General features: G+C 36.9%; 6 protein-coding genes and 1 long non-coding RNA gene across 9 annotated transcripts; 2 read left to right on the top strand and 5 right to left on the bottom strand.

The window, feature by feature from the left end:
* Positions 1-12,963: 12,963 nt before the first annotated feature.
* On the top strand, positions 12,964-14,823 carry LOC126603076 (uncharacterized). Its single transcript, XM_050269830.1, has 2 exons — positions 12,964-13,090; positions 13,676-14,823. The coding sequence occupies exons 1-2, from the start codon at positions 12,964-12,966 to the stop codon at positions 14,821-14,823; spliced, it is 1,275 nt and encodes a 424-aa protein (XP_050125787.1).
* Positions 14,824-19,591: 4,768 nt separating this feature from the next.
* Positions 19,592-23,334, bottom strand: LOC126603496 (12-oxophytodienoate reductase 2-like). The gene is made up of 5 exons (XM_050270363.1): positions 22,961-23,334; positions 21,637-21,777; positions 21,407-21,537; positions 20,782-20,946; positions 19,592-20,473 (listed from the first exon to the last, which is right to left on the bottom strand). The coding sequence occupies exons 1-5, from the start codon at positions 23,035-23,037 to the stop codon at positions 19,881-19,883; spliced, it is 1,107 nt and encodes a 368-aa protein (XP_050126320.1). The 5' UTR covers positions 23,038-23,334; the 3' UTR covers positions 19,592-19,880.
* A 3,351-nt stretch (positions 23,335-26,685) lies between these two features.
* Positions 26,686-29,767, bottom strand: LOC126603493 (putative 12-oxophytodienoate reductase 11). Its single transcript, XM_050270359.1, has 5 exons — positions 29,435-29,767; positions 28,369-28,509; positions 28,108-28,238; positions 27,773-27,949; positions 26,686-27,576 (listed from the first exon to the last, which is right to left on the bottom strand). The coding sequence occupies exons 1-5, from the start codon at positions 29,521-29,523 to the stop codon at positions 26,984-26,986; spliced, it is 1,131 nt and encodes a 376-aa protein (XP_050126316.1). The 5' UTR covers positions 29,524-29,767; the 3' UTR covers positions 26,686-26,983.
* Positions 29,768-37,332: 7,565 nt separating this feature from the next.
* Positions 37,333-40,702, bottom strand: LOC126603494 (putative 12-oxophytodienoate reductase 11). Of its 2 annotated transcripts, none has more exons than XM_050270360.1 (5): positions 40,396-40,702; positions 38,979-39,119; positions 38,721-38,851; positions 38,386-38,562; positions 37,333-38,183 (listed from the first exon to the last, which is right to left on the bottom strand). In XM_050270360.1, the coding sequence occupies exons 1-5, from the start codon at positions 40,482-40,484 to the stop codon at positions 37,591-37,593; spliced, it is 1,131 nt and encodes a 376-aa protein (XP_050126317.1). In that variant the 5' UTR covers positions 40,485-40,702; the 3' UTR covers positions 37,333-37,590. The 2 variants fall into 2 exon arrangements, with proteins under 2 accessions (XP_050126317.1, XP_050126318.1); XM_050270361.1 differs by having other exon boundaries at positions 40,461-40,701.
* A 3,738-nt stretch (positions 40,703-44,440) lies between these two features.
* LOC126603508 (uncharacterized) lies at positions 44,441-46,299 on the bottom strand. Its single transcript, XR_007616268.1, has 3 exons — positions 46,010-46,299; positions 45,394-45,456; positions 44,441-44,684 (listed from the first exon to the last, which is right to left on the bottom strand). It is a non-coding gene; the product is annotated as an uncharacterized LOC126603508 (long non-coding RNA).
* A 2,567-nt stretch (positions 46,300-48,866) lies between these two features.
* Positions 48,867-52,595, top strand: LOC126603492 (elongation factor 1-gamma-like). Its single transcript, XM_050270358.1, has 7 exons — positions 48,867-49,081; positions 49,532-49,681; positions 49,776-49,836; positions 49,951-50,003; positions 50,305-50,406; positions 50,519-51,032; positions 52,040-52,595. Exons 1-7 carry the CDS (start codon positions 49,073-49,075, stop codon positions 52,417-52,419), a joined length of 1,269 nt encoding a protein of 422 aa, XP_050126315.1. The 5' UTR covers positions 48,867-49,072; the 3' UTR covers positions 52,420-52,595.
* On the bottom strand, positions 52,473-54,377 carry LOC126603502 (endo-1,3;1,4-beta-D-glucanase-like). 2 transcript variants are annotated; one of them, XM_050270374.1, is made up of 7 exons: positions 54,031-54,377; positions 53,897-53,918; positions 53,538-53,661; positions 53,297-53,450; positions 53,137-53,226; positions 52,889-52,989; positions 52,473-52,785 (listed from the first exon to the last, which is right to left on the bottom strand). In XM_050270374.1, exons 1-7 carry the CDS (start codon positions 54,182-54,184, stop codon positions 52,645-52,647), a joined length of 786 nt encoding a protein of 261 aa, XP_050126331.1. In that variant the 5' UTR covers positions 54,185-54,377; the 3' UTR covers positions 52,473-52,644. The 2 variants fall into 2 exon arrangements, with proteins under 2 accessions (XP_050126331.1, XP_050126332.1); XM_050270375.1 differs by having other exon boundaries at positions 53,360-53,450; positions 54,031-54,375.
* Between the last annotated feature and the right edge of the window lie 16,592 nt (positions 54,378-70,969).

A 70,969-nucleotide genomic window follows, 5' to 3' on the forward strand; every position in this document is an offset into this window, starting at 1 on the left:
GACAAGTTTACTAGTTTTCTGCAAGCCATTGGTTTTGAAGCTTCTCTATCCGATTCAAGTTTGTTTGTAAAGACAGATGGGGTTCATATAGCTATTTTACTCCTTTATGTCGATGACATCATAATCACAGGTTCTAGTACTTCTTTGATTTAGTCTATGATTACTACTCTCAATGAGGTTTTTGATCTTAAGGATATGAGCATATTAGCTTATTTTCTTGGTCTTCAAGTCATATATACGCCTAATGGAGATTTGTTCATTAGTCAAGCCAAGTATGTCCAATATCTTATCCATAAAGCTAGGATGGATGATTGTAAATCATGTTCAACTCCTTGTAAACCATATAATCAAATCTTGACTGCTGAAGGTACCTTGCTTCCTGATCCTACTTTATATCGGAGTTTAGTTGGAGCTTTACAGTACTTGACCTTTACTCGTCCAGATATTACCTTTGCTGTCAATATTGTTTGTCAATATATGAGTGCACCTACTAATGTCCATTTTGGAATGGTGAAAAGAATTCTACAATTTCTCCAGGGCACAATTCATTGTGGTTTGACATACACTTCTGGAAGTCCTATGTAGTTAAAAGCCTACAATGACTCTGATTGGGTTGTAGATTTGAATACTCGGTGTTCCATTACTGGTTATGTTGTTTATTTAGGAGATAATTTGATTTCGTGGCAGTCCAAGAAACAGTCTTTTGTTTCTCGCAGTTCCACTAAGGCTGAATATCGTGCTTTGGCTCATACTACTGTAGACATTGCTTGGATCAGGTTACTCCTTAAGGATTTACATGAATATTTGTTTTCTCCTCCAGTGATCTATTGTGATAACCAATCTACAATTGCCTTGAGTTTAAATCCTATTAAGCATTCTCGGATTAAGCATTTGGAGATTGACTTCCATTTTGTTCGTGAATGAGTTCAAAAGGGTGATTTGCTTGTTGAATATTTATGCACTAAAGATCAGGTTGCAGATGTATTGACCAAGGGTCTTTATGGTCCCGATTTTTTGCGCCACTGTTTCAATCTTCAACTGAGTTACCTCAGTTTAAATTGAGGGGGGTATTGGATAAGTATGATTTGCCATGTCAGCTGTGCCACATGTGCAACAATAGCTTCTGTCACGCCCAAAAAACGGGCACGTAATAGTGCCACGCTCTATTAGTAACGCAATACTATAGTGTTAAATTCCAACACTGTAGCACTACATTCCCAATAGGACGTAAGGCTATTTAAGGGGAAGTAAAATAATTTATTTTTGAACAGTACGGAAGCGGAAATCATTTTGGCAAAATGAAGAATACAAGGCAACGGAATTTGGATAAATTTTTTTACATCAAAGACGAAGTTTACAACTTACAACAAAACCAAAGAGTTTAAAATAAGTAAATATACTAACCAACTCTTGGGCACGATTTGGAGAGTACAAAGTGCTAAATTTAGTTACAAAAGATTCCTTCAAGACGGAGGGAATCAAGCATATGTACAAACAAAAACCAGTGGAAAGTCAATGAGCGATTAAGAAGTTGACAAGTAACAAACAACGCTTGTCCCGACCTTAGTCCAGATTGTCTATTTGTAGGTGCACCGGTCCTGTAATAAAGTAGGGGTGAGCATCACAAACGTTCATCGCTCCCCCTTAGGGAATCCACCCTAGCTAGGTTTGAAAATAGTATACAACACTATATATACTATAGAAAAATGTTTGATGCACAACAAAAGCTTTAGTTTCAAAAATAGATTGTATGCTCACACAATTTCCTTTTAAAAAGAAAACAGGGATCCCTATAAATCGCTATATGCCTGATGACCGGTCCAATGACCAACTACCCCCTTACCTGGACCAACTCCGAACGAATACTTATGGTAAGGTGTAGCGAGAGTGTCCTTTAATGCTCTACCCTTAGATATCCAAGTACCTCTCCTAGAAAGGTAGCGGTATAAATCCCTTCGTAGTAGCCCCTCCGGAGGTTTAGGGGATCGAAACCCAAGGCGGTCGCAATGCCCCTTTCACTCTCAAGTCATCAATTAATTTGTAGCATAAAACAAGATGCATATCATGATATAAAACAAACCATTTTTCCTCATGGTTCTATCACAACAAAATATATGCAACTTTCACAGGCATTCGTATATTTACATATACGTACATTCACAAAATTCCATAACTAGGGTAAGTGAGGATCCCCCTACCTGGTCTCCAAGCCAAGCAAGCAATATTCCTCACCAATACCTCGATCCCAAAGCTAAAACGAAGATCCACGTCACTACCGCAATAGCTGGACTCCACATACTTGAATAAATTCCTTGATCACGTCCAAATACTCTGTATTTCTACCACACATATCTTTTCTAATCTCTCTCACTATATATAAATATATAATGTATAAGAACTAAACCTATGTATATAGCATAAGTTCAGAACATGTTTGCATGCACTTGCATGTCAAACTCTCATAATATCTCTCGGCAAAGGCTTAACATGCATGCTATCTCCATCTCTCTGTCCTACAAGAGCTCACATGTTGCATGCTTTGTCATTTCCAAAAACAATGGAGCAGGAAAGCTCCTATTTATACGAGTGTGAGGCAGCCAACAATAACCTCTAATTGGTTAGTTTGGCGGCTAGACAATGGTGGCATGAAAGGTGTCAACCAAATAAGGAGAAAAATGATACGGGGCAGCCACCCAAGGCTAATTGAAGCCACGTGCAAGTTATAGCTTCCCTTAGTCAACAACTAGGATGCTTATTAGGCACTTCTAGCATAGTCTAGGGAAAAGGTTGAAAACATAACCAATTTATAGGTTAGCACCTTACGTGCTCTAATTCCCCACTTTGTTTCTTTCTTTGTGGAGAGAGTCTAGCACGTGGCACTTAAAACATGTGGCAAGGCAAGTGCATCTCAAGTTTTCTCAAGGTGGCTGTCAATTGCATGGCTAATATAGAGCACACATCCATTGATAGGTTAACATAGTCAACACCTAAAGTGCTTAGTGCTTAGGGTGAACGCCACATCCCAAATATAGCTTTACACCTTCTCTTAACATCACCCACGTCATTAACTCTAGTCAGCAATACTCACCAACTTGAGTGCTTACGAGCTCATAATAATCTTTGAACTCAAGTAAAATTATCGCCCATTTAAAATGAACTATAACTCGTAAAATTCGAAAACACTCCAAAATTTATAACAACACTTTCTAATTACCTTAAAATTTCTGGGTCTCACAGCTTCTGTCTTAAGCCAATGTATTTGAGTTGTTAGTATACATACTATTTTCCCTCCTTGTAGTGTCGGTTAAGTACTATGTATTCTAAAAAAATATAGTTAATGAGAAATATTGAAGTTTTCCCTTTTTCTTCTCTGTTAAGTGTTCTTCTTCAATTATTTTAGATCGTATTCTGAGATGGTGATTGTTAAGAAAAACAACACTAGCACTAGCTGGGGAGGCAGAGGCAGTGGTAGGCCGGGCAGCTCATTTTGAAATGTTTGATGACTTTTGTGATTACATAATCATTTTTTTTTCTTTTCTAACGAACCCATCTCTAAAGAAAATGTTAGACATAAAATTTAAATTTGAAAGTTTATGTGGCATTTTAGTCTTTTCAAAAATTTTGTTATCCACCTATATATCAAATTCAAACTATTATTTATTACGTTAATTTACATATAATATTTGTAGTAAGTTTTTTAAAACAAAAAATAATAATAAAAATGAGAAAAAGAATTTAGTAATTGTTGTAGTCATATTTAGAATATGAATGTGATTGTGTAAATCTTATAGAATATGGGAATGTATCTTATATTCCTATTAGGGGTAGATTACCTATTAAATGTTGTAATCCTAAAGGGAAAGGTTTTACCCTTCCTACTACTATAAATAAAGGCACAATGGGGTGAATCAAACACACCTCACAATTAAATCAATCTCTCTTCTCTCTAAAGTGGCCGCCCCCCTCTCTCTCTCTAAACCCTAGATCGTTCAATCAAATAGGCCTACAACACGTTATCAGCACGCTGGCCTACAACACGTTATCATCACGCTCTTGCCAGAAACTAAGGAATTGACGCATCGTAGGAGGAGGCTATCATCCACCACATTCAAAGGCTTATTCGTTTTCTGCTAATCAGGTACGCTTAAAATAAAAGAAGATATATGAAACGTCCACGAAGCATAAAAACATTCCTCATGATGCATGAAGCCCTCAATGTTTATATTTTCCTTTCAATATATATTGTATATGTTCATATATTTGTCAATATATATTTGTTTCATGCATCGCACAATTAAATTGTTATGTGGAATTTATGAGTCAAAGTATTAAAATTAAATTAGAAGCATGTTTAGGGTTTTCCTAAACCCTAAAGGGAATTGAAAGAAAAATAAAAGGGAATGGATTTGGTGCGGCACCGCACCATCCCTGTGCGACCAGGACACTAGGCTTCGGCCTGGAACGTTTCTTTTGGGGCTGCAGCTTATGGCCCTCTCAGCCTGCACCCATATTGCCAGCCCATGCTGCTGGGCACTGCACGCACACATGCCAGCCAACAAGGCTGGGCTCTCTGCGACCCAAACCCTCGGCCAACTTCTGCTGGGCCATCCCCTGTGCACCCATTGGCCCAGATATGGACCCTAGCTACAGCTAGGGCTTTTCTTAGCCACCCCGTAGGTTTTTGGGCCTACCCTTGGACCTGTTCCGTCCATCCCGTGGCTTGCAGCCACCATGGGTTGCTACCCTACACCCAACTTGTGCCCTCTAACTCACGGCACCCATGCCCAATTATTTTTTGGGCATATTTTTCACTCTAAATGCTAATATTTTAGCATTCTAACATAAATTAACCCATATGTTAATATTATTTTGCTTCTATAATCGATCCCGTATGGCCCGATTTATTGAATTAATTAAAAGTGACATGCAATCCATTCTGATAATGAATCCAAAATTATTGACATGAAGATCACTTTTGGACATTAACGATTCAATAATTTATTTTTATACTTTGAACCATCACATACTTTCGTAGTAACGAAGCTCTCACACTTGAGTTCTTGAAGACAACTCAAATCCACTACACTTAGTTAGTATATTGCATTATGTGTTTCTTGCAGGAACCTCTCATTATGAACTAATTGTTCATAAAACTAAATTGAACCTGTAGTTTCAAATTTAGTGCCTTTGAAACCCGAAGTTTTCATTCAAAACATACCACATGAAACCTGTAATTTTCATGCATAAATTAAACCAATACATATCTATAGAACCTGTATGTTCTACGATATATGTCTATGGCTTACCATATGACTACTCACGTTTTCCCTCTGTTTTAGGGACATGTCGAACTTGAACAAGCTCGATTTCTCTGCTCTAGAAGTCTCTGGAAGAAACTATATAAAATGCGTACAAGATGTGAAGCTCCATCTCACTACAAAGGGAATTATAGCCACCATCGAGACACCTATCGCCGACAAACCTATTGACGAAGCTTAGAAGGCTACTACAATGATCTTCGTTCGAAGACACATCCATGATGCACTGCAGACTGAGTATCTCGCTGAGGATGACCTACGCACCCTCTGGCTTGCTTTGGCTGACCATTTCGATCACCAGAAAGACATATAATTGTCTGAAGCAAGACATGACTGGCAGCATCTTCGCTTCCAGGACTTTTAGTCCGTGAATGAATACAACTCTGAAGTTTGTAGAATCCGTTCTTTGTTGAAATTCTGCAAAGTGGAACTAACAGAATCAGATCTCCTGGAGAAGACCTATTCGACCTCCATGCCACCAATATTGTCCTGCAGCAATAATATAAGGCACAAAAATTCACCAAGTTTTCAAATTTGATCTCTGTTTTACTTTTTGCTGAAAAGCAGAACTAGCTTTTGATGAAAAACCATCAAGCTCGACCCATTGGCTCGAACGCCACGCCTGAAGTGCATGCGACCTATTCTAGCAGCCATAAGCGATGAAAGAATCATCGTGGTCATGGTAATGGCCGGAAAACCTAACCACGGGCCCAAGGTCAACAGAGTGCCGCACGTAAGGGAAGAATTACGACCCAGCAGCGTTCACTACTCGCCCCTAAGGTCCCAAACTTCAAGAACAAGGGCAAAGCTCCCGTTCAGGCTGCTTCTACTGCACTGGACATGTGTTATCGCTATGGATCAAGGGATCATTGGTCACGCGTTTGCCGAGCTTCCCTGAGGTTATTGCCAAGTATCATTCTCGTCGTGAGTCTAACTTTGCACATGTGGATCATCCGGAAGATGCAACTACATCAATGGAGATATCGGATTTCTAGAAGGCGTCAGCACCTATGGACGAATAAATTAGACATGTTTTTAGGGTGTTTACCCCTAGTGGCCGAACCCACTAGGAGTGGCCGGCCCTACCCCCCTAATTTGCTAGGTTTATGGTTTAATTTTGAACAATTTTTCTAAGTATTTGGAACAATTTTGTTTGGTTTTGGTTTGTTTTGAATTATGGATTGTTATTTGAATGGATATTATTTTCTCGAATTGCTTAATTGAATGAATGGACTTATATCTATGCATGTGACCAATTCAATCAATTTATTTCTAGGTATGTCTAGTGGGGAAGTTAGTTGTCTGGCAGATAGTGCAACCACGCACACCATCTTGCGTGAACGACACTATTTTACTAACTTAATACCCAAGAAAGCTCCTTTGACAACTCTTTCAGGCCCATCCAACCTAATTGAAGGATACAGAAAGGCACGTATCATGTTGTCTAATGGTACAACCTTAACCATTAAGGAGACACTCTATTCTCCACGTTCCAGAAGAACGTTGCTGAGTTTTAGAGATATTCGAGATAATAAATATCATCTTGAAACCACTGAAAATAATGGTTCTGAATTTTTTTGTATCACTTCATACGAATATGGCCAGAAGCATATTCACGAGAAGTTGGAACGTCCGTCGAGTGGGTTATACATAACAACCATTCGCAGTATAGAAGCCCACAGTGTGGCCGGCCCTGTGCTTGAGTTCCAGGACACTTTATTGCTTTGGCATGACCGTTTGGGACATCCTAGACATGACATGATGCGTTGTATCCTCAAATCTTCACACAGGCATAAGTTACATCCCTATGTTGGAGTTCCGCCATGCAAAGTGTGTTCTTTAGGGTAGTTAAATACTCAACCCTCCCATACAAAGATTATTCACGACCCCCCTCAATTTCTTTAGAGGATTCGAAGGGACATTTGTGGACCTATCCAACCAACCTGCGGACCATTTAAATATTTCATGGTGTTGGTTAATGCATCGACAAGATGGTCACATGTTTGCTTGTTGTCTACACACAACGCCGCGTTTGCTAAACTCCTAGCTCAAATAATTAAGCTAAGGGCTCACCACCCTAATTATCCGATTAAGTCGATTCGATTGGATAATGCTGGAGAGTTTACGTCACAAACTTTTGACGATTATTGCATGTCAGTAGGGATTGATGTGGAACATCATGTGCCCCATGTTCACACCCAAAAGGGCCTGGCAAAAGCTTTCATAAAGCGCCTTCAAGTGATAGCTCGGACTTTGGTTAGGAGAACCAAACTACCAGTATCTGCCTGGGTCTATGCAATATTGCACGCAACTATGTTGGTCCGTTTGAGGCCCATCGCTACCCAACCACATTCACCATTATAGTTGGTCACTGGATACGAGCCTGGCGTCTCGCATTCACGGGTGTTTGGGTGCTCCATTTATGTGCTAATAGTGCCGCTGCTACGTACCAAAATGGGTCCTCAAAGAAAAATGAGAATCTATGTCGGTTATGATTCACCATCAATTGTTCGCTATTTAGAACCCTTGACAGGAGATCTTTTTACCGCACGTTTTGTGGATTTTCACTTTAATGAGACAGTCTTCCTATCATTAGGGGGAGATAAACATGATAACGTTCCCGTAGAACGCCACGAATTGTCGTGGTATGCTTCCACTATGTCTCATTTAGATCCCCGCACTACCCAGTCTGAAACTGAGGTGCGACGAATTATAAATCTTCAGAGCATTGCTCAAAGCATGCCGGATGCTTTTACTGATCTAGCTAAGGTGACAAGATCACATATATCTGCTGCAAACACACCTACAAGGATAGATGTACCCCGCGTACGTCAACAACCCGTTTAGGAAGGCTAGACCGTCCCTGAAGGTGGGGAGGCCACACCTTCCATACAGCAAGGTACATTGGCGGCTAGCCAATCATCTGCTTCGACCCTGAAGCGTGGCAGACCCCTTGGTTCAAAGGATTCACAACCTCGGAATAGGAAAATGGCACCAACTAGTGACCCTAGTTTGAATCCGACCATCGCTCACTCATCCGTTCCAACGTATGAGGTTATTCTAGATTACGGTGATGTTTCAGACGAAACATACAGGCCTTCCGAGAATCGTGAGATTTCGGTCCACTACACAGTATTGGATGAGGTTTGGAATAGGAATGAGATGATCATCGACAATGCATTTTTGTACTTAGTAGCTACTGACATCATGTTTAGCGATGACATTGAACCATGTTCCGTCGATGAATGCTGACGTAGAACCTATTGGTCAAACTAGAAACAAGCAATCTAGGTCGAACTCGATTCGCTCGCGAAACGTAAAGTGTTTAGACCTATCTTTCTTACACCACCACGCATGAAACCCGTTGGCTACAAGTGGGTTTTCGTGAGGAAGCGTAATGAGAAGAATGAAATAGTGCGATACAAAGCACGCCTCGTAGCATAAGGTTTCTCTCAGCGCCCAGGGATTGATTACGAGGAGACGTATTTTCCCGTAATGGATGTCATAACGTTCCGCTACCTAATTAGTTTGGTAGTTTTCGAAAAACTGAATATGCAGCTTATGGACGTGGTAACCGCGTATCTTTATGGGATCTAGATACGGAAATATACATGAAAGTTCCAGAATGACTTCCATTGACTGGTTCAAATAGTTCTAGACCACGGAACACTCTCTCAATTAGGCTGAGGAGGTCACTCTACGGATTGAAACAATCCAGGCGGAAGTGGTATAATCGTCTGAGTGAATATTTGACAAATCAGGGTTATGTGAACAACGAATTATGCCCATGCGTGTTCATAAAGAAGTCACATTTCGGATTTGCAATCGTTGCAATTTATGTCGATGACATGAACCTCATTGGGACTCCTGCAGAGCTTGAGGAAATCACTACAAACTTGAAATTGGAATTTGAGATGAAGGATCTTGGGAAAACTCGATATTGTCTCGACCTGGAGATCGAGCATTGTTCGGATGGAATCCTAGTACATCAATTGAACTACACCCAAAAGGTGTTGCGTCGTTTTAATGAGGATAAAGTGAAGCCTTCAAGTACACCCATGGTCGTTTGGACTCTAGATGCTAAACAAGATCCCTTCCGTCCAAAGAATGATGAGGAAGAGATTTTGGAACCTGAGTTCCTTACCTAAGTGCAATTAGGGCTTTATTGTACTTGGCTCAGTGTACTAGACCCGACATCTCCTTCGTTGTGAATCTATTGGCTAGATACAGCAATGCGTCCACACACAGACACTGGAATGGTGTTAAAGACATTTTCCGCTACCTTAAGGGTACAACGGATTTGGGCTTGTTCAATACCCATAAATCTCCGAGTGTTGCCACCCTTTATGGTCCTCGGATTGATTCTCGCCTTGTTGATTACGCAGATGTTGGATATCTGTCTGACCTGCATAGAGCACGTTCTCAAACTGGTTATGTCTTTATCATTGGAGACACCGCTATATCTTAGAGGTCTACCAAGCAAACGCTAGTTGCAACTTCGTCTAACCATGCTGAGATTCTCGCCCTACATGAAGCATCGCGTGAATGTTTTTGGCTGAGAGAAGTTATGGAACATATTCGAAGCACTAGTGGTCTTACATCAATCGTTGACCTTCCTACGACGATCTTTGAAGACAATGCAGCATGTATCGAGCAGTTGAAGAAGGGATACATCAAGGGAGACAACACCAAGCACATAGCGCCAAAGTTCTTTTACTCACACCAACATCAGCAGTATCAGAACATTAAAGTCAAGCAAATCCGTTCCCAAGACAACTTGGTCGATCTCTTCACCAAGTCATTGCCAAAGTCTACATTTCAGAAGCTCGTCCAAGGAATCGGTATGCGTAAATTATCTGAGTTGAATTGCTTGTAGTTTTCTTATTTAGAAGTTATGTCTAACTCATGGGGAGTATCTAGAAGCATACTCACATGATCTTAATGTACTCTTTTCCCTACAATTAGGAGCATTTTTTCCCACTGAGTTTTTGCTACCTAACTAGGTTTTAACGAGGCACCCATCCTGAGATGATCATACTCCGTTGAGTTCACTACTTTCGTCCAATTTGACGATTGTTTTAAACATTATGCATACTTTCTCACTTTTCTCCTTAGTTTATGGGTTTCCCCCCATGCCTTAGGTTTTACCATAACGAGGTTTTGTGAGTTTTACTACAAATGCATACTTCAATTAAATTTGAGACTCGCGATCACCCGTTGTGCCGATGACTTCATCAACTACTCTACCTTATCTGCTGAAGATCTGATGCGATGGTTTGTTGAGTATTTACACACTCAAAGGGGAGTGTTGCAGTCATATTTAGAATAGGAATGTGATTGTGTAAATCCTATAGAATATGGGAATGTATCTTATATTCTTATTAGGAGTAGATTACCTATTAAATGTTGTAATCCTAAAGGGAAAGGTTTTACCTTTCCTACTACTATAAATAAAGGCACAATGGAGTGAATCAAACACATCTCACAATTAAATCAATCTCTCTTCTCTCTAAAGTGGCCGGCCCCCTCTCTCTCTAAACCCTAGATCATTCAATCAAATAAGCCTACAACAGTAATCACTTAAAATAAATTTGAAGTTGCTGCGAATTTGACAGCTACCATCTTTGTTGTCAATCCATATCATACCACATAAAATTGATGACAAACATGTTCTCTTCTTCCTCTGATACTTTCGATATCAAATGAAATGATAACTTATTTTTGGCATCTACGTAGATGGAAAGTGCTCAGGAAATTCTGTCAAAATTGAGACCTTTTATGTACTTTCTCTCACTTTATATTTTTTGCATAATAATTTATAATATTAGTATGAAAATTAAATTAAACCACAAGGTGTCAAAATACCCATAAAAAATTTTGATTTAAAAAAATCTCTTTTAACATTTATCTTACATTAAATAATTTGTCAAAACTGAGTTGATTGACAAATTCAAGAATAGCATTATTATGAAGTCGTCATGCGGACACCACCAACGACCGCCTACAATATGGAGTATGGACTTTCTTTTATTAGTATTTTACTTTTGAACAAATATTTGCATCCATGCTTTTTAGTTCAATTTTTTATTTTTTGTCTCAAAACCCTTTCATTTGACTCTTCATGTGCAATGGGATCGTCATTCGTCACTTATTACCAAGGGCCAGCTTCACTTTTGCTAGAGTAAATGATTTTGAGGGATTGGATTAGGGATGGGCAATCGTTATGACGGACAGGTAACATGATTATTTATTCATAATTGTTTATGTTTGTACTTGTGTAACCGTTTATCCATTGGATAATTGGCTAAACGGTTATACTCATACTCAAACACATAATCATTTATAAACGATTAACTATATTCATAACTGTGTACCCATTTGACCGTAACTATTTATGTGTTTACCTGCTCACAATGGCGGATCCACAATGGGGTCAATGGGGTCGCACGACCCCTTGGAAGCCATGGAAACAACCTGTGAGACCCCCTGGAGCTGCTGGTGCGACCCCTTGGAGCTGCTGGTGCGACCCCTTGGAGCTGCTGGTGCGACCTCTTGGAGCTGCTGGTGCGACCCCTTGGGACTGCACACCAAGTGTTCGACGAAAGTCCTCGGCAGTCCGCTGGGCTGGTTGAAGAAGACGAAGGCGCTCGCGCGCCTGTTTGATTTTTGAAACAGCCTGGGCAAAACGACGTCGTTTTGGCCCAGGAAATTTTTTTAAATGACCTGGCCAAAACGACGTCGTTTTGGGCCAAGTTTGAACAAAACAAAAATGCCCAGCGTGTCCTGGGCAGGTCTGAACAAAAAAAAAATACCAACTGTGTCCTTTTCAGCCATATTTTGCACAGAACCGAAGCCCCCGAATCCAAAACCCCCAAATTTCTTTTGTTTTCTCCTCCTCCAACCCTAAGTTCCAAACTCAATCCTCCCCAAACCCTCAACTCCATCTCCTCCCTTGCTGCCGCCATTAAGGTGCCTTTGTGCTGCCGTCGTCGTCACTGTGGTGGTGGTGCCACCAGCTTTGCTCTTTGTATTTGCTCATTGTTATTGTGAAATTTCACAATTCAAGTAAGTTCTAAACCCTATGTATGATATATTTAATTTAATTGAAACCTAATTCATATTTATTTTGATTATATTGGTGGTTTGTTTATATTGTGAGTATTTATTTTGAATATTTTGTATATGTAGAATATATTTAATTTAATTGAAAATCAATTCATATTTATTTTGATTATATTGATGGTTTGTTTATATTGTGAGTTTTTATTTTCATTATTTTGTATATGTAGAATGCAAGATGAGATATTTAATTTAATTGAAATCCAATTCATACTTATTTTGATTATGTTGATGGTTTGTTTATATTGTGAGTTTTTATTTTCATTATTTTGTATATGTAGAATTTTGTATATGTAGAATGCAAGATGAGATATTTAATTTAAATGAAATTCAATTCATATTTATTTTGATTATATTGATGGTTTGTTTATATTGTGAGTTTTTATTTTCATTATTTTGTATATGTAGAATGCAAGATGAGATATTTAATTTAATTGAAATCCAATTCATATTTATTTTGATTATGTTGATGGTTTGTTTTTATTGTGAGTATTTATTTTGAATATTTTGTATATGTAGAATTATTATGGAACGGTTTTTTAAGAGAAAGTCATCATCGGGTTCGAGTAGTTCGAATAATGTTGATAGTTCAAATACTGTTGGTAGTTCAAGAACTCCAAGTTCAAGACAAAGTCAGTTAGATGGTGTTTTGGGTAATCTTGAAGCGGATCCTGGATTGAGAACTCGAATAATAGATTATGATGCTAATATGAGAGATGAGGTCCGAAGATCATATCTACAAAAAGGACCTTGTCAACCTAGAGGTCATAATTTCCCAATAACTAATATGTCGGGAATTAATCGACGCTTCATTCCTCAATGGTTTGATGAGTTTGATTGGTTGGAGTATAGTATATCTAAAGATGCGGCATTTTGTCTCTATTGCTATCTCTTTAAAACCAATTTTGCATAAGTGGGTAGTGAAGCTTTCACTGGAGATGGATTTAAGACTTGGAAGAAAGGGAGAGAAAGATTTAAGATGCATGTTGGACCGGTTGGGAGTGTTCATAATAAGGCTAGAGAAGCTGCTACAAATTTGATGAATCAAGCTACACATATTGAAACGGCAGTGAGCAAACACTCCGACCAAGCTCGTAAGGCTTATCGCACATGCTTGAATGCATCAATCAAGTGCACTAAGTTTTTATTGCGACAAGGTCTTCCTTTTCATGGCCATGATGAAAGTGCCACTTCAAGCAATAGGGGAAATTACTTTGAGCTATTGCAATTCCTTGCAGATAATAATGATAAAGTTAGAGAAGTTGTGATGGAAAATGCTCCGGGGAATCTCAGATTAGTAGCTCCTAGCATTCAAAAAGAAATTGTGAATTCATGTGCCCTTGAAACACTTGATGCTATCATGGATGGTCTAAAAGATAGATTCTTTTCAATATTGGTGGATGAAGCACGTGATGTGTCGGTGAAAGAGCAAATGGCTATGGTGTTGCGTTATGTGGATGACAACGGGCATGTAATTGAAAGATTTGTGGGTATCCAACATGTTGCCAACACTACTTCAAGTTCACTAAATGATGCTATTGACACATTATTTTCTCGCAACGATTTGAGCATTTCCAAGCTACGAGGACAAGGTTATGATAGTGCTAGCAATATGAGAGGTGAGTTGAATGGCCTTAAAACAAAGATATTGAGAGAACAACCTTGTGCATATTATGTTCATTGCTTTGCTCATCAACGTCAACTAGCTCTTGTTGTCGTAGCAAAGAAGAATATAGACATTGCCTCTTTTTTTGCAACGGCTAATAATGTGGTTAATCATGTTGGAGCATCTTGTAAGCGGCGTGATTTACTTAGAGAGCAATTTCAAGAAGAGCTTGTGATAGCTTTTGAAAATGATTGTCTAATAACGGGGCGAGGCTTAAATCAAGAAACAAGTCTCAAACGTGCCGGTGACACACGATGGAACTCACACTATGGTACCTTGATTAACATCATTTCCATGTTTTCATCTGTGGTTCATGTGCTTCAAATGGTTATTGATGATAATCCCAATGACAGTGCGGGTGAAGCAAATAAGTTAATGAGAGATATACGTACTTTTGAGTTTGTGTTTCACCTTTTCTTGATGAAAGTCATATTAGGACTCATAAATGATTTGTCGCAAGCATTGCAAAGGAAAGATCAAGAAATTGTGAATGCAATGGCTTTAGTGAAATCATGCAAGGAAAAGCTACATTGGATGAGGAATAATGGGTTCGATGCATTGGTTGATGAAGTATCTTCTTTTTGTGAAAAATATTATATTGATGTTCCTAACATGGAAGATGCATTTATACTTCCAGGGAGGTCAAGGCGTAATGCTCCAATAAAGACAAATCGTCATCATTATCGTGTGGAGCTCTTTATTTATGTCATTGATGAGTAAATTACGAAGTTAGAGGATCGCTTTAATGAGGTAAATACCGAGTTGCTTATTTGTTTGGCATGTTTGAGTCCGAAAGATTCATTTGTAGCTTTTGATAAACCAAAGTTACTTCGTCTTGCTCAATTTTATCCTCAAGACTTTTCGGATGAGGATCGTTTGGCATTTGAAGATCAACTTGAGATTTATATTCATTATGTGCGTTCCAGTAGTGATTTCTCTCAATCTGAAGGGATTGGTGATCTTGCAAAAAAAATGGTGGAGACAAGAATGCATCAAGTATTCAATTATGTATATTTGCTCATTACATTGTCTTTGGTTTTACCAGTTGCAACTACTTCAGTGGAGAGAGCATTTTCTGTCATGAATATTGTTAAGGGTCCACTTAGGAACAAAATGGGAGATCAATGGTTGAGTGATAGCTTGCTTGTTTATATTGAGAGAGATATTTTTGCTTGTATTGAAAATGAAGCTATAATGCTTCGTTTTCAAAATATGAAACCTCGTCGTGGACAATTATAGCTTGTAATATTGTTTCCGTTATGAATTATGAATGAAAGTACTATGATTTCATTTTCAACATGTTTTTCCATCCTAAATTTTTTTTGGACTTTTACACGACGACCCCTTGTGGTAAGATTTCTGGCTCCGCCACTGCCTGCTCACCCATTTACCCATTTTTTGCTACCCATTTATCGTTTTTTACTCATTTACATGCTTTTTTAACAACTTAAAAATTAAAAAAGAAAAATTTGTCGTAATTTTTTTTTCTGACAATTATCCATCGTTATAGGCGCATTTAGCAATCATTTATGTATTTTAATCTTTTAAATTCTTATACCATTTCAATAATTAAAATAATAGTTTACGGACGATATTTTTAACTATTATCAATGAAGATAAAATAATAGTTTACGAACAATTTAATTGCATAACACTTGCTTGCCTGACCATTTTTCGTTTTCTCCTTCAGCACCAATTTCTGAACAAATAATGATATATGCACCAACTTCTGGTTAAAATATAATTCTATAACAATCAGCATCACAGGAACATGCATTTCCAGTTCAGACACAAAAATGCAAAGTATTCAACTTGAAAGTGATTACAAAAGATGTAAACTCAACAAAAAAAAAAACTCGAACTTGACTAAATAAGTACATATAAAACATGTAAAAAACAGGACAATACTATTTCTCATTATGAAAGATTGCGTAATTAGTAGCCTTGTCTGCACCTTTCAAAACAACAAAAGGTGAGGGGTGGGTGGGGAAAGATTGAGATGGGCATAGAGATGAGTAGCAAGGAGAGAGAGATAAGCGGCGAAGATGTGAGTGAGGGCAGCGAGGAGAGAGAGAGACGAGCGGCGGACGCAAGAGTGTGGGTCGTGGTAGAGAGATCGAACGACTTTAGGGTTTTTAGTTTTTATTTTATTTTAATTTTATATGTATTAAAATAAACGGTTAAAGGGTACCCGTTTATAATCGGGGTTAATACCTATAACCACCAATTTAAATTTCACAGGTAAACGGTTATACCATAACTGTTTATTTAACTAAACGGTTACCTATAACCGTAACTGTGAATTTTAAACGGACCGTTAACCGTGGCTACCCATAATTGCAGGTATTTTGCCCATCCCTATGTTGGATGGTGGAGTAAATGATGGCAACAATGGTGGTGCAGCGGTGGTGCTCATGATAGTGTGGGTGACAATGATAGTGGAATCATTTTTTTTTTTTCCTCAGAGCATTTTCATGTAAAATGCCCTTAATAAGTTGACTAAGGAATGATCTCCCAATATCAGCAAATTAGCAAATGGGACAACAATCCCTACAATCGTGGCTCAATCATAAGCCACAATATCTCATACAAATGGGAAACAATTATGCTTATGCAGGCCTTTTAAGAAGAGAGATACCCATTTAAAAAAAAAATTAGGAACACTCTATTAACCGTTGAATTGGCTTTAATAAAATTATGTGGTTAAGATTAAATCACAGGCCACACAATCTCAACCACATAATTTCATTAAAGTCAAATCCAACGGTCAAGAGAATGTCTCCATTTTAAAAAAAAAAACGGGGATCCCTCTTGTTAAAGGATTCCTATGCTTATGTACCTTGGTGCAGTTTCGATCCTCGCAGATTCGCTTCCTCCTAAACCCAAAACCACACTTAGACTTTCTTAACCTTTGGAATCTACTACATATGTTACCTTCCTTCTTTTTTGTCGTAAAAACATGTTGCCACTCGCGTGGAGAGATATTTTTCATCAATCCACTTCCTAGAGCTCATTGCAATCAATTTGCACAAAGACAAAATGCATTTTTTTTAGCAGCATTGGAGTCAGGTCATGAAGAGACAGGTTTGATTTTGACAAGGGTTGTTGAAGAATTGAAGTGAAAATGATTGCTGGCATCTACATTTGTAGAATTTGGTGGATGGTGGCTGCTTGGGTTTTTTCTGGGTTTTTGGTTCTTTATTACTTAGACATACTGAAAATTCAAATTATTTATTGTTTAACATTGTAGTATGTGTGTTGTGTCGGGTTTGTTGTGATGACATATAGGATAATTACTAAAGACAGTAGTCTTAGTCTATTAGGTCCTTATGCACATTCCTTGTTTTAAAAATCTCCTCCTAGCATAGCAATGTTTAGGCGTTAGACAGCTGATCACCATCCTGATTAATTAAGAAATGCCGTCTAGACTGCTTAGGCGCCCGACCAGACCTGCCTAGGTCGCAACTTTTATTTAGAAAGAAAATAGATAACCTTCATTTTGTATTTTATTTGTTTCAATATATTGTAAGAGACTTATTGGATACTGAGATGGACATACATTATATGCTTATTCCTCATGTTTTCATTATGTTCTAATATCTATGTATTTCAGTGAAATTATCTATTTTCTAAGTATAAGCAGACACTTATTTATACGATGTATAGTAAATTTTAGTCATATCCGCCTAGGCCCCCGCCTAGGTGCTAGACCACAGCCACTGCCCAGCTACCGCTAGACCCCAGCCCGCCATCCAACTAGCACCTAGCGTCTATTAGAACCTTGTGCACATAATTTCATGACCCCCATTATTTAGTTTCGTAGCTTCACTCTGGGAGGTTAAAGTGAAGGCATGCCTCAAATTAATAACCAAAAAGAGATTTATGCAATTTCAACATTGATTGTAATAGAGGAGCAGTTAGCATCATACTCATGTTGGAGTAGAAGAGACTTGTAACAGAGAAAGCTCAACCAAATATCTTACAGAATGAAATTGAAGAAGAAGAACCAGAGCCTGATGGGTACAACTTGGAAGAACTTAGAAGCCTATATGGGAACTCATCTAGTGATGAAGAACCGGATTCAATGAGAAGGAATAGGAGGTAGAAGAAACAAACCCAAGTTTAAACATCATAGAAAAGAAACTGATGTCAGTACCATAGACTTTGATTTGGGGATGTCTTTTCTTGTTAGACTAAACATATAAACCAAGATCATGTAACATGAATCACAGCCATCCAAACACAAACTGTAGTTCATGACTATTGTACAGAGTAGAAATCCTACCTGCAGATGTACCAGAAGAAGAAGCCATAGTCAATCTCGACAGCAAAACTAGTCAACCTTCTCCTCTTTCGAGATTCAAAATGCTCAAACTAATAATAGGTCTTAGTCCGAGACAAAGTGTAATATTTGTGAGAGCATATGCCACTTTATATAGAACATAATCCTAGCCAAAACCAATAAGGATTTTCCTATTAAAATCCATACAGAAAACTGAAATTGTTTACAATAGGTGAAACAGTTCCTTGTTCTATTTGAATCCTAGAACAACATGGATTAATAATCCATACTCATTAACACTTTCGATCAAACTTGAGACGAATCACCAATTCTCCAGACTCATGCTCATATTCTTACATTTCCAAGTTCCAAGGAATTCAAAGAAGCTGTGAATAGACACTTTTATAATATGCAGGTCTTACAAGTTAACCACAAATGGTTGGTACAAGGTTAAGGCTCCAATTCATGCCCTTGGCAAGTGATGCTTCTAATGACCAATCTGAAAGACATTCTCCTTTATATGTAAAAACATTTGTTCCAAATCACTCTTGTGGAAAAGATGAAAACAATACAAGTGTGACCAGTACTTGGTTGGCTGAGAGATATGCGGATGATATGAAGATCAATCCTTTTTCTTTTCTGTTTTTTTGAATAAGGGACGGCATATATATATATATGAAAATCAATCCTAAAATGGATGTTAAGACAATGAAAGCTACAATGAGGGATTATCCATTCTAGTCCCTCTCCAAATGATAGGATTGTGAGGGATAAGTTTGTTTCATTCCAATCCCCTTTGAATTTTAAGAGTTACCTATTCCAATCTAAACCTAGAGACGAAACGAGGCCATATATTACAAAGACAAAGATTCTAAAACAGCCTTCGCTCAGAGAATAAAAAAAGCCATGCAGTGAGAACATTTAAGGGAAACGAGTTGATCCTCAAAAATGCCTCAATAGAATGACGTATCTTTGTTAAAGCATCTGCCACAAAATTAGCTTCATCTAAAACATGATAGAAGCTGATATGATCAAGCATCCCATGTTTGCTGAAAAGATGAAAGAAGGATCTTTCCAAGTTTAGGAAGGTGGGAGTTGCCAAAGAGAAACCGATTTGAGCCGCATCTGCTCCAAATATCTCAGGCAAACGGTCAGCTGACAAAATGCAGTCAATGGCTTCAACATCTTGAGAATAAAATGCACAACTAGGATCAATTGGTTGTACTTTATATAGGGATAAGAATTGAGTTTCCTCTTTCACAAATGTTACTTATTCATTCCGGCCATTATACGGTCAACATTGACACAGAGTATAACTTTTCCGGCCCCTAAGTCCGGAACCCTCCCAAACATTGGACATTACAATACTAGATAATGCAATAAGATACAACAGTACAATACAATATAGTTGAAAACAATCCATCTAAGATAGTACAGACTCAATCGGATGAATCAAAGGAACCCTAGTGTTCAAGCTTCCATCTTTGCGGTAAACTTAAGTGGTGGCTTCAAGAAATGGATAATCAGTGTAACCAATCACGGGATCAGGTATGTAGAATGTCTCTCTGTTGTACTTGTTTAGAGGAGCATTAAGTTCAAATCTCTTTGGCAAATCCGGATTCGCCAAGAAAATACGGCCATAAGCAATAAGATCTGCACGGCCCTCGGCCACAGCACTGTTTCCATCTTCCCTGTCATAACCACCAGCAGCAATGAAGGTACCATGGAAAGCCTTTCTCATGGGAAGAAGACTCTGGTGGGTTTCAGCTTTTTCTCCAACTGTCTTCATCCTCGGCTCAACCATGTGGCAGTACACGATTCCATATTTATTCAAGGCATTGGCCATATAGAGGCCTAATTCTTTTGGATTTGAATCCCCTGAGTCCATATAGTCAGCAAATGGAGATAATCTAATTCCAACTTTATCTGCTCCTATTTCGTTAGCGACAGCTTCAACAACTTCCAGAGGAAAGCGGCAACGATTCTCTAGAGATCCACCATATTGGTCTGTTCGATCATTCACATGATCTTTCATAAACTGATCAAGAAGGTAGCCATGCGCCCCATGAATTTCAACTCCATCGAAGCCTATATAGCAAATTAACAATTTCAACATACTGACGGTATTAGAACCTTAAGCATTGTCGCTGAATTACCAAACAAATAATGGTTACTTAATATGTAGTTCAATAACAAGATGTGAGGGGGCTTGCAGCTCCGTGGCAGTGAGCTTTTTACTCCACACCCCCCCCCCCCTCCCCCAGGCCAGAGTTTGAAGAATCCCCCTCCCATCTCTAACTACATTTCTCTGATCAAACACAATTTATTTTGCATAAGCCTTGAAGCAAATTGAGTTGTTGTAAATTTTGTTTCATTTTAACGTAAAGACAAATTACCAGCTTCAATAGAATTCCTTGCAGCAAGTCTAAAATCATTGACAATTTGTGGAATTTCATCTGTCCTTAATCGTCTTGGAGGTGTGAATTCAGAAGCATCAATGCCATTTAATCGTATCGGCTTGTCAGTAGAAGATATTGGAGCTTGCCCATTTGGTTGATAACCTGTAAGCAAGGAGAGAAAGAATTACTCCCTGAAGCCTAACGACAGTAACTAACATCCACAGCAGCACTCTTTTAAGTGGGAATCCCTTGTTACAAATTACTATAAAATCGCTTGGTCTGATGAACCACACGTGCTATATACTAGTTCTGAATTCTGAGCTATGTTAACATCAAACTTTTTCCCATCCAATAATAATAATAACAACGCTTCCGAAACAGCAAGGTCATAAAAGTGGTGTCTTCTTATGGGTTATGTTAAAAACACCAACTCGGAACTTAACAAGTCCAAGTTTTATCGTCACTTGAGCAACAATGTTGTCAATTATAATCACTTGCTCGTTCTGATGCATACACCATTATGTTATACATCAAACTTCTTAATCGGTCTAATTATTCACTCATGTTAACAAAGCATTCTATGGTAAAAGTGTGGTCATAAAGGTGTAAGTCAGAAACGCACCGCTATTAGAAACCCTTCCAACATGCCAAATCTGACAGAAGAAGACGCCACCTTTAGCATGAACAGCATCAACGATGGGTTTCCATGCTTCAACTTGCTCCTTTGTCCATATACCAGGTGTGTTCGGGTACCTTCGTATATTAAAGAAACAAAAATTTCATCAAACTTCGAAATGGAAGAAACACCCTCAAATGTTTGTTAGTCTATGAATCTACTGTTGTTGAAATTACCCTTGAGCTGTGTCGGAAACTCCAGTGGCTTCCGCTATAAGAAGACCCCCGTTCGAAGTTCTCTGAGAGTAATATAAGATAGCATGTGGTTGAGGAACATTGTTGTATGATCTCTGTCTGGTTAATGGTGCTAAAACAATTCTGGAAAGGAAAAAGAACTTGTAAATTATAAATACAGAGTGATCAAGACGGAATGTGGCTGAGGAACATTGTCGAATGATCTGTATCTAGTCATCAACGGTGAAATACAATTCTAAAGAGGAAAAACATATAATAAACCATAAATACAACCTTCAGACTTTGTAGGAAGCATTAGTTTACTAAGGCTCTTTGATAACAAATTTGCTTTTAGTTTTCTTGTTTTAGTTAAAAAGGAGAAACGAGGGAGGAAGAAGGAAATTGGGACGAAAAAGTGTGAAATAAAAACTCGAATTGTAGACTATCTGAATTTGCTTTATGTTCTTCATTTTTGGTATCATTCCATGCACGTTTTGTCCCTCATCCATCCCTTCCCCCTTCCTCTTCCTCCTCCCCCCCTCTTCTATGATGCATTTTCTCTATCTTTCACTTAAAATTAAAAACTAAAAATCAAATACGAAATCGTTACCAAACACAACCTAAACAATGCAATGTCTTACAAAGTGACCATGGCCGAAAGGACACATACTTTTAACAATCAGTTGCATCTATTTTCAACAATTAATCAATGACTCAAATGCACTATTGTTTTCATTTAATTTGTAACATCGGTACTATTTTATAGACAAAGATACAGTTCCAAGGACACTTCCTGTCTCCTTCCCAACACCTGTACTATTTTATACCAACAGGATGCTTTCTGGATTCTTTTGGTAATGATTTTGGAGATCCGTGAATCGTATTCGTTGTATTTAATTTTAAATAAAAATATTTAAAATAATTTCTAACCACACGATATACGATTAATAGACAGGATCCCGAGATCCTCACAAGGAGGATCCGGATTCTATTTTATAGACAAAGATACAGTTACAAACACTCCTTGTCTCCTTCCCCAAATCATTCTTCTTTTTTGTATAGCTATATTTGACACACACACATGAAGAAACTACACAGTACGCTAAACTTGAATATAGACAAGCAGTAATTTCATCTTCTATTTTTCTTGTTAGCCAATAGCCATCTGCAGACCTAGCTACTCTCTGAATCCAAGTTCGGATCCCCTCTCATAGTTTTTACAACATTATATTAAAATAACGCCCGAATCAAATAAATTAAACAATTACACGACAGAGAAATTTAAGAAAGTAAACAAATAGGAACAATGTATGAAAGTTTTAAGTACCTATGAGAAAGATTGAAGTTTCCCAATTTGTAGGGAGTGAGGAGAGGAATTGTGGGAGGTTGAGCAGCAGCAGACATCTCAGAATTCGAGTCGGTCGTCTGCCACCTGATCTTGCACTTGGCCTTTTATACTGGATTCTGGGATGAAGGAAGGAAGGAAGGAATGAATGAATACAGGACCCAATTGGGTCTTTATACGTTCAGTAGGAGCTTAAAAGTCCGCCCTGCAGCTTTCCTCCACATAAGTCAGAGAGGGCCGGGTCCCACATCTCCCCTCCCTTGTGTGGTGTGGCGGCGGCGGACGTCGGTGGTGGATCTCTCCAGAGCATTAATTGAACCGATTAGGTGGAGAGGTAGGAAGGTTTGATGAGGTCTGTAATTACGTTTACGTGGGTTGAAAAAGGACGTCCACGGAATTCGGGTGTAACGCTAGCCGCATGTTCATTTCGATTTTGCTTTTTCATCCCGCATTATTGGGCCATGGTTTGAATAGTATATTGTTTAGGTCCTTAAGGACCCTCTCCAACCAAAAGGGTTAAAACATAACTCGGTCTAAAATTATAATTTTGTAAAAAAATTAATTTTAAATGAACAGTGTTAGATAACTAGGCTATGATTCTATCAATTTCTGATGGATAGCTAGGCTATAATTCTATCGAGCTCACTAAGCATCATTTAGCTAAAGGGGCATTAAGCTGGCTAAATATAGCCCCCTCTTAACCTTTTTTTGGGGCCCAGCTCCTCTACTGCACTATTTGAGTCAAATTCAACACCTATATTTGAAAACATCCAACAGAAATTTAATTAAATTAACCAATAAATTTAATACATAAACTTAAAACTAAATAATTATTGAGAGGGTTATGTTTAGCTACTTTGGTGACGGTATATAAGTATGGCCCGATACTTTTCAGTTCTTTTGGTTGGAGATGGCCTAAGGTCATAATTTTGAGGATGTGTGAGACTAAATGCATATTAGTTACAAATTTTTTTAATACATCAATATTTTTACACTAAGGGGAGGGAGAGTTCGGTTAAGCCACACAATGGGCAACCTGATTTGGTATCGAGTTTTCCATTCATGAGATTCGAACCTAAGACATCTTACTTCCAAGTGAATAGAAATATCACCAGACCGTAGTACTGAGTGACAGTTACAAAATAATATTAGTTTAGATCACTTGAAATATTTGACAACTTAATAAAGAAAATCCATGAACCATTAGAAAACTCATTTTCTTTTTTTGTTTTATTAAGTTGTCAAATATTTAAGCTTTTGGATACAAACTAATATAATCTTGTGGTTAATATGCATTTGGTCCTCACAAATCTTCAAAATGAGAACCTTAATTAATCAATGAATTTATGGCAAATTAATTAGTCTAGAAATAAAATACTCCAATCAATTAGCATTGCACGATTAAAATGGAAAATGACAAGGTTTATAGAATTTTGCAAAAAATATGTAATGTAGGTGTTCCCTAACGAGTGCTTTTAACACAATGGGCATACTCTCTATCGTGTAAAACTTTCTCGAGAAATAAAGTTGAGATTTATTCAAATCTGTACAAGGAAGTTTTTCTTTCGCATCACTATTTTTCTATAATCGTAATTTTTTGGGCATATAGATTCATTGTAAGGATGAATTACGTATTTTTATAGGGGTGTATTCAATTGGGATTTTAATTTTTTTTAATGAATCTTGAGGTATTCAATCATGATTTTAAGTGATTCTCTAAAATTCAAAGTGTATTCAGTTAGAGTTTTAAGATAGTTTATTAAAATCCTTAGAAATTCGGATGTAGTCAATTAGGATTTTAAAGAAATTTATGACATTCCAGGTGTATTCAATTAGAAATTGATTTTAAAAAACTTGAGAAAGTTAAGGAATTTTAGAGATTTTGTAGTGTATTTTAAGCATCCACAAATCTCATCTCTCCCCATGAGATTTCGAGGAAGTTAAATCAAAACTTTATATGGAATCTCTACAAATCAATTAAACTCCATAAAAATCAATGGATTTATAAATCTATTAAAGTTTCTCAAATTCTCAATTGAATATGGTTTGACAGGTTTTAATTTTGATCCATGTCATTTTCAATTGGGGACATCCATGTCATTTTCAATTGGGGACTTTGTCATACATAACATAATTTTTTACTGAGACCCCTTTTTGGCCAAAATAGGTTGCATGGAATATTCTAACAAGAAAAAAAAATCACATTTGTAAGTAGTGTACTCTTCTGGTGGTTCAAACCATTTCTCCTTTCCTTATTATAATTTAGAGTACAAATAAAGTTGTATTCAACAAACAATAAAGTCCTTGTGTACATTAGGTAGAATCATTAAAGTTTCTCAAATTCTCGATTGAATGTAGTTTGACAGGTTTATTTTCAATTGGGCAAATTTAAACTTTGTCATACATAACATAACTTTATACCGAGACCCCCTTTCGGCCAAAATAGGTTGCGTGGAATATTCTAACAAAAAAAAAAAGAGTAAATTGTACAAATGGTCCCTCAACTTTAATCAAATTGGAGCAATGGTCCCTCAACTAAAAATCCATTACCATTGGTCCCTCAACTTATCAAAATGTGTAGCTATAGTCCTTTTCATCAATTTTGTCAAAATTTTGTCAAAATAATCAAAATAAGCTATGTTGGAATGACCATTTATATAATTAGGGTCCCTTAACTCATCAAAGTGTATAATTATGGTTCTTTTCGTCAACTATGTCAAAAAATTTGTCAAAACGAGTTATATTGGAAGGACCATTGTTACAATTGGGTTAAAGTTAAAGGACCATTTCTCCACTTGAATTAAAGTTCAGGGACCAATGGTAATGGATTTTTAGTTGAGGGATCATAGCTGCACGTTTTGATAAGTTGAGGGACCAAAGGTAATGGATTTTTAGTTGAGGGACCATTGCTCTAATTTGATTAAAGTTGAGGGACCATTTGTACAATTTACTCAAAAAAAAAAACATCACGTTTGTAAGTAGTGTATTCTTCTGATGGTTAAAACCATTTCTCCTTTCCTTATTATGATTTAGAGTAGCAAACAATAAAGTCCTTGTGCACATCAAGTAGAATCATGAAAGAAAAAAAGGAAGAGAAAAATTTGCCAACAGTGGATACTTCTACAATGATATTTTTACCAGGAGTTAATTGGAGCCCAATATAACATTCTAGCATTAACGAGGGACGGTCAGGAATAGAGATTTATATCATCCTTGAATCCCAAAAGTAGAATTATCATAACTTACCAATTTTATTATATGGATAATACTTGCATTCCTTTCTTGAAAGGATGAACTTATTTGCTCCATGCAAATAATGTACATTTATCGTACAAAGTTCATAATCAAAACTGTTCAATTTATTAATCCTCATACCCTTACAAAAGAATTGGAGATAATTTAGTTATTCAAATGTACAAAACCAATCAAAGACGTAGGTATCAAGTACCATATTCAGGATAAACTGTTCATTTACTTTATATGTTTGAATGGATTAAACAATTTATTGTTCGAATAATTTTTTGCACAAATGATCTTCAAATGAAATTAAGAAATTGAACATGGCTGATCATTGAGTTTATATACTTAAGACACGTCATTCACAAATGGAGAAGACGAATCAAAGATATATCCAAAAGCCAGTTGAACAGATGTACAGTCAAACGTCTAGAGGTTAATTATACTGTTAATTTCCAATAATCATAATATAAGATCATCACAAACTATCTTTATTAAATTCATTGGCACGGCATGCAATCAGTTAGCATGTTCAAGTAACCACAAGCTACAACACTACACTTGAACTTGATACAGATCGAACAATGCAGAAACTTACTATACAAACGAGAATTTTACAATCTCGTCAGCCAATTTCTGCCCCTCGATTTGTTATTTTCTCTAGTTATCCAAACCGTGCAAGAAAAGCAACAAGAAAACATGTACGCAGACTAATGCGAGAATTTCAGAAAGAATAGAGCGTACGAGCTTCCATATGCTGCACGAATCCTATGCAGTGGTGTCAAGGAACGGATAATCAGTGTAGCCAATAACCGGTTCAGACACATAGAATGTGCTTCTGTTGTACTTGTTCAGAGGAGCATTAAGCTCAAACCTCTTCGGCAAGTCTGGGTTAGCCAAGAACCAACGACCATAAGCAATAAGATCTGCACGGCCCTCAGCCACAGCATTGTTCCCATCTTCCCTGTCATAACCACCAGCAGCAATGAAGGTACCATTAAAAGCCTTTCTCATGGGTACAAGACTGTGGGGGCTATCACATTTTTCTCCTGCTGTCTTCATCCTAGGCTCAACCATATGGCAGTACAGGATCCCATATTTGTTCAACGAATTGGCCAGATAAAGGCCCAATGCTTTCGGATCTGAATCCCCTGATTCCATATAGCTGGCAAATGGAGATAATCTAATTCCAACTTTATCCGCTCCTATCTCATTAACAACAGCTTCAACGACTTCCAGAGCAAATCGACAACGATTCTCCAATGATCCCCCATATTGGTCTGTTCGATCATTCACTTGATCTTTTAGAAACTGATCAATAAGGTATCCATGGGCCCCATGAATTTCTACTCCATCAAAGCCTGTATATCAGACAAACCATTTCAGTGCACCAAATATTATTTGTAATCTAGCATGAACTATTGTCACACATCTAGTTAAACTGCAATTAACGCCTTTAACTACATTTGTAAGGTTAGAGATGGTTTGTTTGCTTCTGTTGAAAGTAATTTTGAGTTCCCGCTAATTTTATTTCGTACTTAAGTAAAGACAAATTACCAGCTTCTATAGCGTTCCTTGCAGCAAGTCTGAAATCATTGACTATTTGTGGGACTTCATCTGTCCTTAATCGCCTTGGAGGAGAAAAATCAGCAACATCAATGCCATTAGATCGTATTTGGGGGGTTAGTGGCTTGTCAGTAGAAGAGATTGGAGCTTGCCCATTTGGCTGAAACCCTGTAAGAAAATATTGATTGAATCACAATCCGAAAGATTTCTATTACAGGAATATCAAGGCAGCTTTGTGATGCTTCAATGGCCTAACTTTTCACTTATGATCCAAACGCTTTCAATGACACAAAGTGAAGTCATAAAAGCGTATGTTAGAAACGCACCGGTATTTGAAACCCTCCCCACATGCCAAATCTGACAGAAGAAGATGCCACCTTTAGCATGAACAGCATCAACAATGGGTTTCCATGCTTCAACTTGCTCCTTTGTCCATATACCGGGAGTATCTGGGTACCTTCGCATATTAAAAAAACAAAAATGTTATCAAACTTTGAAATGAAGAAAGTACACATCTAAATGTATGTTTTCCATCCAAAATTTGACATAAAAGAAACTTGAAAAAAAGCTAATGTTTGTGAAGTTACCCTTGAGCTGTGTCAGAAACTCCAGTGGCTTCAGCTATGAGAAGACCCCCGTTAGATGTTCTCTGTGAGTAATATAAGATGGCATGCGGCTGAGGAACATTTCCGTATGATCTTTGTCTAGTCAATGGTGCTAATACAACTCTGCAGAAGGCAAGGAAGAAGTATATCATCAGAATACACCTACTACATGGCCTATGACATGTATGATATCATCAGATCTTGCTAAACAGAACAAGATTTAAGTAATACGACCAAAAATCCAGAAAGGAGATATACTTTTCATAGCCAATTGCATCGAATACCAAAGATGAATTAAGTAATTTCCGGTCAAGATCAAGTACTAACTCAGGGGTGATGAGGGGTTCAGAGTTCACAACCCATGATGTACCATTTATGTCTTGGGAAACAATATCAAATCGTATGTCAGTCGGTTCTAGGGATCATCTATGCATATATTTGGTTTCAAGGTCTGGGGCTTATAGCAAATTTCAGTAACATCTATCCTAGTTTATTTTCTTTAAGAGTTGACTACTTTAGTTGCTAAGATATAGTTACAACTTCAAAGATACAATGGGTGTATTCTGCACAAGCGCGTCTAGGAATTCGACATTCAAGCAAGTAATTCATGGCAAACATCAAGACAAACTGACCCAAAAGTTGCAGCACATTATCTGTTGCAACTCAAACTCGCAAACAAAACCAGGGTTATCCAACCAATCAAACTAAACCAATTCCAAGCTTTACAATTCTACAAGTAATGTGAACATCCAAATGTTAAATAACAAACCATCCTATCGAAGTTAATGCTTTTAATTCTGAAAATTCAGGATTCTTGCGTAGGCAAGCACAAAAACTGCCCAGTAACCTGCAACTTTGCCCAAAAAATAAGCAGTAATTTCATTTTTCTTGTAAGAAAACCGGGATTTTCTGCAACCTTGTTTCCAAATGAACAGAACCCAACAGCCCAAATCTCAACTACTCAAGCAGAATAAGTCTACAAAATCAATGCAGAATGTAGAAGAATATAATAGTAGATAAGGTTGAGCGAGCGAGTGAGTTAAGTTACCTATGAGAAAGATTGAACTTTCCAAGTTTGTAAGGAGAAAGGAGAGGGACTTTGGGACCGCCTCCTTGAGCTTGATTAGTGGTAGTCATTTCAATTCAACTGGTTTCAGAGCTCGATCCTTATTTTTCACTTGATTTGATTTGATATGCTCTCATATTGGGGTATTTATACCGTTCGGGGAGAGGAGGAAGAGGAACTCGCGGGATGACTGACTGACTGACTGACCCCAACTGGGTCCACGTCGCCTTCTCCTCCACCTTCCCCTTCCCCTTAAAATGAGGCAGATGCAGAGTTCCAGTGGTTGGCCGGGCGGCCCCCTTTGCAAATTTTTTTTTTTTTTTTTTATGATTGATACCTTTGCCGACGTTTGCAATTACGTAATCGTCTTCTGTTTTTTCCTTTTTAATATAGAAGGTATCGTATCTTATTACACATAGAAGACAAACACGTTCTCTTCTTCCTCCGATGGTTTCGATGTTAGGCCATCTCTAACCGAGGGCTGGCTAGAGGGTTCGTTTGAACCCTCTGGCCCTCTAAGATTCCCCACGATATTAATATTTTAATGAACAGTACAGGGTCATATTTACCTCCATCTCCAACCGATGGCCAGAGGGCCAAAGGGCTCGTTTTAGCCCTGTCACAAAAAACCGTCTCCAACCGAGGCCCATAGGGCCAAACATAATTTATTATTTAAATTTAAAAACTACAACAACTTAAATTTAAAAACAACAACTTATATTTAAACACTACAAATTAAATTTAAAAACAACATTAACTTAAATTTAAAAATTACAACGACTTAAATTTAATATTCATAATCAATATCATCTTCATCATCCGCCATTGTAGGAGTATAGTCAGAGGTAAACAATTGCCGCCGAGACATAATTTCTTTTTTTTTCCTATCAAAATAGGCCTTACTCATTGAAGTGTAATTCGAAGTGTTCCTTTCCATATTCTTATCATCCATCTCTTCTTGTATTTGTTTGGCTCGTTCTTCATGTCTACACTTCCTTTCTTCCACCTCAAGGGCATTTTGCTCCGCCAGTAATCGAAATGAGGCCGCCACTTCATGTTGAGCGGCGTAATCAGCATTTGCCTTGCCCTTTTCCCTCAACCTTCGGGCCTTGTTTTGTCCCATAACCCTAGGTAAAGAACTTTCGGACGGAGTCGGATTTTCTACCCTTGTTTGTTGAATGGTAGGAGATCCATCTTCATTCATATCTACAGATGGGGATGCAGCTTCCAAAGGATCCACTCTATGTTGAGGTGAATCTTCAAATAACACCCACCCTTTACAAATTTCCCGACAACCGTGAAACTGAAAGGGTTTTGAGCTGCCCTCCATATACAATTCCTCCGCTTGGCGTACCTAGAAAATATAATTAAAAAAAATTTAGGAAATTAATTCACGAAATTAAATGTAATATAATTAAACATTTAAAATAAACTGTAAAAACACTAACTTCGTCATAGTAATTGACGCCGCTTTCATGTCTACTTGCTGCTGCTAATAGTGCTTGATGTCATTTATTCAAACTTGGATGAAGATGCTTCTTCCATCTTGAAGAACAACTTTCGTGGTTTCGGGTATTCGGTGGAATGGTGCCTTCGTAGAACTCTAAGTATTTTTTGGACACACGAGTCCAAACACCTTCACTTGTTTGAGAAATCCCCCTCACACTATCTTCTAAGATCCATCTATAAGCCTTGCAAAGAGCTTCATCTTCTTTTCGGGTCCAAGCCCTACCTTTCATTGTAGATGAGGCCATTTTTTTTGAAAAAAAATGAAGGAAATATTGAAGGAAATATTGCAAATGAAGTGAAGAAATATTATGGATGAAGAAAATATTGAAAAATTGAAACAAATATTATAGATGAAGGAAATATTGGAAAATATATTGAAGGAAATATTGAGAAATATATTGAAGGAAATATTGAAAAATATTGAAGAAGGAAATATTGCAAATGAAGTGAAGAATTGAAAGAATTTCACCATATTTATAGAAGAAAAGAAATGTTTAAAATAAAAAAATAAAATTAAAAAAAAAAAAACCCAACGGCTAGCTGACTCAGCTAGCCGTTATATTCAAAAAAATTTCAAACTATTAAAAAAAAAAAAATCTCTTTAATGCTGTCGGTTATAACCGACAGCAATAGGAAAACATTAAAAAAAAATAGCCAGCCCTCTCCGATCCCGTGGGGCCCTCCCAGATTCCAGAGCCCTCTGGCCTAGCCCTCGGTTGGAGACGGTTTTAGGGCTATTTTCGGCCATCTGGCCCTCTGGACCCTTCGGTTAGAGATGGCCTTAAATGAAATGATAACATATTTTGACATCTACGTGGATGGAAAATGCTCAGGAAATTCTGTAAAAATTGAGACTTTTTATTTACTTTCTCTTATCTCATATTTTTTAATAATAATTTATAGTATTAGCATGAAATTTAAGTTAAACGGCTAGGTGTCAAATTACTCATGAAGAATTTTGATTTAAAAGAATCTCCTTAATATTTATCTTACATTAAATAATTAGGAAAACTAATAAAAAATGGTTTGAAAACTTTAAGTTTTAATAATAACGACAAAATAAAAGGTAAAGTGAATAGTACCATGATTGACTTTTTAGTGTAAAAATGTGGTTTTTCGTTAAAGTGAACGGTACCGGAAGCTTTTCGTTAAAGTTCTCTAAATAATTTGCCATGACTGAAGAATGAGAATCCTCTCCGATCCTCTTTGTGAAGGTTCCGAAGATCCTCAAATCATGTCCGTTCATCATACATCGTGTAGTTAAAAATTATTTTAAATACTTTTATTTAAAATTTAAATATGAATTATACTTGACGAAAAGTGATAATTTAAAATAAACAAACAAAATATAAGAATCCTTATAATTATCATAAAGAAAATCCGAAAAGAATCCCATGTAAAATTGAATCGATTGACAAACTCAAAAATAGCATTATTATGAAGTCGCCATGCGGACACCACCAACGACCGCCTACAATATGGACTTTCTTTTATTAGTATTTTACTTTTGAACAAATAATTGCATCCATGCTTTTTATTTCAATTTTTTATTTTTTGTCTCAAAACCTTTTATTTGACTCTTCATGTGCAATGGGATCGTCATTCGTCACTTATTACCAAGGGCCAGCTTCACTTTTGCTAGAGTAAATGAGTTCGAGGGGTTGGATTTTGGGATAAGCAATGATTTTAGCGGATGGGTAACTCAGTTATTTATCTATAACTGTTTATGTTTTTACTCGCATAATTAGATTTGGCATTCGTATTGTGTTTCTCGTTTTCATATTATTTTCGTGTCATACATGATAGCTTAACGAGTTATGTCGTATAACACTCGTTAAAATAAACGGGTAATATGACCCAACACGAAATCGACCGGTTAATATTATCAGGTAATATGACTCAACCCGTTACCCGTTAAAAAAATATATTTAAAGGAAAACTAATGAAAATGGCTTGAAAACTTTGAGTTTTAATTATAAAGACAAAATAAAGGATAAAGTGAATAGTACTAGGTTTGACTTTTTAGTGTAACAATATGATTTTTCGTTAAAGTGAACAGTACCACAGGCTTTTCGTTAAAACTCCCTATATTTAAATCAATAAATAATGAAACTGAAAAACATAATTTGACCCCAAAAAATGCAAAACATAATACTAAATTATTATATACATATTACATTGTCACATAAATATTACTTCAAAACATAAAAAATATATTTTTCTTTCAAGTTTACATACCCCAAAATAAGAGCCTAATGAAAAAACATTAGTGCATACTACAAAATACAGATGTTCAAAGATATGCCAAATGAAGAGAGTTGCCTTTCAAGGTTGAGGAACATTACACGTTTTTTACAATAAAACCCTTCAATTTTCATCAATCACCAAGGAAAATGGTATTTAAACTTTGGGTTGATATATTGTCTTCAAGAGTTATATTGACGATGTTTTTACTAAGGTTTTCCATAATCCATAAACTATGTATCTAAATTTAAACATTGATTGTCGTTTATATTTACGCTCTATTCTTCTCACCAAATTTTCTGTTTTTTGGATTTTCTTTTTTAAAAACATGATCTCTTAGAGGATGTAGGAAGATGAACGGTTCGGATCGTTGATATTACATTTAGAGTTTTACTATTAGTGAAAATATAGCTCGAAGTTTATAAAGTCTCTAGAGAAACTATATAACATCAACTCATATTTTAATTAACTGTAAATATCGGAGTGTCATATCAACGATCCGAACCATTCATTTTTTTACATCGGCTAAAAGATCACTTTTCAAAAAATGAAATTTGGTGAGTAGAATAAAGTGTAAATGACAATGGACGGTTAAATTTAAAGAAAAACTAATGAAAATGACTTGAAAACTTTGAGTTTTAACGATAAAGACAAAATAAAGGGTAAAGTGAATAGTACCAGGATTGACTTTTTAGTGTAAAAATGTGGTTTTTCGTTAAAATGAACAGTATCGAGAGCTTTTCGTTAAAATTCCCTAAATTTAAATCTAAGGTTTATGGATTATGGTGTCAAATTTCGGAGTTGACCCCTTCACAAAAGTTGTAAAGCTTGTCATTACGAGTGATTGTATATATATTTTTTTTACATTTTTCACATTTCTACAATAATTATTATTAATTTTGCACTCAAATAAAAAACACTATTCATGAGATATGAAGGGTTTTAACCCTTCTGAGCTGCCAAGGTTAGTAAGGTTCTTATTGTGTCAAGCCTTGTAATTGGAGCAAATATTTCATTGAAGTATACTCCAGGGTTTTAGGAATAGCCTTTTGCTACCAATCTGGCCTTATTCTGCTATAATGTGTCATTCAAGTTCAACTTTGTCTTGTAAACCCGCTTTACACCAATGACAAGTTTGTTGGATGGTGTTTTTTTTACCAATTTCCATGTGTGATTCTTCTCAATCATATCAATCTCAGCTTGCATTACTTCTCTCCATAAGTCATCCCGAGCTACTTTTTCATAGTTATCAGGCTCTATAATACATACGCTACATTAAGGTAACACATCATTCAACCATTTTTGTGATGTGAAATCATAACTCTGAGACAGTTCACTTTCCCTTTGAGAGTTAGGATCATCAACAATTTGAGTTGATTCATGTTAGATGAGAGGGGATGTGACAAGAGATCCCGTCATTCCTTGTTCCATTTCAAGTTCTATCACTCCACTACCTTATTATCAACTACAATTAACATACTCTTAAGTGTTTGTTCTCCAATCCCATCTGCCATTTTCATCAACACATCTCCAAACAAGAAAACCTTCTTTGTACTAGGATTGTATAGCATGTTCCCTTTTTCACTTGTACCATAGCCTACATGAATGCATTTTTAGCTATTACCCTTAATTTTGTGTCTCAAATTTAAAGGAACAAGCACATAGCACAAAGAACCAAAATTCTTGAGATGAGCAATCCCTGGTTTTCTTCCACTATAAGCTTCAAAAGGTGTCATTTTATTCAAGGCTCTTGTAGGCCACATGTTGAGTAAATACACTGCTATATGCGTAACTTCTGCCCAAAATTGATATAGCATGCCTTTTCCATGCAACATTACCTGTGCCATTTCAACAGCAGTCATGTTCTTTCTCTCAGCAACACCACTTTGCTAAGGTGTGCAAGCCATGGTTACCTGCCTTTGAATCCCAGTGGTATGGCAAAACTCAATAAACGCAGTGGACATGAATTCTCCCCCTATGTTACTTCTAAGACACTTCACCTTGTATCCACACTGCAACTCAGTCATTGCTTTAAACTTTTTTGAAATGTTCAAATGCACCTGACTTGTGCCTCAAGAAATAGACTCAGGTCATTCTTGTGCGGTCGTTTGTGAACAACAAAAAGCACTTGTTTCATGCATTTGACCACAAATATTTGTGTGCACCTATTCCGTAGGCAGTTTGGCTCAAGTGGATTCCCTAGGAAATTCATCCCTGTGTTACTTGCCAAGTATACAGCCTTAACATACTTCACTTGACTCCCCCAATATTGGCAGTCCATGAACCATTTCTTGCTCTCTAGGTAAGGCAAGACGTCTTTAGTTTAAGTGACCAAGTTTCTTGTGCCAAGTATGTGAGCAATTTGAAACACTAGCTCTCAATGCCATTGAATTAGCTAGCATCATTGTCAATGGAAAACTCATATTGCCAATCATTTGTACCTTGACAACCAATTTATCCAAAGTCCATCTATTAAAGACATTCACCACACCTGATCCAAACATCAAGTAATAGCCATGCTCCATCATTTGACCCACACTTAAGATTTTCTTCCAAACCTGATGCATCATTTGACCCAAACTTATAAGATTTTCTTCCAAACTAGGCACAAGCATTACTTCTTGAATGTGTTTCGTGCCTAATTTGCTTTGTAACACAAGTGTTCCATTTCCTACCACACTAACAATCTCACCAATTTCCATTTTCACTTCGGCAGTAAAATTTCTCTTCACATTATCAACAATTTGTCATTTCTTATCATGTGGTCGCTGCATCCACTATCAATATACCAAGTGTTATTGACTTTTATCTCAGTCACTGCATTGCAAGCATAGAAAAGAGTCCCTATCTCTTCAACTTGGTTGACATAATTTGCCTTATGTACTATTTTGTGCCCATTGCAGTTTCTAGGTTCATGACCAAACTTTCCATAGTTGGTGCATTTGGGTTTTCCTTCAAACCAGCACTTCCCATAATGCTATTTGTCAAAATGTTTACAAGTAGTGTTGTTTTAATCCTGAGTGGCAACCTGTTTAGGAGCAAAGTTGGGTTTATTATCCTATTTCTTATCCTTTTTCTTCTAGTTTTTCCCTGTCTTTTGACTGTCAGAAAAACCACTAGATTTAGGATAATTGGAACCTACATTTAGGCTAGCAAATACCCTCTCAGTAGAGTTCTCAACATGTCTATCCAACCTTTGTTCAAAACCCCTTCAATGAAGCTACAACTTCTTGTACCTCAAGATATCAAGATCCTTATAATGCTCAATCACATTACAAAACGAATCATAGGATCTACGCAACCTTAGAAGCTACAACTGGTATGATGACATCCTTTACAAAGGGTTAGTTTGGAGCCCAATATAACATTCTCTAAGAAGGATTCATAGCATTAATGAGAGACGGTCAGAGATAGAGATTCATATCACCCTCGAATCCCAAACGTTGAATTATCATAATTTACCACTTCTATTATATGGATAATACTTGCATTCCCCCTTTAGGGATGAGCTCATTCCCACATGCAAATATATATTTACTGTACAAATTTCATAATCGGAACCATTCAATTTCTTAATTCTCATTTGAACATCACCCCTACAAAAACTCATTTGAATCGGACAACATTTAATCATTCAAATGTATAGAATAAATCAAAGGTGTAGGTACCAAGTACCATATTCATGATGAATTGTTCATTTATTTAATACATTTGGATGATTAAACGAATTCCGATTCAAATGATTTTCCATAGGAGTGAGCTTCAAAAGATGATTAAGAAATTAAATAGTGTCGTTCATTCTAAATTGAAGGCGAATCAAAGATATATCTGAAAGCCAGTTAAAAAGAGGTACAGTCAAATGTTTAGAGGTTAATTATACTGTTATTTCTTAGGTATCCGTTAAATTCCACTAATCATAATAAGATGATAATCACAAACTATCTTTATTCGGGAGAAATTGTTGGAATTCTATGAAAGAGTCTCCGGAGCCAGGATGCATGCCAGTTTCATACGACCAGGTGGAGTGGCACAAGATTTGCCTCTTGGCTTATGTCGAGATATTGATTCCTCCACACACAATTTGCTTCTCGTATCGACGAATTAGAAGAGATGTCAACCTCATTGGCTTGGCATGCAATCAGTTAGCATATTCATTTAACCACACAAGCTACAATACAACACTTGATACAGATCGGACAATGCAGAAACTTACTATACCAAATGAGAATGCTAAAATCTCGCCAGCCAACTTCTGCCCCTCGATTTGTTATTTTCTCTAGTTATCCAAACCGTGCAAGAAAAGCAACAAGAAAAACATGTACGCAGACTAATGCGAGAATTTCAGAAAGATAAGAGTGTACAAGCTTCCATATGCTGCACGAATCCTATGCAGTGGTGTCAAGGAACGGATAATCAGTGTAGCCAATAACTGGTTCAGACACGTAGAATGTGCTTCTGTTGTACTTGTTCAGAGGAGCATTAAGCTCAAACCTCTTCGGCAAGTCTGGGTTAGCCAAGAACCAACGACCATAAGCAATAAGATCTGCACGGCCCTCAGCCACAGCATTGTTCCCATCCTCCTCCTCATAACCACCAGCAGCAATGAATGTACCATTAAAAGCCTTTCTCATGGGTACAAGAGTCTGGGGGCAATCACTTTTTTCTCCAACTGTCTTCATCCTCGGCTCAACCATATGGCAGTACAGGATCCCATATTTGTTCAACGCATTGGCCAGATAAAGGCCCAACGCTTCGGGATCTGAATCCACTGATCCATTATAGTTAGCAAATGGAGATAACCTAATTCCAATTTTATCCGCTCCTATCTCGTTAGCAACAGCTTCAACGACTTCCAGAGCAAATCGACAACGATTCTCCATAGATCCGCCATATTGGTCTGTTCGGTCATTCACTTGATCTTTCAAAAACTGTTCAATAAGGTATCCATGGGCCCCATGAATTTCCACTCCATCAAAGCCTGTATACCAGACAAACAATTTCAGTGCACCGAATATAATTTGTAATCTAGCATGAACTATTGTCACACATCTAGTCAAACTGCAAATTAAATTTATGCCTTTAACTACATTTGTAAGTTAAAAATGGTTCGTTTGCTTATTTTGAAAGCAATTTTGAGTTCTCGCAAATTTTATTTCATACTTAAGTAAAGACAAAATTACCAGCTTCCATAGCATTCCTTGCAGCAAGTCTGAAATCATTGACTATTTGTGGGACTTCATCTGTCCTTAATCGCCTTGGAGGAGAAAATACAGCAACATCAATGCCATTAGTTCGTATTTGGGGGGCTAGTACCTTGTCAGTAGAAGAGATTGGAGCCTGCCCATTTGGCTGAAATCCTGTAAGAAAATATAGACAGGCCCACAATCTGAAAGATTGCTATTGCAGGAATATCAAGGCAGCTTTCTGATGCTTCAATGGGCTAACTTTTCACTTATGATTCGAACGCTTTCAATGACACAAAGTGAAGTCACAAAATTGTATCTTAGAAACGCACCGGTATTTGAAATCCTCCCACCATGCCAAATCTGACAGAAGAAGATGCCACCTTTAGCATGAACAGCATCAACAATGGGTTTCCATGATTCAATTTGCTCCCTTGTCCATATACCAGGAGTATCTGGGTACCTTCGCATATTAAGGAAACAAAAATGTTATCAAACTTTGAAATGAAGAAAGTACAATTTAAATGTACGTTTTCCATATAAAATTTAACATAAAGAAACTTGAAAAAAGCTAATCTTTGTGAAGTTACCCTTGAGCAGTGTCAGAAATTCCAGTGGCTTCAGCTATGAGAAGACCCCCGTTAGATGTTCTCTGAGAGTAATATAAGACCGCATGCGGCTGAGGAACACCTCCGTAAGATCTTTGTCTAGTCAATGGTGCTAAGACAACTCTGCAGAAGGCAAGGGAGAAGTATATTATCAGAATACACCTACTAGATAGCCTATGAGAAGTTTGATAGGAAGCATTATCAGATCTTGCTAAACAGAAGTAATACGACCAAAAAGCGAGAAAGGAGATATACTTTTCCTAGCAAAGTGCATCTAATACCAAAGATGAATTAAGCAATTTCAGGTCAAGGTCAAGTACTAACTCAGGTGTGGCGAGTGCTTCAGAGTTCACACGGTCACACCCCATGATGCACCATATATATCTTGGGAAACAATGTCAAACTGTATGTCAGCCGGTTCTAGGCATCATCTATGCATATATTTGGTTCCAAGATCAGGGGCTTACAGCGAATTTCAGTAACACCTGTCCTAATTTATTTTCTTTAAGAATTGACTACTTCAGTTTCTATGATATAGTTACAACTTCAAAGATACAGTCGGAGTATTCTGCATGAGCGCGTCTAGGAATTCGACAATCAAACAATCTTGAACACAGAGCAAGTAATTCATGGCGGTAGACATCAATACAAACTGGCCCAAAAGTTGCAGCACATTATCTATCATAACTCAAACTCGCAAGAAACCCGAATTATCCAACCAAACTATACCAATTCCTTGCTTTACAATTCTACAAATAATTTGCGCATGCAAATTTTACATAACAAAGTAAGAAACCATCCAATGAATTTGTGACGGAGCCATGATTATAGCCTAAAAGGGGCCCAAAAGTCTCAATCTAAAATGCTCTCCTAATCTTGCAAATATTACTCTGACGTGTGGTGAGCAACTGACCACCGTCGTTTAGGTATATGCTATAATATCATCCTCATCATCCTCTTCCTTGAATCTAAACCCCAAGCCTGTCAGACTTTCTTCCTCTCTCCCTCCTCCAAAGCTCACAAGCAACGAATTGCTTGAACTTCATTGGAGTCACCAACCTCAAATCAAACTTGATGAAAGAAAGTAAACAAAAAAGGGCGAATTGGGGCATGAGCCTACCTAAAAACTACGAAAATCATAAGCATAATACTAAACTTTTCTGCATGAAAAAAAATATCAAAGGCCTGGACCATCATGGTCTCTCGATGGCTCCGCCTATAACCAGTAATTTCGAATTTCTTGTTAGAAAACTGGGAGTTTCTGCAACCCTGTTTCCAAACGAACAAAACCCAACGCCTAAACCTCAACTACTCCAGCAGACTACAAGATCAATGCAGAATGTAGAAGAATATAATATTGTAGAAAAAGTTGAGCTAGTGAGTTTGTGAGTTAAGCTACCTATGAGAAAGATTGAAGTTTCCAAGTTTGTAAGGAGAAAGGAGAGGGCTCGTGGAACCACCTACTTGAGTTTCATTAGTGGTAGCCATCAACTGGGTTCTGAGCTTGATCCTGATTTTTGTGTTTGGTTTTTTATTCGATTTGGTCTGCTCCCACACTGGCTATTCATGCGTTTGGGGAGAGGAGGCAGAGGCGGATGACAGAGGCAGTGGTTGACAACACTAGCTCTAGCACTAGCACAGTCCGATGACTGAGTGACTGACTCCAACTGGGCACACTAGCACTAGCACAAGTGGCAGAGGCAGTGGTTGGCCGGGCGGCTACTTTTTCAAAGCATTTTTCTAATTTTTTATTCGATGACGTTTGCATTTACCTAATCTTGTTTTTTTTTTTCTTTTTCTAACGCAAGAGATACTGTATCTTCTTATACATCGATGACAAATTCGTTTTTTTCATCTTACTGCTTCGTTATGACATGAGACAATAACGCCTTTTTGACATTTAGTGTAGAAGTGATGGCTGCCAATGTGGACACCACCAACGACCATTTGCCTATAATTTGGACATTCTTTTATTAAATTTTACTTTTATCCGAATAATTACATCCATGCGTTTTAGTTCAATTATTTTCCTTGTTTTTTGTCTCATCCTTTAATTTGATTCATCATGCGCAATGGGATCCCCATTAATTACCAAGGGCAAGCGTCATTTTTGCTAGAGTACTTGATTTCGCGGGGGTGGAGGATGGAGTAATTGATGGCAACAATGGTGGTGCGGTGGTGGTTTTGATGACAGCGTTTGCGACAATCATGGTGGCATAAATGATTTTGTTTAGAGCATTTTCATGTAAAATGCTCTTAGTGAGGTTGGATAAGGAATGATATCGCAATATCAGCAAATGGGATAACAATCCCTACAATCGTGGCTAGACATAAGTTACGAATATCATGTTATCATGTGGTTAAGCGTTTCTTTAAACAGAATACTAAATTGGCGTCCTTTGTCACATCTCCTAAAGTCAAACGATTAATGACTTTATAGGCTAGATAACAGGTCTCAAACAAGCCAATAATAAGATGTCACGCGTGCTCTAATAAATTATCTTCAAGTTCAAACTTGCCACTGCACAAGGGCATGGTCATCAACCATGAAGAGGCTAATGTTTCTCTACCAAGAAACCATAGCTTTCGTATTCATTTCATCCGCTAAAGCGGATGTATTTAATTTGGGTTCAAATAAATTTTAGAAAATTCTCATTTAGTACCCTAAAGTATCATAGTTTTTAAACTTTCATACAGTAAGTTTTTTATCCGAGTGTCATACCTAAAGTGAGAATTATGAAACATCTTCGTACATTCGTTAGATTTTTCGTCAGAATCTCTGTTAACATGTTATATGACACTTATGTGAACAATAAATAGACGCCACACATTAATCTGGCCCGATGTGGACCTAAGGAAATTGAAAACCTGCAATTTTCTGAATCTCTGTACTGTAATTAACATCCTTTAAAAGAAAGAATGTCTTAGCTCTTATTGCAAGTTCTCATCCAAAATAAAGTCTTAGCTTTATACGGCACTGATGAGGAGTACGAATGTCTTGTTTAGTAAGCACTGGCATGAACGTGTGACGTGTCATAAGCATTCCTTACTCCCGTATCCTTTCCCCACCCATGTCCCTTGGGAAATAGTACGGACTCGGTATGTTTGTGCACGTGCCGTTATTCTTAGAGCACATTTTGGAGGCCAGAATTTAATTAAAAGGTCCTTATTTAAAAACATAATAATTTTTTTGACAATGTATTCATACGAAGTTTAACAGTCAATAAATTTTTTTAACAAACGATATTATCTACCTTAAGATGAGAGAGTGGGTTTAATCTTACAATGAGTTTTCAATAATGCGGTTCAAACACGCTTTTGTCGATAATCGAACCTTAAACTACTCACTTATAAGTGAAGAGGAATACTACTAGACCATAGTACTAAGTGGTAATTAAAACTTAATTGAAATCAGCATCTCACGCTTACTAATTGCATAATCTCCAATTGCCAGGAAATCATGATTTAGGATTCATCCATGCAAAAATGGAGCATGACTGAAATAGAGATATGAAAATATGCACTTATGTTTGTGGAAGAAATTAATACAGAAGTTAGTTTTTTATTGTTAAAGAAAAGTGGAAGATAGTAATACACAAGTTTTTTCTTATTGCTAGAAAAAGTGAAAAATTTATATATTGAGAATAAGCAAGTGACCCTTTACTACAGTGATGAAAAGGTGTTGAGCCATTGCATAAAGACATGGGTTCAAGCCCCATCGAGATGACTAATCTAACATCTAATCTAACAAAATCTATTGTTTGACAAATATATATATATATATATATATATATATATATATATATATTGAGCATAAGTTCCACTTAATCAATGTATTCAATTAGGATTTTGAGTAATTTTAATTCTTTTAATGAATCTAGAGGTATTCAATCAGGATTTTAAGTGATTATCTGAAATTCAAGGTGTATTCAATTAGAATTTTAAGATAGTTTATTAAAATCCTTAGAAATCCCGATGTATTTAATTAGAATTTTAAGGAGGTTTATAACATTTCAAGTGTATTCAATTAGAATTTGATTTTAAAGAATTTGAGAAAGTTGAGGAATTAGAGGGAATTTGAGAGATTTCGTAGTATATTTTAGGGGATGTATTCAATTGGGATTTTAATTCTTTTAATAAATCTATGGGTATTCAATCAGGATTTTAAGTGATTATCTGAAATTCAATGTGTATTCAATCTGGATTTTAAGATAGTTTATTAATATTCCAAGTGTATTCAATCTGGATTTTAATAAAAAAAATTAATAATATTCCTAGTGTATACAATTAGAATTTGATTTTAAAGAATTTGAAAAAGTTGAGGAATTAAAGGGAATTGGAGAGATTTCGTAATGTATTTTAAGCATCCACAAATGTAACATCCCACATCGCCCAGGGAAGTGAATCTTGTAAGCTTTACATGTATATTCTCATATCTTCCTAGCACGAGGCTTTTTGGGAGCTCACTAGTTTCGGGTTCCATTGGAACTCCGAAGTTAAGCGAGTTCGCGTGAAAGCAATCACATGATGGGTGACCCACTGGGAAGTTCTCGTGTGAGTTCCTAGAAACAAAACCGTGAGGACATGGTCTGAGCCCCCACCACATCCCGAGCTCGACTCCGCCGTAGCACGATATTGGGGGCTCGACTCCACCGTAGCTCAATATTGTCCGTTTTGGGACCCGACCACGCCCTCACGGTTTTATTTCTGGGAACTCACACGAGAACTTCCCAGTGGAGCTCACTGACTTCAAGTTCCATCGGATATCCAAAGTTAAGCGAGTTCGAGTGAGAGCAATCTCATGATGGGTGACCCACTGGGAAGTTCTCGTGTGAGTTCCTAGAAACAAAACCGTGAGGACATGGTATGAGCCCCCACCACATCTCGGGCTCAACTCCGCCGTAGCACGATATTGGGGGCTCGACTCCACCGTAACTCAATATTGTCCGTTTTGCGACCCGACCACGCCCTCACGGTTTTATTTCTGGGAACTCACGCGAGAACTTCCCAGTGGGTCACCCATCATGAGATTGCTCTCACTCGAACTTGCTTAACTTTGGATATCCGACGGAACTTGAAGTCAGTGAGCTCCCCAAAGGCCTCGTGCTAGAAAGAGATGATAATATACATATAAGGCTTACATGATCCACTCCCCTGGGCGATGTGGGATGTCACACAAATCTCACATCTTCCCATGATATTTCGAGAGAATTGAATCAAAATTTACATAGAATCTTTGCAAATCAATTAAAATCTATACATGGATTAATAAATCCATTGAAATATCTCAATTTCCCAATTGAATACACCCCTTTAAACATCCACAAATCTCACATCTCCCCATAAGATTTCGAGGGAATTGAATCAAAATTTTAAATGAAATCTCTATAAATCAATTAAATAAATGTCACACCCCAAATTCGAGAATAAGGATGATAATCGAATTAGGGCATGAATAGTGTCTTAGGAAAAAAAATTAAATATTACAACAAAAGTATGATGGAACCAGAGCCATCTAAAAGTTCACTTAAACCTATTTATTTAGTACATCATGAGTTTAAAGAGTTCAACTCTAACAACATACTCGTAAGAGACACTTTATTCTAAGCACAACTAGGAAACAAACACACACATGATATGGCTATCCATTTAGAGACAGGTCATCATCAAGTTCCTCCATACTGGTACCTGCAATAGCTAATAGGGTGTGAGCATTTCATGCCCAGTAGGAACTATATGCCCTTCAAGTTCATTTATCACAGTTAATCAAAGTGTCATGCATCAAACAATACGGTAACATACACATGATATGACAAAGAAGTACATACAACTCACTCCCTTCTAATCCCGCTAACCTATATTCATGGCATCCAAACCCGCACGTCCCATACCATGCTTATACCACTTGGTTCCGAACACCATAAAATATAAGTTAACTTTCATTCCTCCCTTAACCCTGAATTTTATTAGTAGTTTCAGTTTCGTTAATATGGGCCCTTCCCCTGACGCCCAACTACATGTTTAAGCCCGTCACCCTACGCTTGAACATATACAAGTTTTCAATACTTTGTTTAACCAACTTTACACAACCCAACACTTGACTTTAAAACATGTACTGCAACCTGAGCATATCAATAACACAGACACAATTGTAAACCTCAACATATCCAATCTAGAAATTTAACATAGCTCAACCACTCATCCACATAATAACATTTAACAAAATCAATATATATCTAATACACCAAAGAGGAAACTATCAGCCCATAACACAATCATGACAAACAAATGTTTCCAATCCATCCGAGCATTTCATTACTACTGTAATAGGTATAATTACTAATATCACCAAGATTAAATACGATATAAGACTAACATCGGGAAATAGAGCCCCTACCTCAAGTCCAGCTAACTAGAATACCTCTCTAAGCCTCCGAAGTGTCCAAAGTCACTCCCAGACCTAAAATCACATAAATAATAATAAAAGTTAACTTAAAGATGGAATAAAGATTCAATTTCAGTCTATCAAAAGTTTACCTAAATATACCCTTGTCACAACCTCTTGATGAACCAAGCTTAAGTCCCCATATTGTGACCCCATTTTCATCCCTCAAAACTCCATGGAAAAGGATAAAATTACTTGGGTTTTAAAGCTTAACAAACCTAGTTTCTAATCTAATATGAGTTTCCCAAAACAGATTTAAGAGAAGAAAATAATCAAGCTCCAAAGTTTGAGTTCACAAACAGTTTTTCTGCAGAAAATCTGCAGATTTCCAGATTTTTTTCACATTTTCAAATCATATTTTTCCATAGAAGATCTCAACCAAAATCAATGAAATAAATTGGGCTTTGTTCCTTGTCATGTCTAATTTCAAATATATAAGAAGACTTTTTAAAAACATGTAATGGATTGAGAGAAAACAAGAGCCAAAGTGAGGCTCACGAAACTACAGTTTTCTAGTAATCAAAGTTGCAATGGTAAGAAAATAGAAAATTAACAAATTTAAGCTAACCTTTTGTGCCAATCGAAGAACACACCAACACCCTCTCAGCTCCCCTCTTCCGATTTCCTACTTTTCCCTCTCCAAAACCTCTCACTCTCCTCTAGTTCTTCAATAAGGGTTAGAAATACTCTCTTAAATCCCATCATTGCATCTCTGATTTAGGATGCTTACTCACTCCCCCTAGACTACCCACATCACTTCCAACATTTATGGACAGAAATCTGAATATCTTAGTTCCCCACCGTGTGATGGTTGGGAAGGAGAAGAAGAGTTGGGATGGTCTACATGTATAGACCATCCTTTATCTGTTTCTTTGGTATTTTTTTTTAAACTAAAATAATCTTACTCCTATAATATATATATATTCCAAATTTTACAATAAAATAGATTGTTTAATCATCCAAATGTATTAAATAAAATAGATGGTTCATCATGAATGTGTTACTTAGTACATGCCTAGTCGATTTATGTTTGAATGACTAAATAATCATCAATCCTAGGGAGATTTCTCATCTAACCTCTTTTTACACCCAACTTACTCTATTCACTCATATTGTTTTTTATTAAAGAATTAATATCTCTTAAACCCAAATTTATTACCTAAACTACCATCTCAAACCCAATTCAAAATGTAAAAGTATCTTTACACCCATTCCCTTTATAAAATAACATCTCTAATTGAATGTTTTTTTTCATTCAAAGAGGCGTCATTTGCCTCTCTATAATTGCATATGTTGTATAGGACTAGCATTTCCATGGCTGCTTTTTTTTCTTTCTGTTACCACAACCTATCCATGGACTTGGGATCCAAGAGATCATTTCATAGACTTGAATTTGCCAAGAGAATGTTATCCAAGCTCCAGTTCAGTCATTTTTAAATCGAGCATTTTCATGTACTTTTTAAGAAAATTTGAAGTGACATAAGGTTTGGTGTTTTGTTGCTATGTTAATAAACAAATAAACAAATTGGAGCTATTTCGAGTAAAAAAGGAACAAGACATGCCACTTGCTAGTTTGTGGTTAAGGTTGAGCAATCTTTATTTGCACTAAGAATCAAGTTTTATGTCTTTGCAGTACTAACCAATAGTCCTTGTACTAGTGTTTTGGGGCGCATACAGACGGTAGAGAAAAACAAATACAACATAATATAAAAAGTATGAAATTTAATCCAAAGAAAAAACAAACAAACAAAATATCCATAAATTGAGTCATACCTTAGTTGGAGAATTAAAAACTTCAAAATCACCATCCATCAATAGAAAAGCTTGTTTTTCTCTGTCGTAGCTATTAGGGTTTTAGTTGGAATGAACCTATGATAAACAAAGGGCGAAGCTAGGGTTTAATTATAGTATGTGGGTCTATTAATAAATTTGATTTTTATTATTAATTTCATTTTGTACTAAATAGTAATTATGCAATAGGGTAAAATAGACCATTAGATGGGTTTAAATAAAATTTCCCTTTAAATAATATTTTGAAAGATGATCAAATAAAAATTAATAAATTGAACAATTTCGATTGGGTAAAAATCAGTTTACTACCCTTAAGTTTCGTGGTTTTTGAACATTTGGTACCATGAAGTTTTTTTTTATCCCATAGTCATACCTAAAGTATTAATTTGGGGACAGTCTCATATATAGGGTCCATATGGAAATTCAAATTTCAAAATTAAAAAAAAAAAAAACCTAAAACCTACTTGTCTTCTACCTTGCACCATCCTTTCTTACTCTGCAACCCCTACCCCTTTATGCACCCTCTCCCTCCCTTCTCTCTTCTACAACCGCACCCCTTCCCCTCCCTTCTCTCTTCTGCAACCTGCACCACCCTTCCTTCTCTCCTCCATCATTTTCTACAATCCGTCCATCGCCGACAGGTTTCCCTCCCGCTGCCATGACCTAGGCTCCCCCTTCTTCTCAGGTAGTTGTTATCTGGGTTCTCTTTTCTTTCCCTAATTCTAGAAGTGGTTCTATTTGTTCCGGATCAAATATTTGATATTCTCAATTGGGTTTGGTTTTCAATCTCCTATCTCAGTGCAAAGGGAGAAGGCAGATGAGGAGGGTGTGGTGGAGAAATCGAGATAGTTTGAGGAAAGGTTGAGGAAGGTCAAGGTGGAGCAAGCGGCGGCGAAGTTGGGGACATCGGAAAGAGGGTCGGATCTAAGGAGGTGAGGAGAGGGCGGCACTTGGATCCAAGAGATCAGGTCTATGGAGGAAACCCTTGTACCATTGCAGAAAATACCAGAAAATGAACATGGGTTTTGGTTGGGGAAGAGAGAAGGGAGGGAGAAGGTGCAGGGGATGAGGAAGGGAAAGGGTGCGCTGAGGGAAGGGGGTAGGGGTTGCAGGGGTAAAAAAGGGATGGGGGAGGTAGAAGACGGGTAGGTTTTAGGTTTTTTTTTTTTAATTTTGAATTTTGAATTTCCACGTGGATCATTTAATGACACGTGGTGGCCATTTATTGTCCACATGGGTGTTACGTCATCAGTTAACAGGAGACTTAACAGCCAGACTAACGAATGTACGAGACTGTCCTAAAATTAACAATTTAGGTATAACTCTAAGATGATTCATGTGCCAAATATTGAAAACCACAAAATTTAAAAGGTAGTAAACTGATATTTACCTATTTCGATTATATACTTTGTACGATCAAATTTGCAAAGGAGCTCGTTTTCCAAAAGCAAGCAACAAAGTTAAAAAACATAATAAAAAAAAAAAATTGATTCCGCGCATAAGCACGAGTCACGTCTTCGCATATTCGGCAAGCACCTTTTTCTTTTTTTTCTTTTTTTTTCTTTTTTTTTTCTTTTTTTTTTTTGAACAGACAAGCACCTTTTTCTTTGTCTTTAATTTTATTTTGTAAGAATATGTAAACCCTAATCAATCGATCACCACCGCACATATATTTCCCTCCACAAACCCCAAACCCCAAACCCCAAACCCATCCGTCCTCTACATTCCACTCACCGTAGCCCTCTATCTCACTCTCTCTCTCTCTCTGCAAGTGCAACTGTGCAACTGTGCAACTGTGCAACGGTTAGGTTTCAAGGATTGGACAATCATCGTTGACCCAATGGCTTTAGTAAGTGTCTTCCCTCCTCCATTTTATTTTATTTATTTTTATTTATTTTATTTATTTAATCTGGTTGTGGAAGATTGAGGATGAACTCTCTTCTTGCTTTAATCACATTGTTAAAACGTTTTACCACTGATTAATTTTCACATGAACTTGAGTTGATGAGGTGCTCTCTTACTTTTTACCATTGATTTTTACCCACACTCTTTAAACTCGGTGATCCCCTTGTTCCATGTTAAATGATTCCAACACATACAGTAACAAGATCAATGCACTCAATGTACTTCGTTTTCGATTTAGATCTTCCTTTTTCTCTGTTTTTTATTGTTGCTTTTACTCAAAACCGCTAATTGGTGCCGGGAAAAACAGCAAAATGGAAACAAGACTGGTTAGGTGGTGTGGGTAATTTTATCGGCTGAACGGAGTGTTTATGTGTGCTTGATCTTCTTCTTTTAGGTGCTGCACGCCGGAAGCACCAACAAAAATGGTTTCAAGGCACTTATTGCTGCTGAGTTCAGTGGTGTCAAGGTGGAACTGGTCAAGAATTTCGAGATGGGTGTGTCCAACAAAAGTCCAAAGTTTCTCGAAATGAACCCCATTGGGAAGGTGGACTTTATTTCTTTTTGGGCGTAGTTAATATATGTTTATTGAAGTGTGTTTACTGGGTTTTGTTTTCCTTAATTGGTTTTTGGTTGTGTAGGTTCCTGTGTTAGAAACACCTGATGGCCCTGTTTTTGAGAGCAATGCCATTGCACGCTACGGTGAGGCTAGATTTTAAGTTCCTTTATATCTAGAAATGTTGTTGTTTTAAATCAAATTTTATGATTTAATTTGTTGTAGTTTTAAATCTAATCGTATGACATAATTTGTTGCAGTTACTCGGTTGAAGGCAGATAATCCTCTTTATGGTTCTTCCTTAATTGAATATGTAAGTGATGTGAGGGCTGTCTTGCACTTGTATAAATTCCCATTTAATTATACATGCCTTAATGATACGGTCAGAGGAACATGTTGTTTGGGTTAACGAGATGTTACAAAACTACTGGCACACAAAGTAAGGCAACTTTGATTTATAATTGGGTCACATATTATGATTGTATGAATCAAGAAGCTTCATAAAGTACATTAGATTCTTCGCTGACAGAGATCTTCATTAGAATACAGATTTGATTTGCAAATCATATTCTGTTGAGTTGTGATTTTTACCTACCCATTGTTGATTTTGGCAGGCTCGTGTGGAGCAATGGATTGATTTTGCCACACTGGAGATTGACGCCAATATTTTGCGATGGTTAATACCACGTATTGGTTTTTCTGTTTACCTTCCTCCGGTTAGCCATTACTGCATTTAGTTATTCAGATCTGTTATATATCGTTGTCATTATGTGTATCTAAGTGGGTATATCAAAACAACTTACACCATTTGTTTTCTTTGGCGCAAAGGTTGAGGAAGCTGCAGTTTCTGCATTGAAGAGAGCGCTAACTGCTTTGAACACTCATCTTTCTTCCAACACGTACCTGGTTGGGCATTCTGTGACTTTGGCTGATATCATTCTGACATGTAATTTGACTCTGGGATTTAGCCGGTTATTCACAAAAAGTTTTACCTCTGAATTTCCTCATGTTGAGAGATACTTTTGGACCTTAGTCAATCAGCCAAATTTCCGCAAGATATTGGGTGAAGTTAAACAAGCAGAATCCGTTCCATCTATTCAATCAGTAAAGAAGCCGTCACAGGCGAAGGAACCTGCAAAACCTAAGGCCAAGGATGAGCCAAAGAAAGGGGACAAGAAAGAATCAGCAAAGCCTAAATTAGAAGAGGCTGCGGAAGAAGAGGCACCCAAGCCCAAGGCAAAGAATCCTCTTGATCTTTTGCCGCCTAGCAAGATGATTCTGGATGACTGGAAAAGACTCTACTCAAACACAAAGACCAACTTCCGTGAGGTTGCTGTTAAAGGTGATTCTTTATCACATACTATACACATGGCTTCACCCATTTCTTGTTTTTAATTTTCAATGTCTTCATAGGTTGCATGTGGTGTTGCATTTCCATTCAGTATATAGTTCCCTGGTACTTTTGTCTATGACCTGTTAGCAGGCTGGTACAAGCAGATCATTGAAAACTTAATCATTGGTTTGTGCTGTTGCTCTTTCAACTAAAATATACAAACGAGTCTTATCTTATTTTTTGTTTATCTGTTTTTAATTTTTAACGTCAAAACAAATCAACATTATGATGGAAAGTAATTCAATTGATAACAGAAAATAATCGCAAGATTTTGAGGGAACCAATTAGGAAAGAATTATTATTTAATTATCAAGTACCTTGTTCAGTATTTTGTTCTGAAAGGGGTGGCAACGCTCACCATCTAGTTGGGGTGGTGAGCAGATTAGGAACTCATTATGTTTTTTGTGACCAAAATGTGGAATATCCATCAACTAAATTCATGACTCTTGCAATTGAGAATAAATTAAAAAAAGAAAAAAAAAGAAAAAAAAGAACTGTCGAATCAAAGTGGAACTAGTCTAATCTGGAGTAGAAAAGTATAATGTAGCCATCAGCATTGAGTCCGTACCATCTCTCATTTGCTGTTGACTCTGACATCTCTACCTTCTCTAAGTCATTTTGCCACTGTTTCGCTTAAACATCGCCACTCTTCTCTATCTGATTAGTTACTAGGCAAGCCATGCATTGCTTGTATCTATTAATGCAGGTCAGGTGCCAAGCACCTTGACACCTTTTAAGATAGAAGTGGCAGATAACTGTTAGGTGTGCTTGTTGTGGATGAAGAATCACCTGGAATCTTGCTATTTAACTACATTCAGATATCCATTTTTAGGACATTCACGATTACTCTTATTGTTAAGGGCAAGGATTTTGTTCAGTAAAGGTTGTAGAAACTGTGGATACGTGTACCTATTTTTCTTAAATACCGCTTTATGACATTTCACTTCTTTCTGCAGGATTCTGGGACATGTACGATCCTGAGGGTTACTCTCTTTGGTTCTGCGATTACAAGTACAATGATGAAAACACTGTTTCATTTGTGACTTTGAACAAGGTGGGTGGTTTCTTGCAGCGGATGGATTTGGCTCGTAAGTACGCGTTTGGAAAGATGTTGGTGATTGGCTCGGCCCCTCCCTTCAAGGTTAAAGGCTTGTGGCTCTTCCGGGGACAAGAAATCCCGAAATTCATAATCGACGAGTGTTACGACATGTATCTGTACGAGTGGCGTAAGGTTGATATCACTGATGAGGATCAAAAAGAGCGTGTCAATCAAATGATTGAAGATCATGAGCCTTTCGAGGGGGAGGATTTATTGGATGCCAAATGTTTCAAGTGATTAGGGAGGTGTCAAAAGAAGTAGATGTACTGTGTTAGGGCTACGACAATGTCTTATTGAACATTGTTAAGCTTCATGTATTTTATTTTCATGTAACGTTGTCCGTTGTATCAGAAATATTAAACTGAAATGTGCGCGATAAGTTATTTTTGCAATGGTACTTCTCAAGTTACAGATAGCAGGAAGCATTCGATATTGTTCTCATCTCGATTGAGAATAAAGTAGTCACTTGACATGCTTAACGAACCACGCCAGTGTGTTTCTATGAGCCTCCTCTGCACGCTTTACAGCTTCTTCATCTTCAACATTGTAACTCATGGTCCAAACGTGTTCAGCTTTCGGAAATATCTTCACAAAGCTATCAACCTACAACGAAAGAAGCTCGTTTAGTTAATAAACCAAATGCACGAAATTAGAACTTGTGGAAAATGGCTTGATCATCTGCAGATTTAACAAAAAGTCTCTGCACCTCAGGTTTTGCAGCTAATATCTGCTCGAACTGTTTCACGAGTTCTGGTGGAGAATAGTCGTCAATCTCAGCTCCTTGAATCGCAATGGGAACTTTAACCTCTGTCAACAAGTTTAATCACCGAATGTTTTAAGTACGACGATGAAATTAGCAACCCATTGATTCACCAAAATGTTTTTCAACGAAGATAGCTCTCTCTCTTTTCAGAAGACTTAAAAAGTTGGCATTTAAGAAGTGGAAATTCATACCCTGAATATCATCCAAAGTAACAAACGAAGGATGTAACAGCACAGCCGCTTGGATGAAGTCGGACTTGGCAAGTTCAGTCACGACTTTGGCTGAGAACAATATCGATTGAGTTAATTTCTTCTGTGTGGGTCAGCTGTCTGTAACTACATACAGGTTTACCTTGGGCAATGGAACTAATTAAGCATCCAGTTGAAAATGTTGTTTGTGAAAGGAACCACTCACCACCCCAACAGAAGCCGGCGGCTCCAATGGCAGAAACTCCTTTACCCTTAAGAGCATTAATTATTGATTTTGCATCCTCAAATCCCTTATCCTGGTAAAACAATTAGCAAAGTTTCAGGCAGTGGTAGCTAGGGCCATCAATTAAAGCATATAACAGAGGCTAGAGCGAGTGATTAACCGTTCCATGATCTTGTAACCAGACTGCTAGAGGCCTGTTATTGTCATATACAAATGGATCACCATAGAAGAAGTCCGGAACCAGCACAAAGAATCCTGCAGCTGCAATGTTTTCGGCAAGCTTCCTAATCAAGGATAAACCAGATTATTACATAAACTTTCAGCAAGCGTATCGGCTTAAAAACACATACATAGTAGATAACTCTCAGGAAGCTGAAGTTCAAATGCGGCATAAATGAGCGAAATTCACATAAACATCATTAGTCTCGAATAACTTCAAAGCGTTCTAGAGAGCGAGGAAAACAGAAAATGCGTTGATCAAGGATAGAAACTAGAAAGTAAAGTTCGAATCAGCCATACCTCAAGTTTGGAACTCTATATCCTGCAGGACAAGTCGAACATCTAACATTAAGCAAACGAAAGCTAGCAACGATGAAATGAAAAATCGGTACAAAACATTAGATTTAGAACCAACTAGAGAAATTTACAAGTACCAAAGACATTAGAGATAAGAAGGATGGCAAGCTTGGAGTTAGGGGAGCCCGCGACGTAGACGTTAAGGCCTCCAAGTTTTTCATCACAGTTGTCTACTCCGTACCTTTCCGGTTTGAGAATTGGTGGATTTGAGCAGCACTGAGGGCCGGACATAGTAGTCGTCGTCGTCGTCGATGTGCTAGCTAGCTGCTGTTAATTGTTCTGCAATATCTTCTCACTTGCAATTACCCTATAATATAGACATTCCTACGCAAGAATATATGTCCTAATTTTTATTAATTTGAACAATTCTAGGTTGGCACGGTTGAAGATAATCACATTAACAAGGGGAAAAATGAAAAGAAAAAGAGAAACGTATCTTCAGACGTTAAAGGTTAAATGTTTTATTTCTTGTAGTCCACATTTCTGTTTACTTGGTGGACTAGTTGGTTTGACCCATCTCTTTATTTATTTAATAATTTTGTATATTTTCAGAATCGACATTTCAAACTCCTCGAACAAGAAAGAGTACAGCACTATTCAAGTGATAAATGAACAAGTGCAAATGATGCATTTATATGGGCCTCATTTAGGGTGAATGTAGAAGGTATCAAGCAATCTATTCCCTAACCTACCGCTTGAGTTCTAAAATTCTGTATTGACTTTGATCGTTGGAGAGTTTGTGGCCGGTTCCACATCGGTGTCAAGGTTTTTGGTGATCTTTGTTCTTGTTCTCATGCGAGTTACTGTCGCTCACGTTGGTGCATATATTTGATCCCAACAAATATTTCTTCATAATATTATATTCGAAGCACTAGCAAACTTTTATCTATGGTTGGTGTTCTAACTACGACTTATGTGATAACATTGTTGGGTTGTGGACTACTTCAATACATGTGTGCAGAAGTGTGGCAAGTGACGTAAGCTAAATAATCCAATTAGCATGCATGGTTAGCGGAATGTCGGATTCTGTTTAATCATATTAAATTAATCCATGTGATCTTGGTTTATCGATGTGCTTGTATTCATGTTTAATAACGTTAAGAACACATGCATAAACTTATATTAAGTTTAGAATTTTAACCTTTAGATTTCATATGCGGGCGAATTTGATATTGTTGAGGTTCCCAAGTGTTAGCTATCTCTACTAGTATCCACATGAATGAATCTCTGGTTGGTGAAGCAAAATGACAACGTGTCACATCTTGGCCCACGATATTGTCCGCTTTGGGCCCCGACCATGCCTTCACGGTTTTGTTTCTGGGAACTCACGCGAGTAGAACTTCTCAATGGGTCACCCATCCTAAGAATGCTCTAGTCCGTTTCTTGCTTAACTTCAAAGTTCCTACGGAACCCGAAGCTAGTGAGCTCTCAAAAGGCCTCGTGCTATATGGAGGTGGGCATGTACATATAAGGCATAGAGGATCCACTCCCCTGAGCGATGTGGGATCTAACACAACGATTTGCTTGTAAAACACCAATGTTTTAAAAAACTAGTTTTGAAACTAGCCTAGGCCTTTTTTTTGGGCAGAACTATCAATAAAATGCCTCTGCCCTACGGGATCCAAATTGAATAATTTTTTACATATATGATATGATTATGATAAAGAGACTGAACAGTTTCGGCTATGATATTTGAACAATAAAGGTTTATTAATCGTAAGTGGAGGGACCCCATAGGGGATACATCCTTAGACTCCATGCGATGCAATTTTTTTTCCTTCTTTTTAAGTTTTTACCAACTAATTCTTTTCAATATTTCTCTTCTGTGGCAGTCCTAATTTCATTAGGAATGTAATTGTAAAATCCTTGTACATCCTTATAGAATTCTATAATATATGTTAGATTGTAATGTATCATTCTCCATTCCTTACTACTATAAATAAGGTGAGAAATGACACCACAAAATTCATTTAATTCTCTATTTTATCTCTGCTTGTCGTCCCTCTTCCACCATCTATAATTCTTGAGTTAAATAGGCGTACAACATCTTCTACATTTTAGATCTTTTTATAATATCTTTTAGATTGTAATGTATCATTCTCCATTCCTTACTACTATAAATAAGGTGAGAAATGACACCACAAAATTCATTTAATTCTCTATTTCTCTTTGCTTTTCGTCCCTCTTCCACCATCTATAATTCTTGAGTTAAATAGTCGTACAACATCTTCTACATTTTAGATCTCCAAATTGTAAAAGGCAGGGTAGCATTCGTTAGTTTGGAGCAAACACTATCTATAATTCTTCAGTTAAATAGGCGTATAACATCTTCTACATTTTAGACATTCGAATTGTAAAAGGCTGGGTAACATTCAATAGTTTGGAGCGAGTTGGAGTTTTCTAAGTAGTTAAAAGGAAACAACGATTACTTAGTACTACGGTCTAGTGATATTCCTCTTCACTTCTAAGTGAGAGGTTTTAAGTTCGATTTTCGCTAAAAACGAATTTGAATTACATTATTATGACAAACAAGAGGCTTAGTGGAAAAAAAAAAAAATCATTTGTTAAAAATTGAAAAAAAAAAAAAAAAAAAAAACAACGGATAGCATTCCCCCCATCCACTTGCAAATTGCAATTGAAAATTCAAACATTGTATTTGACAATTTGTCATTTGTACTTGTACGACATCATCATCGTTGGTTTATTAGGTTCCCCGAGAAACACGACAGACGACATGAATGGATGTCGGAGCCGCCATTGCCAAGGCTGTCTGCAACTGCAAATCCCCTTTCTCCTCATCTTGTCCATTAGCCTCCTCTTCGGTTCAGTTTCGGCAGACGATCCCTCAACTCCCACTCCCAAAAACGGAGACAAACCTTCAAGTGGGTCGGTGGCGCTCAAGGCAGTGATTGTGCTGCTGGGGGTTGCGTCTGTCGTCGGCTTCTGCGTCTTCTTGTTCAGGATATGGCAGAAGAAGAAGAGAGAAGAGCAACACGCCCGTCTTCTCAAGCTCTTTCAAGACGACGATGAACTCGAGGTTGAGCTTGGCATTAGGGATTGATGATTGATCTCAATAAACTCTATCCACCCACCCTCCAGGTTGGTTGGTTCGTACATTTTACAAGATCATAATATCATTGTGTGTCGTAGGTAGCAGCCTTGTTCGTGTTTATTGGGAAATTAATCCATAATTTTCTTCTGTAATCTTCTTTTGATGCCCTTTTTTTATTTACTTGTGTATGGAAAGGAAGATAATACCACACAAATACAATGGCTAGTCTCAGATCTGGTTTTATCCTGTGAATTTCAGCGTTGATTGGTCGAACATTGAATATCTATGTGATCTTGATGTGTTCAACACCATTTAACTTTTATTTTTTACTCTTAAAGTTTTGATAATTTATAGATAGATGTGGTGATGGTACTATGGATTTCACTTTGCTAGGTTAATTAGTTGAACATGATGAGTACTACTGACAATTTTAGAGCGTGCGCAATGTGATTTTTATTTTTTCTGCCAACCTGCATTTGTGAAGAAGAATTCAGAAAGTTTATCCTATATTAGATAGAAGATATATGAATATAGGATATAAAAACGTTTTGAGTGTTGCATGAGTACGACCATCAATAGTTGGAACATTTGATGATGCTCTTTTGATTATACAAAAACATGAGCAAGTCTAGGTCAGGATGTCATGACGGATGAGTGTTGTAGATTGTGAATCTTCGAATGCAGAATCAATGTGATTTGTCAAATCTAGAGGTAGCATAATTGAAAATAAGCTTGCGCGTAATAGTCTGAATTGATTCTGTTGTGTGCTTTTTTACTAAAATCGCAGTAATAACAATGTCAATTGGGGCTGAGCGCGATAACCTCATGGATCATTGTAATCTAGTGAAAGAAAAAGTTTCTGGTGATGTTTGGCATTATGAAATATCATGCAATGGAATATTTTTGTGAATTGAAGTTATTTCTTTCTCTTGTCAATTGTGTCGTATGTGATACTAAAGTTGTTGGTATGCTTTTGCACTCTGGGATTTCTGGAGCTGTTGATGGTCTTTTTCTAAACCCTTTCGTTTTTTTCCCTAATGTTTTAATGTTTCAACTGATGTTAATATACAATTGTGTGTGTTAAACGATTTGGTTAGAGACCTTGATTGGGATGGAATTTTGAGAGGGATGGGAAGATGTTTCTAGATTTATATCTTTTAAAGTAGGTAATGCCGTAATAGAGTGGTTTGCTTTTGGCATGTTGCACGCTGATGTTCTTTTGAAATGTCTTTTCCATTTATGTGGTCTACAATATGGATACTGATAAGCATAAAGCAAGTGACAGTGAGTTGTTGTATAGGTAGGGTTTGGGTCTTGAGTTTTTTATATTAAGTAGTTGCATCCTATTTTCAATCAGAATATGAAGGATCTAGTGATGGGAGATGTTATTGTTGTTAGGTCTTGTGAAGCCCCAGAGCATGTGGGAGAGGTCATGATGTAAGAATCTGGAGGATAGGTATTTGAAGTCTTAATTAGTCTCTTCGTGGACAGGCAATGGTCAGTTCCAATACAGAAGGTTTAGGTTTTTGGTACTAAATGGAACCTTATTCATTCGCTTGAAATCTTAGTATTCGTCTCTGTGTGGGATTTGACCAGTATTCGTGATCTGGTGTTCAGAGGTTGTTCGTGTAGATATTATTATTCTTTTTAGACACTCGTTAGAGAATCTGGACTCTTGATAATTTAATTAAGAGACGGCAGGTTATTGGAAACTGGTGTTGCATGTGTCAGCAAGCAGGGAATCAGTTGAACATCCTCTATCTTAAAGGTGTTTAGATTCTTGAGTGGAGAAGTGTGGGGAGTGAGAATGTTAATATTGTTTCCGGTTTAGAAGGAACTGTTCAAGGAACACATAGGTTGTTAGGAAGTCCACCCTCTTGGTTTTGAGTGCATTGTTGACCACAAAGTTTCTTTGGGGGTGCAAAGAAAAAAAGTAGAAAAGCAGTGAAGAATAAAGCAGATTGATTTGATGTAATATCTACAACTCTTGATAACTATGCTTCACAATTAGCATGAAGAGCTTTTCTCCGAAGGGTCAATGGCTCGCTATTGTAATGAGATAAGATTTTTGGGGTTGATCCATTGCCCAGAATTGTCCATTTTTGTACGTGAGTCCCATATTAGTTGAAGTCAATAGCGGCTTGTAGGAAGCCGGGTATCAAATTCTGAGACTGATTGGAAACCTTGATGGGCACCTGTTTTTTGTGAGCCTTACACGCGATAGAAATTTCGTATGAAGTGCAACCATCTTAATAGTGATTAGTTTTCAGATTGACTTCATGAAATTCTCTGTTGTATTAAGCACCATCTTGACAACTACCTATTAGTTTTCTTGTTAGGCTATCGTCTTTCTTCTATTGTCTATTTTCGGTGCTAGAGAACAGTAAATATTTTATGTTGGTTATCAGTGTTGATGCGTAGATTCTAGAGAAGAAGAGTACGTAATTGATAGCGGAAACTCGGAGCCAGGTTCAAATCATTCGTATTCGAAGAATTATGTTGCTGCTCTTGTTCGTGGGATTTGGGTAGGGATGAGGGTAGAGTTGGCTTTGTTGGATATATGTCAACAATCTGTGATAATTTATATATGCTAATAAATAATAAATGCTATAGGAATTAACAGAATATAAACTAGAATACGAATTATAAAAACAGACAACTTGAAGATCGAGGCTTGCGTACCGCAATGTCCTTGAAACAGAAATTTCGTCCCTACTCTGTGCTTGTAGTTCTACGAACGTCTGCTTCACCAGGATTCAACGATCAAGTTAAAATTCCAGCACCGGAAAATTTAACTTCTGGCGAATTTAGTGTGGTTCTCTCAATAAGAAGGTTTAGGAATGTAGAAGATGAAGTTTATTATTTTCTGTATTTTAAATGCCATGCAGATGGATGTATATATAGCAGATGTATGCCTGTTTGCAACAGGTATGAGAATGGGGTGTAACTGTTGGGAGACATCTCTTCAGAGGGGTGCCTCTGTGTTCAGAAAGAACTCTCAGACTTTATCTGAAAGGATGAGTCTTTTCATAAAAAATAATTAATTAATTAAATTCGAATTTAATTAAAAATAATTAATTAAATCCGAAAAATAATTTAATTATTAGAGCCCGAGCCCCAAGGCCCATCTTTTGATAATTAATTATATATTAATTACCAATTAATTAATACACCCCAAAGCCCAACTCCAAGGGTGAACCCAAATGTCTTCTCCAAGGCCCATCTTCCAATCACTTTCTATAAGAGATAAGGCCTTATAAAGCGTGGAGACCTTGTGGGAATGGTCAATGTGGGACAAACCCCACATAAGAAATTTCTACTCAAAATTTCTAACAGGCTTTCAATTCAACCTCCGGTGTTTTCGGATTTAGGATAATTGTGTGTAATTTGGGACTCTTGCGAAATCCTGACGTCTCATCGCAGATTTCCGGTCGCCTCATTAGATCGTGCGCTGTATTACGCAGCATAGCGAGCTACTTAATAGTATGATTCATTGACAAGTTCCTAATGTGGATGCAATTCCATTTACTTTGGATGCTAATTGCTAGCCTCGGTACCTTAAAACATTTCAAACTAATGGACGTTCGGTTTTGTGATCTTAAACCCGAAACCATCATGCCAAACCGGACAGACCAAACCAGCCAGCAAAGAAACCGACAATCCGGTCCAGTAACTGTCTAGCTTCTAAGATACAGGCCTTCCTTTATGCAGAGGGATCCTCATTTTTTTTCAAAAAAATGGTAATTAGGTGTGAGACCCACTCCACATCGAACTTCGATGATCCGAACTGTCTATTTTATAAGTTTCGATTTATAGATCATCATTTTAAAAATTCAATTTAATCCGAAATCGTTTGCCTATTTAATTATCAAGATTAAATTTCATTGTTTCTTGTATAACAAAATATTCGTTAATTTTTTTTAACCCAATTCGATGTCTTAAATATTTTCGATTTGGCTAATATTTTGCAAAGATGATCTATGAGGTGTAATTTGAAAAATAAACGGTTCACATCGTTAAAGTTCAATATGGTGTGAACCCACAACTAATCTTCATTTAAAAAATAAAAATAAAAAAGATCTCTTCCTTTAAAGGCTTCCCATGGATATATGACAAAGTCAACATCAAGTCAAAATCAATAGAAGGGAAAAAAGACAACAATTTCAAATTTACACTATACATGATGAATATGCTACCTTTTGGCTACTCGTGCTAGACATTTAATTATAAGCTCACACTACTAGGCTTGACAATTACATCTCTATTCAAAATTAAAATACTTGAAAAGAAAAACAAAGTAGAAGAAAAAAGCATAACCAAAGTTGAATTAAGGATAAAATTTTTATACCAGAATTGTAACTTCGTTACTTTTGCAAAATACTTGTAGCTTGGTTAGTTAAAAATACTTCTAAGATATTCAGGATTTTATAACTGTTAGATTTTTATTTTTGTGATTTTAACAAAAAATTTAATGGTTAAAAAGTTCAAAGTATCTGATACTCAAAGTAAGTCTAGCAAACAAGTCGTGTTTATCATATTCGTGTCGTTGTCCTATCAAATTCGTTATCTTAACAGGTTCTTAACAGATGACTCGATAACAACTCGGTTTGATGCAGGTCATGTCATCTTGTGTCAGATTAACAGGTCTGCAAGAAACTGTCATGCCTAAATTTGGCAAATGATATCTTATCGGGTTCTAACGAGTGACCCAATAACGACTCAACTCGATAATAAGTTCTTAACAAGTGATCCAATAACAATCCGACTTGTTAATTAATAAGTTGACCCAAAAACTATTATTTTCTTGTCGTTTCGTGACAAATTAACAAGTCGTGCAAAAAATTATCAGACTCTGAAGCACATCAGATCTCATATGAGTGCACGTCGTTTTCATCATAAGTGGCAAGAGAGAAGAAAGAGGAGGCACAAAAAATGATGCCCTAGCAAGCAAATGAAGGTCGTGAAAGCTCTATGCATTCAGATGCCGCAGGTTTCCTAAAGCGTATAGATTTTCACGTGGCCCAAAAAGAACTTCCTTCCATAACTGGTTAGGCTATTGCTCTCCTGCCTTTTACTGGTCACTACTAATAAAGTATTTTACTTTTTATTATATGTAAGTGTCGTAGTTCATATTTTATATCAACTAAATTATTGTAAAATGGGGGATAAATTCAAAAGAAGCAGCAAAGTGTTTGTTGCGTCTCTGCAATCAAGAAAAATGGTAGGTAAGACCTTGTCACATCGGTGATACACAAATGAGGTGTGAGTCAATGATTTTTCGACGTCTAAATTAAACTTAGATGGTGAATATGGTTACGTTCCATTTGTGAAAGGCTATCTTTTTTTTATAGCAGTAGAGATGAGCACGATGATAGTTTATAGAGGTCTATGTCTTGTGTTGTCATTGGTTCCATTATGAACTGTTATCCCTCTCATCAAGTCAATTAGTCTTTGTACTTGAGAGACGGGATGAAGGAGGTAATTACAAGCCTTTGAGTTTCGAGTTTTTAAATACGTTATGAGTTTCTGAGGTTGACTCATGGCTTATGTTGGCCATTGTAGTATAAACGTTGTTAATCATAACTCCGTGATCAAGATTTTCAGTAATCATAGCCCAATTCCAAATTTCTATCAAAACTCCATCCACATGGGTCAGCTTATGTCCGCTTCTGCGTCTTCTTGTTCAGGATATGGCAGAAGACGAAGAGAGAAGAGCAACACGCCCGTCTTCTCAAGCTACACGTCGGTCTTCTCATGCTCAATAAACTCAATCCATATTTTTCTTCTGTAATCTTCTTTTCCATTTATCTGGTCTACAATATGGCTACTGATAGGCATAAAGCATGTGACCAGTGAGTTGTTGTATATGTAGGGTTTGGGTTTTAAAGAGACGGCAGGTTATTGTAAACTGGTGTTGCATGTGTAAGCAAGCAGGGGATCAGTTGAACATCCTCATCGTAAAGGTGTTTAGATTCTTGAGTGGAGAAGTGTGGGGAGTGAGAATGTCAATATTGTTTCCGATTTAGAAGGAACTGTTCAAGGAATACATATGTTGTTAATTAGGACGTCCGCCCTTACGGTTTTGAGTGCATTGTTGACCACAAAGTTTCTCAGGGGTGCAAAGAAAAAAAGAAGAAAAGCAGTGACGTATAAAGCAGATTGAATTAATGTAATATTTACAACTCTTGATTACTTTGATTCTGAGACTGATTGGAAACCTTGATGGGCACCTGTTTTTTGTGGGCATTACCCGCGATAGAAATTGCTTATGAAGTGCAACCATCTTAATAGTGATTAATTTTCAGATTGATTTCGGGAAATTCTCTGTTGTATTAAGCTCCGTATTTACAACAACCTATTAGTTTTCTTGTTAGGCTATCGTCTTTCTTCTATTGTCTATTCGTTGCTGGGTAACAGTAAATATTTTATGTTGGTTATCAGTGTTATACGTAGATTCTAAAGAACACGTAATTGATAGCGGAAATTCAGGGCCAGTTTCGAATCATTTGTATACGAAGAATTATGTTGCTGCTCTTGTTCGGGGGCCGGGTTTGGGTGGGGATGAGGGTAGAATTAGCTGTTAATTCAATCTCCGTTATATTCGGATTTAGGATAATTGTGTGTACCAAACTGCGTAATTGTATATGCATTTTGAGACTCTCGAAATCCCAACGCCTCATCGCAGATTTTCGGTCACCTAGTGTGCGCTGTTTACGCATCATAGCGAGCTATTTAATAAAATGATTAATTGGCAAGTTTATAATGTCGATGCAATTCCGTTTACTTTGGATGCTAATTGCTAGCCTAGGTACCTTAAAACATTTCAAACTAATGGACGTTCGGTTTTGTGATTTTAAACCGAAACCATCATACCAAACTGGACAGACCGAACCGGCAAGCAAAGAAATCGACAGTCCGGTCCGGTAACTGTCTAGCTACTAAAGATATATGACAAAGTCAGCATCAAGTCAAAATCAATAGAAGAAAAAAAAAAAAAAAAAAAAACAATTCCCAGTTTACACTGTACATGATGTATACGCCTACTGGCTGCTGGTGCTAGACATTTAATTACAGCCATCAGAATACTTGAAAAGAAAAACAAAGTAGAAGAAAAAAGCTTAACCAAAGTCGAATAAAGGATAAAAAAATTCGTAAGAGAATTGTAACTCAATTATTTTTGCAAAATACTTGTAGCTCAATTAGTTAAAAACAGAGCCGGCTCTGAGGGTGTGCAAGTGGTGCCACCGCACATGCTCCCAAATCGGAAGGGCCTTCGATTTTTCAATTTTACATGAATATACGTATATATACCAATATGTGTAAAAAATTACGAAATCAACTGTTTGCACAGGTGGTACTTATGTTTCTTTGTATCCGTTTGGGAATGGGTTCGAGGCTTTGCCTCCATCGCTTTTTACTTTATTATTATTAAATGCATAAAGTTCCATAAAAATAATATAAAAATTCCACAAAACTAAAATAAAAATTCTAACCATGGACCGATATTATTTACTCTAAGGGGAAGGGGGTGGGCTAGCAATAATGTGGTTCAAACAAGAATCGAATCTAAGACCTCTCACTTATAAGTGAAGATGAATACAACTAGATTGTAATACTAAGTGGCTGAACCTTTAAGTAATTAATAAAAAATATAATTCACCTTTTTTTTCAGTTGATTTATGATATTTGTTTGTGCTATTACAATTTATAGAAAGCAAAACTGAAAATTGAAAGAAAAAAAATCGCACTTTTAGGGCCTCTGATTCATTTTCGCACAGGGCTCCCATAATCTCAGGACCGGCTCTGGTTAAAAACACTTCCAAGATATTCCCGATTTTATAATTGTTAGATCTTGATTTTTATGATTTTAACAAAAAATTTAATAGTTAAAAAATCCGAAGTATCTGATACCAAAGTAAGCCTAGCAAACAAATCATGTTTGTCGTGTTTGTGTCATTGCCCTGTCAAATTTATTAAATTAACAAATTCTTAATATGTGACTCGATAACAACTCGGTTAGTTACGGAGTGTCATTTTGTGTCAGATTAACAGGTTTGCAAGAAATTGTCTTGCCTAAATTTGGTAAACGATATCTTATCGGATTCTTAACGAGTGATCGGTAACGACTTAACTCGTTAACGGATTCTTAATAGGTGACTCATAACGACCTAACTCTTTAACAAGTTGATCCAAAACCTATTATTGTCGTATCAAATTAACGAGTCGTGCAAAAAATTTGTGAAAGCTTACTCCGAAGCAGATAAAAGATCTCATTCGAGTGCATGTCGTTTTCATCATAAGTGGCGAGAGAGAAGAAAGAGGAGGCACAAAAAACGATGCCCTAGCAAGCAAATGAAGGTCGTGAAAGCTCTCTGCATTCAGATACTGAAGGTTTCCTAAAGCGTATAGATGTTCACGTGGCCCGAGTAGAAATTCCTTCCATAACTGGTTAGGTTATTGCTCTCCTGCCTTTTACCGGTCACTACTAATAAAGTATTTTACTTCTTATTAAATATAAGTAGCGTAGTTCATATTTTGTATCTACTAAATTATTGTAAATTATTTTGGGGGATAAATTCAAAATAAGCTGTAAAGTGTTTGTTGCCTCTCTGCAATCAAGAAAAATGATAGGTAAGATCTGGTCACATTGGTGATACATAAATGAGGTGTGAGCCAATGATTTTTAGATGTTTAAATTAAACTTAGATGGTGATCAATAGTGTTTCTTGGTGGATGAATGGTTACGTTCCATAGTGAAATGCTATCTTTTCTTTTCGTTTTTTTTTTTTTTTTTTATAACGGTAGGAATGAGCACAATGATAGCTTTATAGAGGTCTATGTAGTGTGTTGTCATTGGTTCCGTTATGAATTGTGGAAGAGGATCCTCTCTTGAGCTCATGATGGAGATCTTTCTGACCCCCATATGGGCCGTTCAAATTTAATTCAACGGCTCCAAACAGGATGGCCCCCTAAAAGTTATACTAATTGAAACCGTTTGATTAAGTTTGAACGGCCCAGATGGGCTGGCCAGAAGGATCCCCATCCTGAGCTCAGGAGAGGATCCTCTTCCATGAATTGTTATCCGTCTAATCAAGTCAATTAGTCTTTTGACTTGAGAGACGTGGGTGAAGGAGGTAATTACGAGCCTCTGAGTTTCGAGTCTTTAAATCATTATGAGTTTCTATGGTTGATTCATGGTTTCAGTTGACCATTGTAGTATAAAAGTTGTTAATCATAACTCTGTGGTCAAGTTTTTTAGTAATCACAGCCCAATCCGAAATTTCCATCAAAACTCCATCAACATGGGTCAACTTAAAATTTGAGTCTCACCACCTAGACCACAAAAATAATTTGGCCTAAATTATAATTTTTTTAATACATCCTATTTAGTTAATTTAATAGCTTTTTTCATTGCTTTGCAAAATGAAACTCTATTCTTTAATTATCCGGCTATAAATTCTGCAAGAATATTGGGGTGCCCGTAAGGATTTGCAATTCTTGTAATAGCAATGTTGAGTTTTCAGTTTACACAATTAAGTTCTTTTCGTACGTGCGTTTATAATTCTTCGATTCTTCGAGTACTGTCTTCTATTAATAACTTGGGGAATTCCATATAACGATATTTTTACACAAAGGGAGGAGAAGTTCAGCTTAGCCACATAATGGGCAGCCAAATTTGGTATTGAATTCGCCATTCACGAGATTCGAACCTAATACCTCTCACTTCAAAGTGAAGAGTACCACTAAATCGTAGTACTAAGTGGCAAATTATAAATTTTTTTAGATGGACAGATAATTAGTTTTTTTTTTCTTTCTAATCTTGTATGTCTGTATGTGTATAATAATATATCAAATATTAGAATTGGGATACTTCCCCCCAAAAACCAAGGGAGGCGGCAGCCCCCATCACCGCAGCTGCAGTATGGAGGAGCGGCTCCTTAATCCACACTACAACCAATAAAAATGTTCTGCATATTGATATATGATGCTAATTCGAGACCGAGATAGAGAGAGATGGCTGCTAAGGTATGAACTAAGCATATCAAGACCAGTGAGCCAATCATGCATTATGGATCACCATTTAAGGAGGGGATGGGGATCTTATACCAATGAGCATATATCAGCTAGCTAATAATAACTAGTCAATTTTGTTATACATATATAGGCCTCTCTCCTATCAACGATGAATTCCTACATCAGAAACGATATATAGGCAGGCCCCATTTATTGGAAGGTTGCCACCCAAAAATGGTACTAGTAGTTATCAAAGTAAAATGGCCAAAATATATTACATATGGAGTTTTGTACTGCAATCTGATCATATTAGATTTGACGTAAAGACCACGATAATCATTTCATAAGCTACGTCGCATTTTCTAATGAATGTCCAACCAGAATATTTGGTTCAAATTCGGTTTTGATAAAAATTAAATTTAAATTTTTTACTTGCAAATGAAAAAAATATTACTAAACTGTAATATTAAGTGATTCTCTAATGATCAATGTAATGCAAAACTGACATAGATTATAAACATAACGATTTCATAGTATAAAGACACATTTGACATGTTTTAACAACTTTCTTGGATCGTCTTCCATGTCTCTTCGACAAGATTATTCATTGACATATGTTGGTACGGAATTCATATTTGTTTTTAACTTTGTATTATGATGAACTAATATCATACAAAAAAAAGTTCTTTGATTAGATCTTATTGTAAATATATGGTAGAATGGATTGAATATCAAGTTGAAGGGCGCAAATTCGGCACCACTAATAAAACTCTTAGATTCGGAATCTAGTGTTCGATTTAGGCCAATGACCACCTTTTTGAAGAAAACAGGATCATGAGTTCAATTCACCGTTATGCTTTGACATATGAGATTTTTCGGTTGAAATCTATTGTTTACAATGTTTTATTAGGATTCTAAGATTTTAGGACATTTTAGTATTTTGTTATTTTTTAATGATTTTCGTATTTAATCTCCTGAAAAAGTATATTAAGACTAAGAGGTATAGGGGGCGTTTGTTTGGCCTCATTAACTAGGACTGGACTAGACTGGACTACAGTCCTATGTTTGGTTTGTATTGGGACTAAGTTAAATGGGACTAAAGGGGACTCGCGTGGATTAGAAGCCTCACTAGAAGTTCTTAGCGAGACCCTCCACAAACCACGGGGATCGCTAAGACCATCTCCGCTCAGCCTCTTTCGTTTCGCCCCTACTTCTTCTTCTCCGCTCCCACAACCATTTTCATCTTCTTCCTCATCCAAACCTTGTGCATCATTCCAACTTACAAGATCTCAATCCTCGAAAATAAGGATTTTTTTCATCTGGGTTCGGTGATTTGGGGTCTTCCACGATCTGGGTCTTTTGGTATCTCAGATCGCACACATACATACATCGCTCTCTCCTAGAAACACCCTTAATTTTCACTTACCAACCACCCTGCTTCCGTTGATTCTTTCCCCACCAATCGCGTTCCGTTGTGGGAATTCAATTTTTGACTCTTGTTTTCAGTGGACCATAATCTGAATCTGGTACGCCAGACAAGGTGAGCAATTATTTGGAATTAGGGATTTTGAAAGGTGTTTGGTTGGCTAGAAAATTGAAAGAGAAAACAAAAGAAAATGGAATGGTAATTAGTAAGAACTGGGGAATTGCATGAAAGGAGATGGGATTTTGAAAGGTGTTGCGTTGGTTGATTTTTTTGCAAACGGGATTCCATGAAAGCAATAGATGGCTGAAGAAAACAATCAATAGGCAGAGAGGATTGAGACGGATGGAGAAAAAAGGGGGAGTGGTGAGGCAGAGAAGATGGAGCATTCTAGAAAAAGGGTTTCTAGAAGAAAAAAAGAGAGAGGAAGAATTAATATAAAATATTCTAGATATGCTTTAAAATAATATAATTTTTCAGTTTTGTTAATTATCCTGTTTTTTAGTCCGACACTGCACCAAACGCTTCACTAAGTTAATCCAGCTTAGTCTAGTCTAAGCCAGTCCAGCTTAGTCCTTGAAGCTAGTCCAGTCTAAAACAGTCCGGTACAACAAACGCCCCCATAATGTATAAATACCACTTTTAGGGTACTAGGCTTGTTTATTTAATAATTTTATCATGAACTTTAAGATTTTCTCATACTTGTTAGTGAATTACAGTTTTATCATTCTTTATTAGTATCAATTGATATCCATTATTTGCCACGCTGCACCAAATTTGGATATGAAGTTCCTCGATTGGATCTAATTAAGCCTCAGTCTCTTGATCTTCAATTTTCATCAGATAATGATATAGGAGTCTGTACATGAATATGAAATTCATATTTAAGCAATTGAGAACATAGCTCATTGCGTCAATAATCCAAACGAAATGAGTATGTCAAACTCGGTGGATAACTAAATTGAAATGTAAAGTTTCGTAAATCCTTTGTCAAGAACCTACCGTTTTTTAGCTAGGCCTGCAGTCCATTGATTTTTTGAAATCCAGCCAGAAGCTCATTAGTTCTATAAGTTCAAAAGAGGACCCGAACTTCTCAGTTATGTTTATGTAATTAGGCATTGAGCATAGCTCTACCGCACACCTAAACATTTGATGAAACTTTTTATCAAGTCCCGATTAAGGACAAATTAAAAATGGTTGAAACAAATTAACATCTGATAGAGAGGTTTAACTTAAAATTGTATCAATTTATGCCTTTTGTGAGTTTGTCTAACGAATTCTTTGAATCTTCATAAAACTGATGATATGGTGAGCATGTAACCTGCAATTGGGTAAGCCACATTTGTATCAGATTGATTAAAAACTCATCAATTTAACGGAGAATTATACGTTCAATTAAACAAAAGGTATAAATTGATACAATTACAAACCTTAGGGTGCAATATATATGAGAATTAAAACCTCATAGTCCAATTTAAAAATCACTTAAAACCTTAAGGGTATGAAATGTAATTAGCCCTTAGCAATGCATGAAAATGACTTTTTTTTTCTTCTATTTGTTGACAAACCTAGTGCAGGCATATATGGAGACCACTATTAAGGGTAGTAATGTAAATGATGTTGAGTAAGTGCCTCATACTCCAAAATAAAATGGTTGTGCTGAAAGAAAGCACATGCATTTAGTTGAAACTGCCCAGACTATTCTTGCAGCATCTCAAGTTCCTCATATCTATTGGGTTGAAACATTTTCAACATCTCTTTATCTCATCAATCGAATGCCCACTGGTGGTAAACCCTCTCATTGGGAACTCTTATTTCATAAACCACCAGATTACACAACTCTCAAGGTCTTTGGTTGTAGGTGCTTTCCTTGGTTAAAACCTTACACATCCTCTAAGCTTGATCCTAAAAGCAAACCTTGTGTATTTTGGGATATAGCCTAAATCACAAAGGCTATAAATGTTTGGATGCTCACATTGGGAAACTTTATATTTCCAGACATGTAATCTTTGATGAACATACATTTCCATTTCATCATAACCAATCCACTGTGAGTCATCTTCCTCCTGTTCAACCTATTTCCAATTTCACGTCCATCCCAACCTCATTAACCTTTACTCATTCCTTTACTCCTTCTTCATCATCTGCTTTATTAAACTCACCCTCACAATCACATTCCTTATCTACTTCACCTACTCCTTCACTTTCAGATCCCTTACCTACCTCCTCCCCTATTCACCCTCCTCCCCCTATAACTAATATTCATCCTATGACCACTAGGTCTAAGTCGGGCATTTTCAAATCTAAGGCTCTTTTAGCAACTAAACATCCTCTCTCATCTCATCTATCTCCTGATTACACACCTTCCACATATCTTCAAGCATCTAAACACTTGCACTGGAGGCAAGCTATGCAGGAAAAGTTCAATGCTCTACTTCAAACTGGTACATGGTCTCTGGTACCTCATGATTCCTCTCAAAACTTGGTAGGGTGTAAATGGGTTTTCTGTATTAAAAGGAAGCCTGAT

The sequence above is a fragment of the Malus sylvestris genome, chromosome 15 (genome assembly GCF_916048215.2).
Source record: "Malus sylvestris chromosome 15, drMalSylv7.2, whole genome shotgun sequence".
In the NCBI taxonomy this organism is placed as follows: domain Eukaryota; kingdom Viridiplantae; phylum Streptophyta; class Magnoliopsida; order Rosales; family Rosaceae; genus Malus; species Malus sylvestris.

What these genes read in the sequence shown, in the direction of transcription:
- LOC126603493 (XM_050270359.1), bottom strand. Translation starts at nt 29,523, where the DNA reads ATGACTACCACTAATCAAGCTCAAGGAGGCGGTCCCAAAGTCCCTCTC. An exon ending in AAGTTCAATCTTTCTCATAG is followed by an intron (nt 28,510 to 29,434) that starts GTAACTTAACTC and finishes TGCCTTCTGCAG; the next exon opens with AGTTGTATTAGCACCATTGA. An exon ending in GGGGAGGGTTTCAAATACCG is followed by an intron (nt 27,950 to 28,107) that starts GTGCGTTTCTAA and finishes ATTTTCTTACAG; the next exon opens with GGTTTCAGCCAAATGGGCAA.
- LOC126603496 (XM_050270363.1), bottom strand. Translation starts at nt 23,037, where the DNA reads ATGTCTGCTGCTGCTCAACCTCCCACAATTCCTCTCCTCACTCCCTAC. An exon ending in GTTTCCGACACAGCTCAAGG is followed by an intron (nt 21,538 to 21,636) that starts GTAATTTCAACA and finishes TAATATACGAAG; the next exon opens with GTACCCGAACACACCTGGTA. An exon ending in TGGAAGGGTTTCTAATAGCG is followed by an intron (nt 20,947 to 21,406) that starts GTGCGTTTCTGA and finishes CCTTGCTTACAG; the next exon opens with GTTATCAACCAAATGGGCAA.
- LOC126603492 (XM_050270358.1), top strand. An exon ending in AAATGAACCCCATTGGGAAG is followed by an intron (nt 49,682 to 49,775) that starts GTGGACTTTATT and finishes TTGGTTGTGTAG; the next exon opens with GTTCCTGTGTTAGAAACACC. An exon ending in GTTCTTCCTTAATTGAATAT is followed by an intron (nt 50,004 to 50,304) that starts GTAAGTGATGTG and finishes TGATTTTGGCAG; the next exon opens with GCTCGTGTGGAGCAATGGAT.
- LOC126603076 (XM_050269830.1), top strand. Translation starts at nt 12,964, where the DNA reads ATGGAACGGTTTTTTAAGAGAAAGTCATCATCGGGTTCGAGTAGTTCG. An exon ending in TCAGTTAGATGGTGTTTTGG is followed by an intron (nt 13,091 to 13,675) that starts GTAATCTTGAAG and finishes AATTCCTTGCAG; the next exon opens with ATAATAATGATAAAGTTAGA.
- LOC126603502 (XM_050270374.1), bottom strand. Translation starts at nt 54,184, where the DNA reads ATGTCCGGCCCTCAGTGCTGCTCAAATCCACCAATTCTCAAACCGGAA. An exon ending in TCTTATCTCTAATGTCTTTG is followed by an intron (nt 53,919 to 54,030) that starts GTACTTGTAAAT and finishes CTTGTCCTGCAG; the next exon opens with GATATAGAGTTCCAAACTTG. An exon ending in TATAGAGTTCCAAACTTGAG is followed by an intron (nt 53,662 to 53,896) that starts GTATGGCTGATT and finishes ATCCTTGATTAG; the next exon opens with GAAGCTTGCCGAAAACATTG.
- LOC126603494 (XM_050270360.1), bottom strand. Translation starts at nt 40,484, where the DNA reads ATGGCTACCACTAATGAAACTCAAGTAGGTGGTTCCACGAGCCCTCTC. An exon ending in AACTTCAATCTTTCTCATAG is followed by an intron (nt 39,120 to 40,395) that starts GTAGCTTAACTC and finishes TGCCTTCTGCAG; the next exon opens with AGTTGTCTTAGCACCATTGA. An exon ending in ATTTCTGACACTGCTCAAGG is followed by an intron (nt 38,852 to 38,978) that starts GTAACTTCACAA and finishes TAATATGCGAAG; the next exon opens with GTACCCAGATACTCCTGGTA.